At 47.0% G+C, this 60,948-nt stretch overlaps 1 long non-coding RNA gene across 1 annotated transcript; it reads right to left on the minus strand.

The window, feature by feature from the left end:
- Positions 1-8,598: 8,598 nt before the first annotated feature.
- On the minus strand, positions 8,599-57,901 carry LOC149870811 (uncharacterized). The gene is made up of 5 exons (XR_016440497.1): positions 57,779-57,901; positions 52,520-52,616; positions 37,840-37,940; positions 25,533-25,710; positions 8,599-9,463 (listed from the first exon to the last, which is right to left on the minus strand). It is a non-coding gene; the product is annotated as an uncharacterized LOC149870811 (long non-coding RNA).
- Positions 57,902-60,948: the final 3,047 nt, after the last annotated feature.

Below are 60,948 nucleotides of genomic sequence, written 5' to 3' on the forward strand. Positions count from 1 at the left end.
ATAGTGCAGTGCACAGGGCAGTCTGGGAGCTGTGTGAGACAGCTCGGGTCTCCAGCCACTCTGTGCATGCAGCAGTGCATGGAGCCTGGATGCTGCATGAGGCAGCTTAGGTCTGCGATCCCTGGCAAGCAGCCAGGGAACTTGGTGGAGGCGGTGCTGCATGGAGCTAGACCCTGGGAGCCGCTTGAGGCAGCTCAGGTCCGCAGCCAACGGCAGGAGGCAACTCAGTGCAGCTCACGCTGCACAGAGGTGTTATAAATGCGCAGCTTACATCTTGCACCTGATAAGAAAGAAATACTGCCCAAGGCTCCTTTCTCCCCCGGTCCCGCCTCAGTCTTTCTCATGCTGATTACAGAAGCTGGAATTCAACTATTCATGGCCTTGAGGGGTGAACTTTTGGCGAACTGTTGTAGTTTTGAGCATGCTTAATGAACTGTTGCATATTTACCTCTCCGCCCCGCATACTTAAGTAGCTAATTATACTATACGTGCGATGTATGTAATGATGTAACTACATGTATGCTTGTATGAAACGGAAGTAGCTGTAAGAGTTCTGGTGTCTGCACACATGCTCAGGAGTGAGAAGATAAATTCCGCTTGCAAACACAATTAGTTTGTCAGAAGCTGATTTGGGCATCAATGCCCCACTCTGACCTTGTTTGCAAACAAATACATCCTTTTGTGCCAGCTGATGTCTGTGTGTCTGTGATCTCTGCGTGCCTCCAAGGAAACGAACCGCATTTGTGCATCAATTGGCGAGCCAGCCAGGAGTTCTTTGGATCACTCCGGAACCCAGTGACAAGATCATCCCTCCCACCACGGGGTGTGCGCACCGAGCCGCCTTTTTGGGCTCGCCCAGGGGGCTTGAGACATGAGTCAGGGTATCCGGGAGATTAAAGACTACCTGTGCAAAATTTTTGGTTTTTGAGGACGCCAGACACACATTCCGGCATTTTGATCGAGATCTCTAGGATACTTGAGTGCGTATACGAATTCCCTTGCCCAATTTGGTTTCTGGATCTGGGGGCAAAGACTTGTTCGATTTGGTTTTGTACCGGGGGATTTTTTGGCCCAGTATTTGGTGTGCGTAAGACGTACTTTTGCGAACGGTCTGTGGCTAGGATCTTTTGGTATTTGGTGTGCGTTGGGCGCACTCTTGTGGGCATTAAAATGGGTGCAGGTAGCTCCCGTGTAGAAAGCTCGGGTACTCCTTTGGGTTGTGTTTTACGGAACTTTAGCAAATTTACAAAGCAGGCAGATTATGGGGTGAAGATGAAAAAGGATGATTTAATTAAGTTTTGTCAACTGGAGTGGCCAACATTCGGGGTCCACTGGACCCCGAAAGGATCCTTTGTAGTAAAAGAAGTGATAGCTATCCATGAAATAATTATGCAGAATGGACACTGGGATCAATTCCCTTATAGATTGTTGGTTAGGAGTGGTGCAAGATTAGCCACCTTGGATTAAGAAATGCTTAGTAAAGTCTCATGTGATGGTTGTTAAAGAAAAGACCCAAGGAGGACCGCCTGTACTCCCTGAATCTAATGAGGTGGGGGCGGGGAATCCTGAATTAGCCGAGTACCAGGCTCATTCTCCTGTCACCCTAACGAGTAGCGAGGATGAATCAGGCACCTCCTCAGGATCCAGTCCCTCTGCACCACCGCTCCCTCCCTCAGGAAAACCACCACCGGCGTATCAAAGCATACCTAATGACTCAGAGCGTGTGCCTCAGCCAAGTGCCCCATCTGAATCAGGGAATAAGGGCTATTATTTGCGCAAGACTGTAGAATCACGGCCGGTGCTGAATTGCCCGATGCGAGAGGTTATCGGAGAGGGGGGCAATGCAACTTTTGTCTACACCCCATTTAGTACTTCAGATTTATTTAACTGGAAGAATCAGAGCCCCTCTTTTCGTGAAGACCCTGAAAAGATGAGGGACCTGTTTTGATCCATTGAGCAAACCCATCGACCCACTTGGGCTGATGTCCAGATGATGCTTCAGACCCTCCTGACCCCGGAGGAGAGGAGATTAGTGTTGGGGACAGCAGAGCGCATTGCAGCAGCCAGGGTAGAAGCGGAGGGAACTGTTGGTCGTACCTTGCATGATACCTGCCCTGTTGAGGAACCGGGATGGGATAATCATACTGCAGCAGGAAGAGAGCTGAGTGCACGGTATCTGGGGTTTATAGTGGAAGCAATGGGAAAGGCAGTGCCTCGGGTTACTAATCTGTCTAAATTGTATGAAGTGAGACAGGGAAAAGAAGAGGATCCCTCAGCCTTCCTCAGGAGGCTGTACAAGGCGTTCCGCAGGTTTTTGGACCTAGATCCAGAAGCCTCAGATAATCAACGCATGGTAAATCTTATGTTTATTGGTCAATCCACTGCTGATATTCGTAGGAAGCTACAGAAAACTGAGGGAGGTGCTGGGAAACCGATTTCAGAGCTGGTGGAAATTGCATATAAGGTATATGGGAATCGTGAGCAAGTGCAGGAGCACAAGGAGGATAAAAAGGCTCAGCGACAGATGGCAGCGCTGGCAGCTGCTATAACTGGAGGTAATCCTGGAAAGGCTGGGATACAGAAAGGGAAAGGAGAAAGAGTGGGAGCAGACGTTTGTGCTTACTGCAGGGAGAAAGGACACTGGAAGAGGGAATGCCCAAAATTGAAGGAGAAGAGAGAGGGTGAACCAAGGGGTCACCTCATGCGGGCAGAGGAAAAGGGTGAGGACACAGAATGAAGGGGACGGGGATCTAAGACCACTACCCTTCGGGTTGGAGCCCAAGAAGATCCCATGGTAACTATTAGGGTTGGTGGCAAAGACTTTGAAGCCTTGGTGGATACTGGGGCTACATTTTCAATGATTCCAGAAAAAAAACCCATGTGCAAGAGCTAGTGAACAGCATGTTCTTGTGGAAGGGATTGAGGGAACGCAATCCCGACTCCCCGTTTGTAAGCCACTCCTCACCAAAGTTGGGGACCATTTGCTTGAGCCCTCCTTTGTATATTCTCCAAGTTGCCCGGTTGCACTACTTGGGCGAGACCTACTCACAAAACTGCAAGCTGAGATATTTTTCAGAGACAACCAGATGGTGGTCCAGTTACCTGTCAAGCAGAGCTCGAACTACCAGATGGCTCTCCTGGAGGACCGACGCCCTGTAGTAAGTTCTGAAGATCACATGACTGGAGTAGACGCTTCAGTATGGGCTGATGGAACCCCTGCGCGAGCTAAGTCAGTCTCCCCGGTAAGGATCATACTCAGGGATGGGGAGGGGCCCGTTCAGGTAAAGCAGTATTCACTCAGCTGAGTGGCCAGAGTTGGACTCAAGCCGCTAATAGAGAAATACAAGAAGTACAGATGGCAAGTGGAAGGGTCCTCACCATATAATACCCCCATTCTTGGAGTGCCGAAGGCAGATGGGGTCTCATACAGACTGGTCCAAGACCTGCGAGCAGTAAATAAGAAAGTCCTTTCAGACCACCCTGTAGTCCCGAACCCACACACGATTTTGACACAAGTACCGGGGGAAGCTGAAATATTTTCAGTGCTAGATTTGAAAGATGCTTTCTTTTCCATTCCCCTTCACCGAGAGAGTCAAAAAAATTGTTTGCTTTTGAATGGGAGGTAGACCCTGGGCAGCATACCCTGGACAAGCATGGCAGATTGATTTTGCCGAGCTCCCACGATCCGGACAACATAGGTTTTTACTTGTCATGGTAGACCAGCTCTCCGGTTGGGTCGAGGCATGGCCCACCAGAACTGCCACTGCGGCTACAGTAGTGAAGTATCTGTTGCAGGAGATCATTCCCTGGTACTCTCTACCCAAATCCATCGACTCGGATCAAGGACAACACTTTGTGGGAAAAGTAGTTCAAGAGGTCGCACAAGCCCTCAAGATCACTTGGAAACTACACACACCATGGAGACCACAGAGTTCAGGACAAGTGGAACGCATGAATAGGACCTTAAAGACTCTACCCACCAAGATCTGTATTGAAGCACACCTTAAGTGGCCTCAAGCATTGCCGCTAGCTCTTACTTGCATTCGAAACACTCCCCGACGGGGCATTAAATTAACCCGATATGAAATTATGTTTGGCAAGCCTCCTCGAGTCTTAGCCCCTGGGATGCGAGAAAATGTAACTTTTGAATTAGGTAATAGCGAGCTTCACATGTACGTTACTGCAGTCTGTCTTATCTTCTCTTCACAGGTATGCAGCCTCCTTTCAACGTCTGCCTTTAGACGTTCCGGTACATGAATTCCGCCCAGGAGACTGGGTCTTGGTGCAGCGGTGGAAGAAGGAACCTTTGACTGAGAGGTGGAGTGGCCCTTTCCAGGTACTTCTAGCAACCCACACCGCTGTAAAGATTGCTGGCCATGACCGTTGGATACACCAGACCCGTGTGAAACGACATCCATGAGTGTCAGAGAACACCAGCTCCCAGGACGAGCTCACTCCAGAGGCTGAGCCGTCCTCGGAACAAGAAGCAAGCAGGTAGAGCTGTGAACCTACTGGTGATCTGCAAGTGCGCCTGAGACGGCTTAATCAGAGTCCAGAAAATCAGATGAGGAAGTAACAAAGGAAGAGTTTAGACTGTATTTGATCTCAAGAGAGGGAGGATATGGCGAGAGTCTTAATATGCCTTGTTGTTAACTATGTAGTAAAAGAGGCAGGATTGAACAGCCCTAGCCACCACCCTATATCCCTGTTTCCCCCAATTGCTCTCCCAGAAGCAAATTTGTATGTTGACATGATGGAAAGAATTGCAGGTACCTTCAATCTCACCACCTGCTGGGCCTGTGGGGGACTCCAAGAGGCTGGAGGCCGGTGGCTTTGGAGAGCTTTTCCTTTGGCCCCAAAGTGGCTAGTGAGTAGTAAGGCAGATGTTAAGAGTACTAGTTAAGAATGGGGAGCAGAAAGCATCTTGAGAAGGGAATATTGTTAGAAATGCGCAGCTTGCATCTTGCACCTGATAAGAAAGAAATACTGCCCAAGGCTCCTTTCTCCCCCGGTCCCGCCTCAGTCTTTCTCATGCTGATTACAGAAGCTGGAATTCAACTATTCATGGCCTTGAGGGGTGAACTTTTGGCGAACTGTTGTAGTTTTGAGCATGCTTAATGAACTGTTGCATATTTACCTCTCCGCCCCGCATACTTAAGTAGCTAATTATACTATACATGCGATGTATGTAATGATGTAACTACATGTATGCTTGTATGAAACGGAAGTATCTGTAAGAGTTCCGGTGTCTGCACATGTGCTCAGGAGAGAGAAAATAAATTCCGCTTGCAAACACAATTGGTTTGTCAGAAGCTGATTTGGGCATCAGTGCCCCACTCTGACCTTGTTTGCAAACAAATACATCCTTCTATGCCGTCTGATGTCTGTGTGTCTGTGATCTCTGCGCACCTCCAAGGAAACGAACCGCATTTGTGCATCAGAGGGTCCAGGAGTGGATTGAGCCCTGGTGCTGCATAAGGCAGCCTGGGCCTCCAACCCCAGCAGAAGGCAGAGCCTTCGGTGCACACAGCAGTGCACAGGGCCACCTGCGAGCCGCAGCCCAAGGGGAGACGGTTGCCTAGGAGGCCACACATGTGGGGAGCAACTCCACCAAAGGGATGATGACCACCCATCCAGGCCCTGGAATTGAGTTGTTGGGGAAGGGTTTCCCACAGGGGAGGGGAGCTACCCCAGCTGTAGGGCAGTTTATCCTTGAGGAAGCTTGAGCTAACGGGTGTTGAGGTGCCATATATTTTGTGCCACTGCGCCTTATATTTTGTGGACATTTTAATTTTGTATATTAGTAATTTAATAGAGTGTTAAGTATAAACTTAAGGGCCACTGCTGGGACCATTTTCCTGATGGTTATATATGCCTGCCTTTACTCACCTGTGCACATTTGTGTTTTGAATGTTGTTTAGCTGAATTTATTTGTGTCTACCTCTATTTACTTGTTGCTTATCCATTTTTGATTAACTGATTATCAACCCCTTGCTTGAGGTTACCTGAAGAGGTGTAATCTTTCTGCCTGTATCTTCAGGACATAGCAAAATATGATAATTGTACATTTGTGTATTTATATGTAATTAATAACAATTTTCTTTAGATTTTGTATAAATAAACCTGTATATAATTTAAGCAACCCTTGTCCTTGCCTAACTCTATAGGGAATAGAGGGATTTAGCCTGCAGTTTGCAGATCCCCTCTCACAGCGCTCCTGCCTTGCCACCCATCCCTTCTATCTGGAGAGGGGAGCACATTACTTGGGTGCACCCAGGTTACAAATGTCTGTACCTAGCCCCAATTAAGGAGTAGCTGTTAGTTAGAAAGACTAAAACACTGCAAAGGCTCATTTACTGCTCCATAATAAAACGTGTTTTGTTCTTCTTATTCATGCCTGACTGTCTTCACTAAACCTGGTGACCACTACACACCCAACTCAGAGAAATACAAGGAAAGGTCCCAAGAATAGACAGAGTGAAGGATAAAAGGGTTCAGGAGTGCTGGCAGTTCCTAAAAGACATAGAACTGGAAAATCAACAAGAAACTGTTCTAACCTGGTGGAAAGTTAAGAACTGTAGCAGACCCAAGACTACAGAAGGAGAGTCTTAACTACTTAAAAATCAAGAGAGAAGCAAGCAAGCCACAGAGGAAGAACAAGTCACTAAGGATGTACAGGCAACCGCTGCTTAGTGCAGTTTCACTTACCATGGTTTTGCTATAATGCTCGTTTAAAATACATACCTGGTTTCACTTGGCGCTCAGAGTGTTTCATTATAACACTCCGAATGGGGCCGGGCAGAAGCGGCGCTGCTGTAAATCCCTGGCCAGCGGGGGCCAGACCTGCAAAGTGGTGAATCTCCAGCATGATTATTTATCTTCTATCCACTCTCTTTTACTACTTACACTAGCAATCCTTTTTCTGTAACCAGAGTACTCTTAACTGCTTTCTACCTTGCAAGGCAGATAGATTCTTTCAGTCTCTGAAAAATCTTTTTTCTTCTTTATTTCACCTTCTACAAATAATTGTTATGTCTTTTTCAGGGGTGGGATGTGAGAGCACATTAGGCAAGTGTCTAGAACTGCTACTTGTATCACTGAAGTGTCTCTATGCTTGTCAGGTTGCAAAAATATCTCTTCCTTGGAAATGCACTTCTGTATATAACAACTGTTTGTTTGACATCAGTCAGCTGAACCAACTCAAAAGAGTTACGAACAATACTACAGCAATCTACTGGGTAAACAATCAATTCAACTGATGTATGTCCAGTGTTTGGGGATTAATGGCTTTAGCTAATCCTTCCAGAGAGAAAAAGCAATAAGACCCTCAGATGTATTGTTTCTAAATCAAAGTGTTGTTTTTCCTACTGTATGTAGTACTGGTCAGGAAGCAGTGTGTCAGAGAGGAGGGTGGAATGAAATATATTAGTTTCAGCACAGCAGCTAAATCAGTTATTTGCTTATTAGATACATGTACATAACTGAGTATCATTTGTTCAACCAGTGAGGAAGCATTCACATTAACTTCACAAAGAGAGCAGGAAATCCCTGGACTGATCTAAAAGCACAACTACGTGTCCAAATGCCACCTCCTGGACATCCAGATATGGGTTCTGAGTTCAAGGATTCACAGAGGCTGGGGGAGATCTATGGGATTGTGTTCGGCCTTTTTTGGCATGAAAAGAACCCAACCTATTCCACACAGAATCTCATCCAGCCTGCCTCACTGAAGAAAAGATCGCCCAGATCTTTTGCTTTCCTGGTTTTGTCCCTGCAAATTCTTGCTGTTCTTTAGTACACAGGCAACCCCCACTTACTGCTCTTAATTGGTTCTGGAAGAACCAAGCGCTAAACAAAACAGCGTTAAGTAAAACTCATTTCCCCACAGGATTTAACATAAATAAATATAATTGGTTCCACACAATCTGCCAGCCCAGAGCCCATGCTCCTGCTGCCCTGCCCTTTTTCTCTTCCTTCTGCCGGTCAAGGGTACTACTATACTTTCCATTTTGACAAGTTGCCCACAATTAGCAGAAGTTTTGTGTTATAATTTGAAAAGGCAGACCCTAAATTATCTGTTAAGTTTCTGAAAGATGAACTAACTACTAAAGGAGCATTTTAGTCAAGATAGATACTTCAGCTAAAATGCCAAACATGGTATTCCAAGTTTACGTTTTTTGTAGATGCTTATTCAGTCCCCCTACTTCCCTTTAACTGTCTTATTATCCAACATACAGAATTATATTTTTCTTGTTGTTTCTGCAGTGAGATTACATGATGTAACTGAAATATGGAGGAAAACATATTTTAAACCATGTTATTTTTAGTAGTCCAAAATCCCATGTTGAGAAATGAACATCTTTAAAAGATTCAGCTCATGAAACTGGTGCATCATGCACTTGAACTAAATTTACACTGACTCAAAGTACATTTATCATTTACTGAAAGGAGTTCAGCAAAAATATCTGTTATGTAAATATACTTGGCACATTCTGAGGAGAAACAAAATTCTCAGACCATGACTTAAGCATTTGATTGCAGAATAATGGAAAAAATATTCTCAGATTTAAGGAGAGGCTTATTTTATTTTGATGAAAAACTGTAAGAGAAAAAAACCCTACTGAAAAGTCACAGACAATTTGTGGAAATTTTTAAAATGTAAAATGACGTATTTACATAAAATGAGTATAATCACTGAGATGTATTTGTAATGGTTTCTTTTGTCTTCATTTGCCCAGGGAAGAGCAGTAAACAGCAATCTTAAGCAAAGACTTTATGTATTGGACCCTAAAATGCTGATGGATGTGGAAGTCAGGATGACAGATTAGTAGCATGGCCTTTTTACTAGAATGAAAGTAGAAACCATTGAAGATTTTGTTTCTTAGTAAAATGATCTAATGCAAAGTAACCTGAGTTTTGCCACTTTTACCACTTTTTTCTATCCAATTTTTGACCCTCTGGTATTTCTCTTCTCCATTTATTTCTTGGGTGCCTCACATATGAAAGAAAAAAACAGATTTCTATGTAGACAAGAAATCCCGCCTTTGAAAGCTCAAATGAAAAAACAAATGAAAATTAGATGCCTTATGCCTAATTCTCCTTTACTATGTAGACTTTCTGGCAGTTTTCACCTGCACGAAATATGACTTGTCTGATTTCACACACGTCAAATCTCTTAGCACTGACTTTACAGTGATTTAAGTCACTATACAATTGGCAAGGCAGGGAGGAAGCCATCTTTATTCTTTATTGTTGAAGAAGCTTTCTTCATCAGTCTTTAAATGCTGTGGAAGAATAGATGGGCCAATTCCATAATCCAAGAAGAGATTCACTATCCTTTGAGTAAGCGATGAAATACTCTCTCCAGAGAAAACAGATGTTAGATCCAAATTGTGTTATTACGCTCACTCTGTGTATTATGTCTCCAGTATAAGAGGCATAAACTTTATTAAAGCTCCGTGTCCTAGGATGACAAGGTAAGAAAGGCAAAAGATAAAGAATAATGAGAAAACTGTCTCAAGTAGAGACAGTTCAGACATCTTGCACCATGTCCACAGTATATTTAAATACATCATTGCAATTATTATACTATAAAATGCTATATTTACCCAAATCCAAGACAATTTTTAATTTAAAACCATGTTGGGACCCAGAGGCCTTTGGGCCTGGATTTTAACTTTGGCATTTAGCATAAGAAAATCAGCCTGAGCCCACTCAGCTGCAGATTTAACCTTGGCTCTAACCAGCTGCAACTCAGGAATGAGACCTGACATGCAATGTACTGGACCATTACCTGTTCTTGGCAAAGAAAAAGAAGCCTGGAAATCCCCTGTCCAGGTGACCAAAATCATAACAAAAATTTATCCAGCCAAACTAAGGAAATTTGGCTTGGAAAAAGAGGAGCAATCAGTTGCAAAACTAACTCCCACCTAAGAATGAAAAGGAGTATTTAAGACTGGAAAATTCCAGTCAAGATTAATCATATATGGCAAGTGGAAGTAGGCGTATTAATATGCATTATAGGGAATGGTGTAAGCAAATTATATGTTAAGACACACGGTAATAATACAATATATAAGAAATGGAATTGGAACCCCACCCCAGAATGCTCCTGAAGAGATCCAGTCATCGATCCAAGATCCTGCACAGACATTAGATGTAGAAGCTGGGAGCCCCAAACAAGATCTCATGGCCTGATCAGCATTGCACTCAGTGTGGTGAGCCTGTTGTATTGTTTTTGTCTAAATACAGTATTAGAATTGTAATTGCTGAGTTTGCTTTGCTCTTGACTTAAAATTGTAACTATTAGGGTTCAATAAACTTGCTTATAGATAAGGACAACCTTGCCTTAGGCTCCATACATGGTAAAAAGACCCATAGCATCATTGGACATAACAAACTGGTAGAAAATGCAGGCAACCAGGTAAAGGCTGTTTGGACTGTGAACATAAGTTGTAGCAGCCAGGTAAAGGCCATTGGGCCGCAGGGAGGTCATTTGGAGTGCCCCAGGTAAAGGTTATTCAGACCTCGATAAGGTCCCTGGACACTGTATATCAGGGGCAGGCAATTATTTTGGATGGAGGGCCGCTTACCCAGTTTTGGCAAGCTGTTGAGGGCCACATGGGTAGCCCCACTCCTTGACAGATGCCCAGCCCCCTGGTCACCATCTTGGGACCAATGTCCCAATGTCTTGGATCCAGTGTTCCAGGACTAGCACTGGTAAGGCCCAGTGCGAGGTGCAAGCTGGCAGGGGTATGTGGAGCCGGGCTGGGCTACACCAGCAGGGAGAGGGGAGAGCTGGCCTGGCTCCATAGAAACCCTGCCACCCGGGACCCCTGTACTCCTGCCACCCTGCTCTGGACCCTGCTGGCGCTGGCCCTGGGACACCAATGTGGGCCCTGTGCACCTGCTCACTCCCAGTGCCCCCCAGAGCCCCATGGTACAGGCCGGGGACAGCTTGCAGCCCCAACCCCCTGCTCCGCAGCAGGGAATGAGCTGGTGCTGTGTGTGGGGAAAAGTGGCCCCTTCCCTGCCCCATGGCTGGTGCTTCTTGCTGCAGCTGCTCACAGCCCACACAGGCTGTCCTGAGCAGGTGCAGGGTGCCACCCATGGGGCGGGCAAGGGACTGCTTTTCCTGCACTCAGCACCAGCTTGTAACCCAACTCTGCTGCCAACCTGGCCCCTGCGTGGCTCTGGGCTCACCCATCAGGGCTGCATTGCAGCACTGGGGGCTGCTGAGACCCCCCTGCCACTTGCTGCACCAGGCAGTGTTTTCCACTGCCACTTCTGGGCTGCCCAGCACGTGAGCTCTGGGTGGACAGCAACAGAAAACACTGCCCAGCATGGCAAGCAATGGGGGAGGTGGGGCTGCAGCAGCTGCCACCACCACAGCACAGCCCCGATAGGTGAGCCTGGAGCTGGAATGGGGCCCAGGCTGGTTGCGGGGGTGGATTACAAGCTGCTGCTGAGCATGGGAAAAGTGGCCCCTCGCTTGCCCTGTGGCCAGAATGGGGCTGCCTATGCCTGCTCACGACAGCCCCGCGTGGGCTGCAAGCAGCTGCAGCAGGGAGCACTGGCCACAGAGCAGTGAGGGGTTGCTTTTCCCCAGGCTCCTTCCGTGCCCTCCCCACTCCTTACTTGAGCTTCCCGCACTGGGGCAGCCACATGGTCCGAGGCCAGAAGACCCTGCTGGGGCTTCTGGCTGTGGGGGCAGGGCCGGGCAGGCCCTGCTGTTGCAGAAGCCTGCCTGGCTTCCGCTGGGTCCTACTGTCCCTGGTTCCTATCATTTTTGACAGGAACCAAAGACAGAAAAATATTCATTTTCTAAAATTTTTAGGGGCCCTGCGGGCCGGATAGAATGGCCTTATGGGATGGATGCGGCCCATGGGCTGTATTTTGCCCACCCCTACTGTATACAGTCATTTGGACCTCAGTAGAGGTCCCTGGACACTAGATACAGTTATTTGGATTCCAACAAGGATCCCTGTATATTCAGGAGAAGAAAAACACAACTTGCTTGTTGTAATTAATCCTTTTTGGTAACAAGGATCACAACCTATTACTAAAAGTTTCCACCCCAGACCAGAGTTCTTCCAGTAGTGCAGCATGGATAGTGGTAGAGAATTGGACTCCTTAAAAATAATGACTCCAAGAGAAAGCTGCTTATCCCTGGAGTCAGAATGCTTTCAGAGACATGATGCTTTAGACCAGGCTTGCAAGGCAGTGTTTTGATTAATGCCACCAAACCAAAGATAACAAAGGAAAAAAAGAAAACAGGAGCCATGTGGGCCCTATGGAAGTTAACTAGAAATTATGTTATGTTAACTAGTAATTATGTTGATTCAAAATCAAAGGCAAGAAATAGATTATCTGGCTTGCACTAAGAAGCAAGAAATAGATGATCTGATATGAGAAAAGGAACAGCTTAAGAAAAAAGTTAATGAATATCAAGCTTAGTCCTGGGGGTCCCTATGGAAGCTTTACAGGCTGCCACAGCCTTACAAGGCAGTGGCAGAATGCATTATGTGGAAGACAAGGGTGCAGGAAGTTAGTCAAGAGAAGGAGAGTCTGCTTACAGGGAGGGCATAGAAAGGGATGGTGATGGCTGTAAGAGGGAAACAGAAGAACAACCTATCTCATCAAAATGCCTATAATTGGGATGATGAGTGAGATGTCAATATCTGGGATGATCAAGATGAGGATCCTCCTGGCTATTCTGCAGATGTGTACCCATCTTTCCCCTTATGCTCCACTGAGGCAAGAGTTAGAACATCTGGAGGCTTTAAGCCTCCAAGCTAACAAACCAATTATTTCAGTAGTTTGCAGAATAGAAAAAAAACACAGAAAGAGAAGAAGAAAAGAAGGAGAAAATGGCTGGGAAACTACTCAAACAGTATTTGAGGCTATACATCTAACGGCCACTGAGGCTAAGGTTGCTGCAGCTTTGTGCAGGACACTAAGGTGCCTGCTACTCTCAGAGCAGAGGCAGGAACCCAGGTGCCGGTTGCCATGACAACTGGTTAAGGAGGGAATTGGCCGCACCTGCACCTGGTCAGCTGACCAGAAGGGGTAGGGCCTGGCTCCCATATGAATCCCAGGCCTGAGGCCAGGAGGGCAGTTCCCTGCTGGCAACCAAGGGGGGAGGGAGCTCTGCTGGAGGAAGCAGAGGGGAGAGGCCTGACTGCACAAGCAGCTCCTGATGCTGTTATGGGATGGCGTATTCCCTGGTAGGGATTTGAATGATGGTTTAGCCGGGTGGCTTGGATTTTTGTTGTAGCCCAGGGGCTTGTGTTTTGTGTTTTGTTTTTTTTACCAGCAGTTTGTGTAAGGCTATTAGGGGATGGAGGAGGCCTCATAAGGGACCTACAGCAGCATGGGAACCCAGGCCCAGACAGCGGGGTCCAGTGAGACGCCCCAGAGAGTGGGGACAACAGAGCACCAGGAAGGCACGGAACGAGCCAGAGCGAGACAGGGCTGTAGAAAGCCCAGGGAAAACAAGGGGAGGGCCAAATTACAACAAGGTCCAGATCAAACCACGTCAGTATCATCTGCAAGGCTTGGGCTACAGTGTAAGGGAGAAAAAAGGAGCTGCAGATAGTGCCCCTGGCAGTGGGGCAAATAAATGGGCAGCCTTCTGCTAATTAACATCCATTAATTAATTAAGATCAAGGCATGGCAGGCGAGAAGGCAGGTTGTTGGCCCATAACAAGAGGGTGGGGTCACCGATAGACGGACTCCAGAAGAGGCACTCCTGTCACAAGCTTATTTGGGGACAACTGATGTCCTAACCTATGTGCCAACACAAAAATTTGTTTGTGAAGTTACCCATGCAGTATTACAAATCATACAAGACACAGGATTTAAAGTTAATAGACAAAAGGTGCAATTACTGCAGCAAGAAGTAAAATACTTAGGAATTATTTTAGGTCAACATTGTTGAACACCAAATACCCAGTGGGTGGCAGTGATTGGAAAACTGCTGGCTCCCACTGATGCTCATTCTTTAAGGGCTCTTCTGGGTACCCAGAATTTCTCTCAGAATTTTATTGAGATGTTTGCTGAAAAATCCCACACTTTATGTAAGTTACTAAAGAAAAACTGCCAATGGGAAAAGGGCCCAGAGCAAGTGGAAGCCCTGAAGACCCTCAAGGAGGAAGGTCTAAAGCTCTTGCCTTGGTTTATCCTCAAGTGGGAAGCCCTTTTTTCATTCAGTTGGCTACCAGAGGAAGCTATGGGGGCTACTCTATTACAAAAACAAGAGAGGAAAATGAGGGTAATTCCTTATGCATTTAAGACTGCGCTCTCCCAAGCAAAATTTCACCCCCTATGAGAAGAAATGCCTAGCATTAATCTGGACCATGGACCACTGGGAATATATTATCGGAAGCAGTCAAATTATTGGTCAGACTACCCATTCACTCTTGAGTACATTGTATCCAGAAAATTTCAAGATAGAACAGTATCAAGTCCTAGATGGGCTCAATGGACCCTGGCATTGATGAATAGAGGAATTACAGTCCAAAATGAAAAAGGGTTAGTCCCAACTCCTTACGGCCTCATAGTGGATGAAGAGGAGCATGAGTGTCCGTTACCAGAATACTGACTTCGTGAATGGGCAATAAAGTGGGGTAAACCCTTTCATGAAGTGGATTTAGAAAAAAAAAATGCAAGTGTGGTTTGTGGATGGGTCCACTTACTACCAGAAAGGAAAAGCCAAATTGGGTTTTGGGGCAGTTTAAATCGATGATGGATAGGAGATTATTGAAGTGATCTGCCCTCATTTAGCACAGGCAGCTGAAATACCTGCTGTTTTGCAGGTTTTGCAACAAGAAGGGCTAGATCAAAGCATAGCTATTTTTACTGATTCTGACTGGGTTACTAAATCTATGGTGACCTGGCTGCCCATCTGAGTTGCACAATTTTTTTTTTTCTGGGGATGGAAAGCTGGTTGCCCATGCCAATTGGTGGCGGGAAATATATGGTTTAGTAAAAAGACCCATAGTGTAATTGGATGTAACAATGACCACACAGTAACTACATTCTAGATATGGAAAAATTATAAATTTTGGCTCTAAGATGCCTCCTCCAAAGGATCACAGAAGAATGGAAATAGCAGGAACTGAAGAGGTTGTAATGGGGCAATGGGCTCCCCTCAAAATCAGCTGAACTCTGGAGACCACTGCTGTTCCCTCAGCCATGAACTCTCACTTCCCTCCCATCCTTCAATTCTAGAAATCTGGTAAATGCCACACTTCTCTCACCTCTTTGTACTGCCTGGTTCTCCTGCAGTGATCTCTGTGTCTCTCAACCTCCTCAAAGGCATCACTGTCTGTCTTGATGCAGTTAGTGGCATCAACCTCCAAACTTATCACCCCCATTTCTTCATTTTATTGTGCAAAAAATCTGGTTTTGTGCAGCCTCTTTGCACTTCAGCAGTTCCAAAAGAGCATCTTGTAGAGATGCCTCTGATTCTTCTCGCTACATCCAGCCATGGGCAGACATTGCTGGTTGCTGCACTGCAGATGGCAATGGCACCTCCTTCCTCCCCATCAAAAATTATGTCACTGGCCACATCCCAGTGGAAGGTGGGATTTCTAAATGGCTATTGCTGCCTGCCTCCCTCTGGTCAAAAGACCTGAAGTGTGATGGTCCATCTCCACAACTCTGCAAGCCACTCCAACTAGATATTGAGGAACATCGCCTTGCTCATCCAAAAGCTCTCATGCCCTGCTGGTCATCTACAGTTTGCACTTAACTCTATGCCCAAACCTAGCAGTAGATGCTCTTCAGATGGCTCCTAAGCATCTTTGCTGCTGTCATAGGTATCTTCACCCTCTGCTCTTTCTCAGTCACTTGGAGAAAACAGGGCAAACAGTTCCAGCCTGGGCCCTCTTAAGGGTTCAATAACCACAGCATGTCTGGCTGTCACGGCTTTAAGCAATCATCACACCCAGCAGACTGAACATGGGAATGAGATAAATCATGTACCTGGCAGCTTGGTGTAATGAAACCCTGAGTGTCACCGGGGCACAATAGTGTTTGGCCATTGCTTACAGGAAACAGACAGTGTCCATGGTGCCACTTCATGATGTGGGAAACATTGCCAGAACTATCAGAATGGTCTTCAGCCTGACTTGTGATTAATGAATTGAAGACCTTGGACAACCAGACACCTCAGACTCAGATTCCCAGAAGATACCATGGTTTCTATCCCAGAAGGCACTGAAGAGGCAGAAGCACATGTGGCATTGAGGTATCTGCCCCCTAATGCCTAGTGGTGAGGTGCTGAAATATCAATGGTACAAACTCTACCCCAATGTAACTGGCTGATAATTGAATATCTGTCCATTACTATCCCAGTGTAATTTTACATCAGTATAAGAACTGATTTAAATTATACCAGCATCTATGTTTGTGCATCCATGCACATAGCAATTTCATTCTAGTTATTTCACCTATCTACCCCCTACATATGGCATTATTCAGCCATCACCTTTATTCAGGAATTCACTTAGTGCTGCTAATATGAAAACACAGGAATAAATATCTTCTTTTATAGCTTATATCCTTCACTTTCTCAACAATTCTTGGCAGATGTCTTTTGGAAATAATGTTTTAACTTGCTGGAAAAATAAAATTGTTGCAATGAAACAGATGAAGATTTTGCATCACTGGAAAACCTTGCAACTAAAAAGCTAAGTACTAATTATTGATAGTCAATTAAATTGCAGCAAAACAATACCGAACCCTTTACTGGTTCAGTACTGAATTCAATCTTTGTTTGTTTGAAGTATGGCATAATTCTTATGGACCACATTCAATTTGTTGCTTTCTACCCTCAATAGATGCAGTTGAATCTGTTTCTTTGAAAACGGATTGTTAATGAAATGTAGCTGAACCATCATTGTGTTGTAATATGAAATTCTGCTTCCTTAAATATAGGAATCTGACAGAGCTGTTCAGCAGTTAAGAGTTCCTTTATAATACTGAACTTTATAATACAGGAACTCTAACAATATTAGAATAAATTGATCAATGGGGATACGGCTAAAATTGAACATCCATTTACAATAAGCCTAATCCTGAAGACCTGAACATTGAAAGGAAAACACATTTACAATATTGTTTTTTGCTAGCGCACACAGACCTAGCTACCACTGAAAAATGGGAGTTTTTGTGGATTTGATTTATGTCTGTGGGATCACTCTGCGTATGCACACATGCACAGTTTGTCTTAAAAGGACAACCTGACCATCATCCCAAACATACCCACTTCTTTGCAATATGCAGTAAAGACCAGATGCTAAAAAGTGGCCAACCTTAGACAGTGCACAGTGTTTTTTTACCCCCAGTGCAGTAGCATAGCTGGGGTAGGAAAGAGGGACATCTTCCCTGGGCACCAAGCTAGGAGGGGCACTGGAATTGCCTCCACTCCCCATGGATTCCCAAGTCCCCCGCACCATTTGCATGGCAGCATTGCCATGCCAACAACTCCAGAACAGCCCCTGGCTACTACTGCTTTAAGAGCAACAGTGGGGGTAGGCAGAGCACTCTGGATGACTACAGCAGCTCAGCCACACGCTGTTTAGCAGTTCCCAGCATGAGCAAGATCACTGAGGCTTCCCACTGTCCCCACTCCTGGAACCTGCGTGTTATACCCTCCGCTACCTCTCTCCTACAGGGTTTGCCTTACTGGGCACCAACTCTGTTATGCCACTGCTCCAAATGTAAGCATCATCATGACTGAAATTCAAAAGCCCAAAGTATAGGCAAGAAAATAGAGAGACAAAAGAAAGCCTGATTCTGCAGCCCAACAAGGAAGAGTCCTGGTTTCTGGTGCCAGTTTCTGGTACTTCTTATGCATTTGGTACTACAGTAGTTATGGGTAATGGCCTAAACAGCAGAGGGAGCAAGGACCAGAACTAAGGATTCCGCTTTCCCAAGGAAGTTCCCTCCTCATTGGGCTAGAGCCAGCTTCCCTCTTGCTTGCTGTCTTTCTAGCTTCGTGACTGTCATGCTCTTGACCACCTAGCCAAGATTTAACAGGGGGAGTAGAGGAGGATCTTAGTCCTGCCTAGCCCACAACTTTGTCTTTGGGCCACTTTTCTGGTACACAGGAGATACAGATTCAAATTACTTTGCCTCTGTCTTCCTAAGTAGGGACCAGGACAGCCACCTCCCTGCTGGGCCCCCTCGGGCCCCGGGGGAGGCACACCTAGGCCAAGGGTTAGCGAGGATTTAGTTAGGGAGCTTCTCGAGGGGTTGGACGTATTCAAGTCAGCCGGCCCGGATGATCTCCACCCTAGAGTTCTAAAGGAACTGGCTGAGGTCAGTGCAAGTCCCCTGGCACGGCTTTATGAGCGTTCGTGGTGCTCTGGAGAGGTACCAGAGGACTGGAAGAGGGCCAACATGGTTACCATCTTCAAAAAAGGGAGGAGGGATGACACGGGAAACTATAGGCCAGTTAGTCTTACCTCGATCCTAGGCAAGCTGTTCAAAAAAATTATTCTGGCACACATCCAGGAGGGGCCAGCAGGGGACTGCATGCTTAGGGGCAACCAGCATGGGTTCATCAGTGGCAGGTCCTGTCAAACCAACCATGTGGCCTTTTACGATCAGATCACCAGATCATTAGATGCAGGGGTAGCAGTGGACATAGTCTTCCTGGACTTCCGGAAGGCTTTTGACACTGTCTCTCACCCCGTTCTCATTAAGAAACTGGAGGGCTGTGGCGAAGACACCCACACAGTCAAATGGGTCGCCAACTGGCTGGAGGGCTGCACCCAGAGGGTGGTGGTGGATGGGTCCTTCTCAACCTGGAAGGATGTGGGCAGTGGGGTTCCGCAGGGCTCGGTCCTCAGGCCCGCACTGTTCAACTTCTTCATCAGTGATTTGGATGAGGGGGTAAAAAGCACTCTGTTCAAATTTGCTGATGACACTAAGATGTGGGGGGATGTGGGCACGCTAGAAGGAAGCAACAGGATACAATCAGATCTAGACAGGCTACAAGGGTGGGCGGATGAGAATAGGATGGGTTTCAACACAGACAAGTGCAAGGTGATGCACCTGGGGAGGAAAAACGGGCACCATACCTACAAGTTGGGGAACTCCCCTCTTGTCAGCACACAGGTGGAAAAGGATCTTGGAGTCATCATTGACTCCAAGATGAACATGGGTCGGCAGTGTGGGGAGGCAGTTAGGAAGGCCAACCGCACCTTGGCATGCATCCACAGATGCATCTCAAGTAGGTCAAAAGAGGTGATCCTCCCCCTCTATGCGGCACTGGTCAGGCCGCAGCTGGAGTACTGCGTCCAGTTCTGGGCGCCACACTTCAAGAGGGATGTCGACAGCATGGAGAGGGTCCAGAGGAGGGCCACTCACATGATCAGGGGACAGCAGGGCAGGTCCTATGAGGAGAGGCTACAGGACCTGAACCTGTTCAGCCTCCAAAAGAGAAGGCTGAGGGGGGATCTCGTGGCCTGTTATAAACTAGTCAGGGGGGATCAGCAGGCATTGGGGAGTCACTGTTCCCCCGAGCACCGCCAGGAGTGACCAGGAATAACGGTCACAAGCTGGCAGAGGGTAGATTTAGGCTAGATATCAGGAGGCGCTACTTCACGGTCAGGACAGCTAGGATGTGGAACCAACTTCCAAGAGAAGTGGTACAGGCTCCTACCCTGGGGGGTTTTAAGAGGAGGTTAGATGAACACCTTGCTGGGGTCGTTTGACCCCAGTACTCTTTCCTGCCATGGCAGGGGGTCGGACTAGATGATCTGTTCAGGTCCCTTCTGACCCTAGAAACTATGAAACTTGGGTTGGGGAAGGTTAAAAACCCAAGCCTCCTGCTTTCTGGGTAAGTGCTCTAAGCACTGAGCTACTGGGCAACAGCTGGGCTTCTCCTCCATTAGGAGTACTCAGAGTGCACTTAATGGATAGCATCCCTCTGGGGGATCTGACACAGGGACACCCATTCTTTAAATTCCAAATGGGATTGGATTCAGACACCTGCAGCTCATTCAAATGGAGGCCCTTCCAGGTGTGCATCATGGCTTTGATGCGTGGTCACACCCCAGAGATGCCCTATCTGGAGGTGACAACAAAAATCAGGAGGCCACAATCAACTGCTGAAGGTCTGCAGCTGGAACATCAAGCCAAGGGGTCAAAGCCTTAAACCAAAGCCCAGAGCCAGTACCAGGAGACTGGAAGTAGGAAGCAGCAGGCCAGAAGGCAAGAGCTGGGAATCAGGAGAACCAACAGCCAGGACAGGAAAAGGAGCTGGAGCCAGAAGGGGTGTTCATGTTAGGGGCTACTTGCAGACTGAAGGCCAATGTGTTATTCAGCCATGGTCAGATGCTCAGGCAGCCTGTAACATGAACAGCTGAAGCCCATCCAATAATAGAGTAAGAGCTCCTTGGAATCCAGCTGAGTCTGTTATTATAGACATAGAGCAGTGATTCTCACAGCACCCTGCTGCTCTGTCAGATGATTTACAAGATAAACCTAGGGACTTCAAATTGGAATCCATAGTGTTAAAAAGATTCTGACCTGCTGTGGTCTTTCTGAGTTCTTTGCAACAGGAAAGTTGTTCTCTTATTTTTCTATTATCAAAAAATGAGTGAAAGCTAAGAGCTGGCATTTTCTGAGCAGTGCCTTGAGTCTAAAAACACCGAGAACCACTGAACTAAAGGAGTAGTAGTGGCTGGTGACTCCCTTCTGCAGGGGGTGGAGGCATCCATTTACTAGATGGACTTCTTGTCTCAGGAGGTCTGCTGCCTGCCAAAAGCCTGAATGTGAGACACCACAGAAGAGTTGCCAAAACTCATCCAGCTTTCTGGCTCCAGTGCCATGCTGCTCATCCATGTGGGGGTTAATGATACTTCCAGTGGTGACCCTGAGCAGATCAAATGTGACTACAGGGTTCTGAGCTCAAGGGTGAGGGGAACAGAGGCTCAGGTTGTTTTCTCATTGATCTTGCAGTCAAAAGTAAAGGCCCAGGCAAGAGCAGATGCATCCTGGAAATCAATACATGTTTATGATGGTGTCATCAGCAGGGCTTTGGTGTCTTTGACCACAAGGTGGTGTCCCAGGAAGAGAAACTGCTGGACAAAGATAGCGTCCATTTGACAAGAGTGAAGAAATAATGTCTGTGTACAGGCTCAGTAACCTAAAAGGAGAGTACAAACTAGCTACAGATAAATACAGATTGAAAATTAGATTTCTAATGTTCAGAGGACTGCAGTTTTGTCACAATCTTCCAAGCAAAGGGCAGGAGAAGGAACCTGGATCTTTCTCAAACTGAACTGGCTAAATTTATGGACAGGATGGTGTATAGACACTGACTTTTATTTTTGCTGGAGGTGGGTCTAAGATGATCCCCCACCACCCTCCCAGCAGCACAGCCAGAGCAGAGCTGAGCAGAGCCCATGGGAGGGGGGCAGATGCAGGATGTCCGTTGCAGTCTTGGGACTCCCCACCCTGCTCCCCTCTCCCTGAGAGCCCCACACGGACTCCAATGCCACAGAGAGTCACTCCCTGCCCGCACACCACCAGCCAGGGGCACAACTTATGCCATGGCCCCACTGCTGCCACGCAGGCAGGTGGCACATCACCATGGCCGTGAGGCCAGCATGGGGTCCCATGTGGGAGAAGCAGGACAGCAAGCAGACCACATCCATCCCCACCCTGCACAAAAGTCTGGGGGGCACATGCTCCCCCATGCCTCCCTCCCCGGGAGTGCATGAAGAGGCAAGGAGCTATCCCTCCTAGATGAGCCACCCAAGGCTCTGCCCACTCCCTGCCCCAACCTCGGGCTTCATGCACTGCCCTGGCTGGGCAGAACCTCTAGGCCCAGTCCCTGCACCACTCCCTCCCTCACTGCGGGGGCTCAATCTGGCCTCCCAGAACTTACCTGCAGGCAACTGGGGGAGATGCTCTTCACCACTGCCTGGGCCTATATTCCTGGCCACATGCATGTGTGCATGCGCACACATGCACATTGTGCCCCCTGCATCCTGCTCCCCCCAGCCCCTTGCAGGCTGGAACTCTGCCAGCCTGCAAGGGGCTACCCACCATTTCCTACATTTTTCCATAGTGAACAGAAAACCCGGATCCATGCACGATACTGGGAATCCGAGACAAATACTATCCTGGAGTCATGCATACTGGGACCAAGACTTGATGTTCCCATTTCAGGACTGTCCCACCGGTGGTCACTCTTCCCTCTTCCTGAGGGGGGACCAGGGCCCCCACATACTCAGCACCTACAGGATGGTGTGGTAGGACAGGGTGTTTAGCCTCATTAATTAGCATGCGAGATATGGAGTCAGATATCTGTAGTCTCTAGAGCTGGGTATGGAGGTAACTCATGGCTTTTGCTGATCACCAGCCAGGGCCAGGAAGGAATATTTTCGCCCTCATGAAAGCTACTGGCTTCTTCAGCTTCCTCCAAGACATTTGAGACATTGACTACAGCTAGGGCTATCTTGTTTTTATTTATTTATTCTTTTGACTGGGGTGCAGTGATGCTTCTGCTGGTAAAATCCCAGAGGTTTCTGGCAGGAAGATCTTTCTCTTCTGCTCAGACTCATACTGGTCACCAAATTTAGGGTCAGGAAGGATTTCCCCCCCCTTAGATAAGATAGGCTAGACTGGCAGGCAGGGAAGGAGGGAGTGGGGTTCTGTCCTAAGCAGAGTGGGGCATGATCCTTTTCTTAGGATCTTCTGAGCATCTGTTAACCAGCTACATCCCCATCATTGCACTGGAAGTGTCCTCATTTCCCCTACTTTTCTCTGTGGCAAGCTATACGGTATTCTTAGCATTTCAGCTCTTGTTTCGTGAAACTGTGGTATGTGAGGGTTTTGAAAAAACATTTTGGGGGTTCCTTGGGTTAACAAGAGCTGGTGAATGCAAGGGACTGGATTTAATAACCCAGGAGACCCATTCCTGTCTTTTGTTCCCGTGTGCCTGGACACTTCACAGACCCACAGTGAGAGAGAGCCCCCACCCCAAAAAACTTCCAATGTAAATAAGCAGCAGCCCAGAGCATCTAACTCCTCTAGACTGCCGCTCTCCTATTCCACATGTATTCACACCCATTGTACTTAGAAAAATGCTGGGAAAACAAATAGACCTCACAGCCTGCCCAGAGATTCAATGGACCCAGAGTTGGTCAGAAAACACCATGCTGCTGGTGCCCTCCCATTGGGGTACGCCTGCAGGTCAAGGGTGAACAGTTAACCTGCAGGCCTACCCCAATACACACACAACCAGCTGCAGTATGGTGACACATTTACACCTAGACAAATCAAAAAGTTGGCCTGTGATGATTTTAGAAGAATACACCAAACTTCCTGACACCGTACCTCTTGTCTAAATATCAGTAACATAATCATCAGCTCCCTTGCTGTGACTGTGATTTGTATTTTTTAACCATTAGTAAGTCCCCATTGCACAGCATGTCACACCATCACATAAGCTCATCTTCACAAGATCAATAAAGGTGATCTTGGTCAATACACAGGAGAGTGAGGCAGGCACTCCCAGAACGCTGAAAGGAATAGTATTAGGAATTAGGGTATCAGTAGGCAGCCCTCTAGTCTCTGGCTCAATACTGAACCAATGCTTTGCTGTGATATTACTAAGACCACTTTACTTGTGGGGATACCATCTTTTATCACAATAGAGAACAAATGTCTGGTCATGGTTACATTTGGTTTTACTCTTCCTTTTCTACAAAAATGTTTGTGAGTTGCATGAAATATTCTGGAGTCACACCATTGGAAACTGATGTCCTCTTTTAACACAAACCCAGGTAAAGCCCAGGCAGTATGAATATCAACTTTCTGGTCTTGTTATGACAACATGCTTTAAGCCTGCTGGGAGGCAACAGATAAGGTTAAGAGGGCAATTGAGCCTCTGAGCTTAGTGAGCCCTTAGCTTAGGCAGCCATTAGTGAGTGTAGTACAATGCCTGTCCAGTGGGAAAGGGGCCATGACTGAATCCACTTCCCATAAATCAAAACAGCTAATTTACAGTCATTGCTGGCTGGGCTGGAACTGCTGATGGAGTAATGAAGCAAAAGTATATATATTTATATATTCCCAGAGCCCAGCCAAGACTTCAGTATTCCTCATATTTTAGAAGTCAATAGATAATATTGTAACACAATACACACACACGTGTGTGTGTGTGTGTGTGTGTCTATGTATACTAAGAAAGACAGAAGGGGAAAGATTGTTCAACATCTTCATTAATGATGTGGACACTGGAGTCAGGAGCAGACTGGCCAAGTTCGCCGATGACACCAAACTTTGGGGCAAAGCATCCATGCCAGGTGAAAGGTGGGTGATCCAGGCTGACCTGGACAGGCTCAGCAAATGGGCGGACAAGAACCTGATGGTGTTTAACACCAAAAAAATGCAAGATTCTCCACCTTGGGAAGAAAAACCTGCAGCATCCTTAGAGGCTCGGCAGTGCTATGCTGGCTAGCACGATGGAAGAAAGAGACTTGGGGGTCATCATTGACCACAAGATGAACATGAGCCTGCAATACGATGCTGCGGCTACTAAAGCAACCAAAACGCTGGCTTGCATCCATAGATGCTTCTCAAGCAAATCCCGGGACGTCATTCTCCCCTTGTACTCGGCCTTGGTGAGGCCGCAGCTGGAGTACTGCGTCCAGTTTTGGGCTCCACAATTTAAAAAGGATGTGGAGAAGCTTGAGAAATTCCAGAGAAGAGCCACGCGCATGATCAGAGGTCAGGAAAACAGATCTTACGACAACAGGCTGAGAGCCCTGGGGCTCTTTAGCCTGGAAAAACGGAGGCTCAGGGGTGATCTGATGGCCACCTATAAGTTTATCAGGGGTGACCACCAGGATCTGGGGGAACGTCTGTTCACCAGAGCACCCCAAGGGATGACGAGGTCAAACGGTCATAAACTACTGCGAGACCGTTTCAGGCTGGACATAAGGAAGAATTTCTTTACTGTCTGATCCCCCAAGGTCTGGAACAGCCTGCCATCAGAGGTGGTTCAAGCATCTACACTGAACACCTTCAAGAGCAAATTGGATGCTTATCTTGCTGGGATCCTATGACCCCAGCTGACTGCCTGCCCTTTGGGTGGGGGGCTGGACTCGATGATCTTTTGAGGTCCCTTCCAGCCCTAATGTCTATGAAATCTATGAAATCTATGAAAAAGATCAGGAAAATGAAGTGTTATGTGAATAAATGGTACCATTTGAGACCCAGGAAAAAGGAAAAGCAAGACACAATTTAGAGGATGGTGCCTGTACAGCTTCAGGTCATACAAATCAGATGTATAGTTTCTTATCAGGACATCAGAGCCATCTATTGCCATCATTTATGACACATTTGAAGGACATCATGAGTTTCAGAAAATAATGGGAAAGGGCAAAATAATTTTACATTTCTTACTCATCCTGTTAAGACACTATGTTCTCATTCTAAAACTTGCCTTAGTTATTTTTAGATTCAAGCTTTATTTTTGCCTCATTAAAATGGTATATATGTACCTTATTTGACTTGATACCAGAAATGTGCAAGGTTGACTATCTCTGTCAGGGAGTCCAATAATGCAATTTTTGGTTTCCAACACTGAAAATGCTGCTCTGTGAGACTGAGTGGCACAGTCATTTTCTTTTCTCTGAACTATCCTCTTCTTCTGGTCTTCACTGTATTCATTATTCAGTCCTAAGCATTTGCAAAAGGAAAGCATATAATTAGCCAGATGCATTAAATATTAGTTTCCTCAAATGGTACAGAAATGTGTTGCATGTTATTTGTTTTCCCAGGTATTCAAAAAGTTTCTTCTGTCTCATTTGGCATACCTGAGTATCCCTAGGCAATGTGTTGATCAATTATTTTATTCAGGCTAGATGTATGTTAGTTTCAGAGCATTTTTGATCCCCTAGAAGCCTTAGATTTTTGCTTTTCAAAGTATTTTCCAACAGTTTCTCTCTTCTCTATAGATACACTTTCCATTTAACCAGGGCACCATATGCTACTTTGACACTGACCAGTTTAGCTTTGATTCAGAGCTTGGATTTTAACCACTTATGGCTTGAGTTTTACCACTAGCATTTCTAAAGTGATTTCTAGCTTTGCCATTTGGGAAGAAAAGTCCAAATCCTATGATTCAAGGCATTGTTACATGGTTGTTGTTATATGTAAAGTTACAGCTATTGACTGTGGGGAAAAAAAGCCACAAAATATTTTTTAAGGATGGGTTCTGATTTTGTCTTGTCAGTCTCATCAGGTGAATTGATGCCTTTGCTCAAAGGCAGATTTTTCATGCAGGTGTGAAAGCATCTGCACCTATGGTGCTCCTTAAGCCTTCAGATATGAGAGTGAGAGTCCAATTCTCCTTACTCCAAAGTGGGGTATCTACTAGTCCTGGACAGTCTCTTACAATTCCACCCTTGGCAGTACCCAGGAGACAGAACGCTCCAGGCTTACTGGGACTCCTCATCCAGCAGGGAGGAAAGGTCTCTTGGAGACATATGCAACACAATGCCCTCAGACAAAGCAGTAATATCTACATGATGTATCAGCTGGGTGTGCTGCTAACAGAAGGCCAGCCTCCGCAAAACGTATAGGCATGCACCAGAAATGCAAGCTCCAGACAACATAAAGATAACTTAGGGGCCTCCAGCATCATGCTGTTTTCAGAAACCCTGTATTAAATCCAGAGATCAGTGAGAATTTAAACCGATGAAGGTTCAAGCAGAAAACACAGCTACAGTCATGAAAAGGCACACAAACTGGTGACCTCCTGGTGCACTGTAAGCCAGCTGATTTCACTGGGACATTTCTGAGTTTGTGGGATGCCCTTAAAGGCTGACACAGAACCTGAAAAATGTGGTCTCTTTCAAATGTTCAAGGTTAATGCAAAGATGCTCTCCTCTGCACACTTCTCCATTTCACTGGCACAGCCTGTGGTGTGGGACTACACCATGTATGTATACAAGGATTGTTCAACTTGGCCCTTCTTGTTGAGACCTGTCTTAAGAGCATGTTCAGATACTGCAGAGATGGAGTCAGTCCAAATCCAGGAGTTAGACAAAAAAGAGAGAAAATCTCTCTTAATCTGTGGTTGAAAGAGTCACTCATAAATCTGCCATAAAGCCTCGCTTGAGAAGCTTCAGCCCCAGCCTGTAAAGGAAACCTTGACAACTGTACCCAAAGCCCCATGCCATCCCAGAGTCATAGTGCAGCTAAGCAACTTTTAAGTGTTAGTCTTCATGTCAAGCAGTTCAAACTCTCACTAATAATGTTGACCAACTAAGGACTACATACAAACTAAAAGATATTCATTCCTCAGACAAGCTGTAACTTGGGAGGTTCCAACCTCAGAACAGTCTCTCTGAGTACTCATTGAAGTCAGCCCAGACTTCACTTCTAGCATGGAAGGAGCCCTGGCTCTGCAGCTCTGCAGCCCCCACACCACTATCTCTGTGACCCTGCCAGTGAGTTAACTTGGGGCTTGCCTCCTGAAAAGGAACTTAACTCTTTAAAGGCATATATTGCATGTAACGAAGCATGCAACTCCTCTTAAACAAAACAGTATGTATTAGTATTTATTCATTGAAGTACAGCCAGTAGAATCCTTGTGTCCTACCAAAGACATGTAGTTAGCACTATTAGTCTGAAGTCAAGTAGAAGGCAAGGTAGATTTTCACCCTGTGGACTAACCAAAGTGTTTCTGTCTGTCTTTCTATATAGCACAAACTTTTGTGGGCTGAAGCTCATTTCCTATCTCTTTTTCAAGCCAGTCTGCAAATTAGTCCATTATATTCTTAATGAACCATTCTGTAGTAGACAAGACACATCGTTCAGAGCCCTATCTTCACTTCCAGGTCTTGCTCAGGGTTTCTAAAAGTATAACCGCATACAAGAAGGAGCAACTGAAGCATCCAGCATTGTAAAAAGAAGAAATGCATTTAACCCAGAACTGTTACAAAGAAATACCAGTCTGTCACATTTCTCTCCCCTTTAAAACAAATTGGATCAGGATCACTCTGTGATCATCAGTGAGATCTGTGGAACTTCAGGCTCCCTGAACTTTCATGACAATGCAATAGCAATAATATTTGAATTTCCTTTAACACAAATAATTTCCGTAGCCAAGTTCTACCACAACAGTTTGGCCTTTTTCACCTTTGATTTGAAAGCCACAAATGGTGAGTGATCTGTGCATATAGTGAAACATATCCCAGCCAGGTGGGATGGTAATTTCTTAAGAACCTACATAATGGCCTTTCTTTTTCAACAGTTGCATACTCTGTCTCCTTGGAAAGCAGTTGTCTGCACAAATATACACAGAGATGTCTCTCCCTCTTGCATCAGCCTATATTAACACCTCTCTGATGAAACATCAGTTTCTCCCTGGCCTGCCATCCTGCCCCATTGTGTCTTTTTGGGATCCTCCTTTTCAAGCTGGCTTTTCAGGGCAGGTTCCTTTTATCTCCTTGCTGTGTGCTAGACAGAAACAGGAAGAAGTCTCCAGGTGCTGGGGGCTGAATTCAGTGGTGCTCCAATGTATATTCATCCACAGATTAGTTCCTTGTACTCTTGACCCATTACCCAGTAGCTGAGACAATTAATACAGAGCCACACCTACACTCCCAGGTCTAATTCACCAGCCTTAACCCATTCTTTGCCAGGGTATAACAAAAAGGAAAGAAAGTCAGGGTAACAGAGGCATAGAACATTATTGTAACAAATCATGTTTAGCCCAGAAATATTACAAAGCAAGACCACAATCTGCCACCCAGCGCATTCCTAAAATTCTCATGACAAAGATTCAGATGTGAGCCATCTATTTATTATAAAAGGGTCCCTTTAGGAAATCTTAAGTTATTGCCCATTTTAAGAATACTCTAAATTTTCTAAATGTTGCACATGTAGCACAAATACCCTCTGGATATTGCTTGATCAAAATATGTCCCGTCCATCCAAAATCCCTCTAACTCAGAAACATCAGAATGTAATGGAGCAGATAAGAAGGCAATCTAATATCCATTTATATAAACCGGGCCTCTAGGGCAAGAAAGTGGGAACACAAAGAATGCTTAGTTGAGCATAGGATACATTACTATGTGCAGTAAGGAGCTTCAGAATCTACTGAGCAATTAGCCATCCAGATAGATTAGGTGCTCAACAAAGCTGAGTTCCTTTGCTCCATCAGTGGGTGTGTGCATGCTCACATACACACCACCTGAGAGTGGGGAAGCTGTGAGAATTTACATTGCAAAACAATGGTATCAGGCATGCTTCTTTTCTTTTTATACATGTTTTTGTGTTTCAGTCATCTTTATTTTTAGGAGCCATCAGTAAGATCTTGTTTATCAGATATAAATTTGAGCCAATGATGAGTCACATATATGGCCCTCTATCTGTTTATTTGCTTGTGTTAAGAATTAACCTTTTTTTTTTTTTTTTTTGCTTGGGTCATTTATGAACAAAACAAACCTCTGGCTTAAAAAGACTGCATCAATTATAAATTAAACTGTAAGAAAGTAAATTAAAGAGAAAGCCTCTTTCTGCTCCATTTATACATTTCCCATAACAATGTGTTCCAGCCACCTACAACAATAAATGTTACGGGAAAGGTATAAATGGGGCAGAAAGAGGCTGAAGCGGTCCAGACAAGGCCAACTGGAATACTTAAGAGCTGTGCTGAGACCATGTCTGGTATACAAGATCAGAAATGAATGCACCAAGATTTTGCATGCATATTGGAGAACAAAATAATGAGAGAATGGGCTATCACACACATCACCTTACTGGGGAGTCTTATAAGAAGATTTTTGGGGAACAAGGGGGAATAGGTGAGGGAAGTTCAATGGAGCTGCAGTGACAGAGACAATATCAGTGACAAAACCTGCATTTTCTATTTCTGTTGTTTTCTGTGTCTTCAAAAGACCTGCAGTGGACTAACAACCACAGCTCTTACCCTTCCCAGCAAACTGCCTCTCTCTCTTCCCCAAAAATGACACTTAACACACTTTTCAATATCACTTGGCTTTCACATAACCCCCAGCCTCACCCAACTCATCATCAGAAGGAATTTCTCTGCTGATCAACAAATACCAAGCAGAACAGGACCAAACCTAAAGCTCAAACGTAAACCTGGCAACACATCTTCACCATAACCACCATCAATGCACTCCCCAAATATACTATCAGAATCCATGGAACACGTCTGTCACAGAACGTGCTATATCTCATCCGGTGCATCAAATGCTCTCATGGAAAATATGTAGGTGAAACAATTAATTCTCACAGAAAAAAAGGAAAGAAACACCCACCACCAGTGGGAGAACAGGGAATAGTTACATTACATTTATCTACTCCCTCTGCTAATTTCTCTGTACTGCACCGGTAATAGCAGCCCTCTTCCCTGTTGAATGGTCTTTTTTTTTTGCATAATTAAGTGTACCAGTATCTATTTCAACAGCTTCTTGGCTGTTTACTTGGTTCGTAGCTGCTTCTGATAATTTCTTGTTGCTGGACAAGTTTACTGCCCTCTTGCCCATTTTAAGTGACCATTTATGCTGCATAAACAAAAGTCATTGTTCTACCTGGTATTTATCTTAGGCTGCATCTGTCTCTTTCTCAGAGCTGAAGAAGGGCATGTCACACCAAAAACATTTTCTAACATCTCTCCTATCCACATAGTCCAGTAAAAAATATTACCAAATTAATTTTGCTTTTTGCATAGCTCCTGCGTTATCATGACTGCACCAAGACAATGCTAGCTAAAAAACTATGAGACCATCCTTATACTAAGTGTACAAAGTATCAACACCTCTGAGGGGAGGGCATTACAATCTAGACCCTACTTAATGTCTTACATTTGCAGTGATATCACTGCTTCCCTCCTTTAACTGCATTTTGAACAGAAGCTTAAAAGGACTTTTCTGGGTTGTTGCAATTGCCAGAAATATCTTGACACAAAATCCTGGACCATGTCATATTGTCACAAGGAACTAAGGTTTGATTAATGTGCCACACCCTGCTTTTCAGCACAGTAGAGAATCAATTGGCACAGCCTCAAGGCCCAAAGTCTCCTAATTTAAATCTCCACTTTCTGTGTCTGAAGCGAGGAGGCCAGTATTATTGTGGTTACTAGATGGGGCCTAGCTGTAGAAGGAGTATACCCAGCATTGCACCACTACTGGGGTGCCAGGGACAAATGATACACTGGGCAGACTGAAGGTAGAGGGCCATGTGGAGAAGGTGAGAGGCATCAGAAGGAAATGGTCCACCAACCTGGATCATCTATGACCAGTCGCTGGGGCTTCTATTAGTTCCAGCTGATTGTTAATAATGATTTAAGGGGCAGAGTAGCAGGAGGGACGATGTGGTATGCAGGCTAGGAGCTGCCCTTGGCAGCACTAGGATGAATTTGGCTTCCTAGTTTTAGGAAAACTTAAACTACAGCTGGATCTCAGGACAGTTGAGTCCCATGAGAAGCAGTAGCTCCTTGCAAATGAAAGACTAAGGGTGGTTTCTTAGGCAAGCAGAATAAAATGCGCAGAAACCTTAAAGTCCTTGGGCTCTGGGCACTGCTTGGTTCCTATCTGGTTTCAAGACTGTCTGCCTGGCTACTATCTGGTCTCAGGAGGCAAAAGCCCACTGCTTTGAACAAGACCAAAGTTTGCCTCCTTGCTGCCCTCAGAAGTGCAATGGCTGCTGCAGACCCCTGGCACCATCTCCAGGAGAAAGTCACCTGCCCAGTTTGCCTGGAGGATTTTAAAGAGCCTGTGACTGTTATGTGTGGCCACAGTTTCTGCCAAGCCCACAACATCCACTGCTGGGCAACACTGGTGAGGTACTTCCCCTGTCCTCAGCACAGGAAAAAGTGCCAGAGAAGAAAGTTCTGGCTCACCCTGCAGCTGAAGAATATGGTGGAAATTTCTAAACAGCTATAGACCCAGGAAGGCAGAGCTCCAAGGGCAGAAGGAGTGTGTGAGATACACCATGAAGCTCTGAAGCTGTTTCGCAAAGAGAACCAGGTGCCCACCTGCCCAGGCTGCAGAGAGTCTCAGGGCCATAGGATTCATCCCATGGCTTCCATCAAGGAGGCTGCCTATGCGTACAAGGTAAGAATTTCTTCTCCTCTCATCTATCACTGGATCCTGTGGGTCGCCTTTGTCTTCTGCTCTCTTGTTTAATGCAGGAGGCATTCTCAACATCTCAACATGCAGGGAGAATTACTCATTCTCCAGACTCACCTGCTGAGGATGGGATTGTATAAGAGATCTTCCCCCTTCACCTCCCTCATGCTTGCATTGGCAGAGCTAATGTTAATCATCTGTGTTCAAATGTTCAATCAAAATGTGGCATTTCCTGCCTTCTGGCACCTATACGCCTGTTGAGGGAAGGGGGGTGCCACAATAAGGTGATACCTGGCACGTGTAAACTCCAGCCACCTATAGTGTGAATGCTAAGAGGCCATGGTGCATGGTAAATTGTTCATTCTCATTCCTCTCTCCAGGATGTGCAGAGCACCTGCCAGTATCTCTCCATCTTGCATCTCCCACTGCGTTCTCCTAAGCAGCTCGATGATAACGGTGGCTTTGTCCTTAGCTGAACTGAGTTGAAACCCCCCAAACCAGAAGCCATTTATAGCTGCCTGAAGCAGAGTTACAGCCCCACTGAGATGCTGGAAATGCTCAGGAAATTTTCAGGTAGGCAAATATTCCTGCACTGTGCAGGGTACTGGCATGGTCTGTGTAGAGAGAAACACAAGGTCTGGCCACTGTCAAGCAGAGGGGAGGTCCTGAGTCACTGCCCCTTTTTTGTTGCCTTGTCCCTGCCAGTCTCTGCCCTCTTCCGCCTATTAGTGTACCTGCCTGTTTCCCTAATGATGGCACCAACCTGTGCAGCACCCCCCTGTATTCTATTGCTGCCTTTGCTACCACACCCCTTTCCAGAGAATGCCCAGGCATAGGAATTCAAAAGCCCTGCATTAAGCTATATAAATAATCTTTTTCATTTAGAGGATGTAAAGATAAAATGTTTTGACATATTCAAAAACTGCTCCCTCTCTTGGCCAAAATTATGAAGCATGCCCATATTGTCAGTAATTCATACTAACTTACTGCGGCAAGACCACATCAGTCTTAGCTCATGTAAACTGGGCTAAATTGGTCTGAGCATGGGGATTGTCAGCGTGACAATGAATGTTATCAGGCTGGTTTGATAAATATAGGTAATCCCTGGAATTCAGAAGTCATTAACTTTTTCAAAATAGCAAAAGGGCTGAAGTGTTTCTATAGCTGTATTGTATTTTTTAGTGAAATCTTTTACTGGACCAACTGTATAATTGGGAGAAATGTTAAGGAAATTTTCAGGTACTGCATGCCAGGGGTGGATCCAGGGGGGTGCAATAATGTAGACACACGCTTCTTTCAGTTGACAACACTGTGGGGGGATCAGCTAGGAACTTTTATTTCAGTCCCTGAAGCAAATAAGGAAACCCCCCTCTCTTCCCCATGCCTCTGTGCACTGCTGCTGCTGTCTCCAGCTGCCCAGGGGCAGGGGTAGGGGCAGAGCAGAAGCTCCAGAACCACTTTTGTTCACTCCTGCCAGGCTCTGCAAAGCAGAGCTCAACCAGGAACAGCGGCAGTAGTGGGTGGGTCCCTCCTCCCTGTCCTGTCCTCTGGTGTTCCCTTATAGCCCAGGAGCAGGTGAAGGGGAAAAGAACCAGCCCACTGCCACTGATGTCTCTAGCCAAATGTGCAGCCCAGCTGCAGTGGGGCAGAACTGGCTCTGAACCATACATCCCCATGGCCTCTGAGTCATCAGAGACAGCGGCAGCAGCAGGCAGGGGAGGGAAAATGGAAGTGGGGGGAGGGAAATGCTCACAGAAGGGAAGGGAGAAGAGATTCCTACCTGCTTGAGGGACTTAAAAAAATTCCCCAGCTAGTGCTTCTGTGGTGCAGTCTGGTCACCCTAGTGTGGGGTGAGGCAGGGAGGAGGTTAGAAGCTGGAGTGTGGCCACCTCTGCAGCGCAGGTTACTGCTCCCACACCCTGCACCCCTTTCTGAAATCCTGGATCCACTCATGCAAAGTGCCCTTCATCAAAGTGGCATGAGGAAGGGCACTTTGTGCCCAAAAGCTTGTCTGGCATCTGCCATCAGGCAGGGATTGAAGAGTTAGGATACATGCTATCCACGCAATGTGACCTGACCCAGCCCTCTTGGAGCAGTGTCCCCCCTTCCCCACTGCATGCCAGCACCACCCACTCCAGCACCCTACCCTTTTCAGTGTTGGGAATACCGTGGTCTCAAAAAGCCCCAGACATGGACCAGGATCCTATTGTGCTGGGCACTGGATAAATGCTGAACCAGAGAAAGTCTCTGTGAGAGAACACTTCAGGAGCAGAGCACATGAATAGTGCCAAGCAAACTCCTGCTCTTAGCTGAAGTCAGATTAGATTTTAGTCAGATATAGCAGAGGAATAACCAACACCTGGTCTACATTTGAGCACTAAGCCTGCTCCACCCAAGCCACCCCTGCCTCATGAGGTGTCACTGCCCCCAGAGCCTTGCTCTGAGGATTCCCACTGAGATGCTGCCTTCACTTCTCCCTTACTAGCCTCCAGGGACCTCAGGCATGTGTCTCGCCAGACCGCTGACAGTCCTTATGGGAAGAATAACCCTGTTCCCCACTGCTTCCAAAACCACAGAATCCCGCACTGGAATGAGGCAGACTTGCTCCTTCAGTGTACATGGGCCTCTCTCCTCAATCACAGCGGCAGCCCTGCCAATCCTCTCGCTCAACTGTTCCACCCAGCACCATCTGACATAGCAAACTCAGCAGGACGCGTGCAGGTGCAGCCTGGAATTTCAGCCTGCACATGGACACAAACAATGACACACTCTCTTAGTCATTCCTCACTTTTATGCATTATGACCTCATCTTTATGGATGACCTCAGTGCTTCCCTGGCAAGCCAGGGGTGCTACCAAGAAGCATGCCCTGCCCACGAGTTCCCTCTCAGTGCACATCAAAACCCAGGAGTTAGACATTATAGCCAGTGTGGTGCAGCCCTAAACACATGATCAGCACAGCTCTCAAGCTGTCTGTCCTGGGCATGCATCTTGGCTTGTGGTCAGGACTGTGCTATGCTGGTTATACTGCCTAGTTTCCAGACTTGGAATATACTAGGTAAGAGTGGATGGACAGGGCAGGAGTAGTATAACAAGGGGTAGGTGATCAGGGTACCAGTCCCATGCACCCATTTAGAAGGGGCACCAGAATAGAAATCTCCAGTGGAGTCTGTGCCACAACAACAACAGCAGCCAGATGCAGGGACTGCACACTGCTGCTATAATAGCAGTAGCACCTTGTGTTTCCATGGCAGGTAAGACTCCCCCTGCTTCCCTCTCCCCCTATGCTCAGCACACCCTCCACTCTGGCAGGGTTTTGCCCAGGGTGCAAACCTTGCTAGTTATCAGTACATCTCTGCAAGGCAGGCTTCTCGGTGGTCCTCCCAGACTCACAACAAAGGCAGTGTAAATATGCCTTCTGTGAATCAGGCCAAATCAGGCTATTACCAGCGAATCAAGCTACTGCAAGATTCAGAGGCTCGAGCTGAGGTTGCATTAAGGGTGTGCCATGAGGTTTGCATTTCCTGATTTAAGTCTAGTGGCTTTCTACTTTCTAAACAAGCATGAGACAGCACTGAACAACCTGGAGGAAGGGAGCTTGTAGACAGTTAATCCTTCTCTTTGCTTGATAACTGCTTTCTGAATTACAAACAGTGCATTTTTAAATGTGTTCCAGAGGAAGCTGGAATTAAGCTAAGATAGGCATGTGGAACAATGCAGATGCATATAGGAGCCCCATCATGGTGTGATCCTTGCCCCAAAGAAGATATTTCTCCTGCCTGATATTTAAAATCAAATCTCTTAGCACCATGGCAGCCAGCTCCATCTTCATTAAGATGGATCTGGAGCAAACTATCCTGAAAAGCAGTGAACAGATTGCTATATCAAGGTACAGATAGATGACTTGGTAACTGAGGCTTTTGAGTTGCTGTCTTTGCCCACAGCAGGGACCTTCTGAATGCTGGTAGGAAACAAATCAGTGTCCATGTTGCTGGCTGGAGCAGTTGAACCTTCATCATTTTCACAATGAAAATCATGCTTGCACTGATTTTCCTGTGTCGTCTCTCCTCCTGTTAATGAATCCAAGAGCTGATTATGGTGTATTTAGTAAATACAATATAAAATAGTCTGTATAATGAAGTATCCCTTACAGGTGGACTACAGGGACTGTGGTCTTACTAGCATAAACAGGGAGACACATAATCCACATATGTAGACACCCAACATTTTTCCCTGGAACATATAGGTGTGCCAGATTTCCCTTTCCTCTGGGCTCCAAAAGGTAAAAGTAACAATATCTGGCATTAACGTGCCTCCTCTCTTATGTAGTGCTGGACTGCTGGAGGTCTCAAGCAGGGAACATCATCTACCTCGTGAACATAGTTTAAGGATTTGCTGGTGGAACTAGCTAAATCTTATAAAACTGAGTCAGTGGAGCAGCATTGCCCAGCCTAAGGAGAGAAGTTCGTGGAACACCGGAGGTCAAGGTAGGAATTCTGGGGATGGAGGAGGGTCCTAAGTAAGACCTGAAATTACATCCTGCTGGGGTTGGATGGTGCAGTGGGCTTGCCTATGGTGGGACAGTCTCCAGGAAATGCCACATCTGTGCCTCCCCGGTGAACGGCAAGAATGGGGCGCCATATAGCCTCAGCCCCTGCTGCCTTGTGGGTACCCCATGGAGGGGAAAAGCTAGGAGAGCACTCTTTGACAGCAAACCAACAGGCTTGGGTGACAGCACAGGGGCCAGAAGGGCCCAAGGCCCAAGGCTGGTGGGAATTGGCCTGAATAAGAGTGAGGCCCAGGCACACTGCAGGACACCCAAGGCCTGAGTCAACTGTAGGCTGAGTTAGGGGTCCAGGTATATCAACAGCCACCTGAGGCCAGAGTGATAGGCCAAGGTTGAGACTCCCAAGGCCAAAAAGAATCAGGGGCTGGAATCAGCCCAGGGTATGGGGCAGTACACTTGATGCTCCGTCATACAGTAGGGTGGCCTGAAGGTCTACGAGGAGTCAGGACCAAGCATGAAAGAGGAAGCCTGAAGGGCTGTATTGAATAGAGCCAAGGAGGGCTGAAGGGTCATACAGAGTAGGGCAGAGTGCGTGTGGCCCAGGGTGGGGCAAGAATGTGTGACTCAGTAAAAGGGGCAGCATGAGTGAGACCCAGTTATGGGGCATGTGTAGGAGGCCCAACATAGGGACAGAGTCCAGCCCTGGAGAGGCTAAGTAAGCGTCAAGCATTTGGAGGCCACCTGCGAGGCATAGGACAAGGTATAAGTCGAGGTTTGGAGCCGTGTATTTCACCCTTGGCATCGGGGCAACCAAATGGGCATCCTCCCACTTATAAACACCTATTTTTGGAAACATCAAAGGAGTGGCAGGCAAGGCAGGGAAGACTGCCCTAGACAGGTGGGTGGGCCAATGTCTTGAACAGCCTTGAGACAGCCCCCTGTCACAGCGTGTTCCCTATACTAATCACAGACTAACATGTTAGACAGGAAAGGTAGAAGAAGGTAACCTAGCATCACTTCCCTGTGGTTAAGTGATCACCTGATGATACACGTAAGTAATTGGCCTGAGTAGCCTGAGCTGGCTTTCCAGCGTGAGTACTCTGACAATGGCACCTGTGCTACACAACATGGCACTGTTTGCTATATTCGACATGCAACGGTACAAACAGTTTCCAAGAAAAAAACATCTTACCTCCAGGAGGAATTTTCATTGTAGGATCCAGCTTGGCCTTTGTGGGCTGTGGCTTTCTGCTGATGTGGGGACAGTCCTTAGGAACAAGAAAAATGCATTTCCTAGAGGCAGAGTGAGGCAAAATAACATGACAAAGAATTTCCTCTCTTTCTGCTTTGCAAAGTGTTTAGCCACAGACAGTAAAGAAAACTATACATAAAGTGACAGAGGAACTCCAGAATTTTTGTTCCAGCAGAAATATTTTTCCCTCCAGATAACATCCTCCCATTGACAGTGGTTGATACCAAATACTTTCAAGGGTGGCACAAAAAGCCCACACCATGATGGGATAATTATAGAAATGTCTTCCCATAAAGGAAGTTACAAAACCATTTATATTCAGAAGCAGAAATATTTATGCCCACAATACATGTGTATCCTATTTAATGCAACTGTGGGCATTCATGATTTGGCACGTATACATGAGAAACTACATCGAAGTTGCTCATTGCTATAGTAACATAGCATCACTGGGCACGAACCGTGACGTCAGTACTGCACAGTAGCTCATTGTTACTATTCAGAGGGTTGGAAATGACCCCTGCGATGCTGGGACTGCACCGTTCTGGCAGTTCCTGCGCAGTCAGGTGCTCATGTAGATGCACCCATTGACTCTTAGTTTGTTCCTTGTTTGAGAGTGGGTTTTTGCACTATTTGACACTGAGAATGCGAAGATCTTGTTTTTTGACAGAAAACAAAATTTCCTTCCTAGATTTCTGGTTCCAAATAGATGAGTGTAATGTATAGGATTAGATTTCTAGTGTGAATATTTTCAGGGAACTCTCTTGGCAGTAAACTCATTTCCCAGAAAATTAGCAGAAAAATAAAAAGCAAATATGTTAAACAATTGAATAAATATTACAGTGGGCATTTTTTTGTTTGTTTGTTTTTTGCAGAACTCAAGACGTTGTATGGCTTTAAAACAAGGTATGTTCTGTTTGTATAAATCCATGAAGAGCTTGCAGGGAAAATGAGCATAATGAAATAAGCATAGCTGAAATCCAAAACGAAGCTAAAGGATTTCAGAAAGGTCAGAAACAATTTTGGACATGACTCCTGATGTTTGGCAGTTCTATAGCAAAGAGAGTACAGCCCATAGAAATGCTTCCATCTCAAAAATACCAGCGATGAGATGTAGTTCAGATGTTGACAGAGCCACAAGATAGTCACTCCAGGGCTGTAATCCCAGCTCACTGAAATCCCAGGGATTTCTGCAATGGACTTCAGAGGTCAATGATTTCCTTCAGAACTATAAGGCGTGCAGTCCAAAGTCTCCTGAAGTCAGTGTAAAAGACTGCCCTCAAATTCACTGAGGTTTGAATAGGCGCATTATGAGACTTTAGCCAAAATCTAGCTCTTTACATAGTTAAACATATTTTGTCCAAAGTGCCTGTGGCTGGCTTGCAATCATACAGCAAGTCCTTTAACAGTTCTGCAGGCTCATCTTCCCAACTGAGAACAGCATTACCAGTCATATCCTTGCCTCCTGATCATCACCACCCAGGTGGATAATCTGAAAGATTATGTTGTGCTTCTCTACAGTATTTCCTTAAAAGGTTATGTATTGCATTGTGGTTACTCTATGGTCAGAACTGGTCTCAGACCTGCACTTGGAGCAGAATCAAAACCCCTCTGTTCCATGCAGTCACCATCGCATTTTAGTTTCTGTATTTAATCCACTTGCTCATCCTGGGACCATCTGAAATTTACTTCCATTCTTTCTTCATGAAAGCTCTACTAGCTATGGCAGAGGAAATATCTACCAGGGGCCATCTGAGATTGTAACTTTGTGCTCTGAAAGTAGTAACTGTGCAGGTTCTTCTCACTCCTGCATCTCCTGCCCATAGCATTCAGTCATGTAGGTAACTCCCCTAGCTTGTAAGACTTTTTTTGTTTCCTGAAATACCAGCCTTGCCCTGGACAGGATGTTTCAGCCTCAGCTACCTCACTGGCTCTCTAGCATCCCAGACTGCACCTCATTGACTGGGGTTAGTGAAGCTCTGCATCTGAGTACTGGCCAATGGCCATGGGACTGCACGTTGGCTCCTATCAGGACACCTGGTGCACTGAAATGCTGGCTTCTGATGGTAAACCCCTGTCTCTAGCAACTGCCTGGTCCTATGGAGCACTAGCACCCCTGGGCTCTGAAGCATCAGTGCTCACAGTGAAGCTTTAGAGGTGTGTAATAGGGCACCATTTGCAGGGCAGTCGAGAACTCTTAGCGGCACCCCAGAGTCCCTTTTATTCCAATCTAATTCTGGGAACAGTCTCCCCTTCACTTTCCTGCCATGCCTTGATGTTTCTTTTGGCTGTCAAAAGGGAGGCTGCCCCAGGGGTTCCCAGATCCGGTCTTCGCTCCAGAGCACCCAAAGGTGAGGAACTCCTGCCTTAAGGGCTAATTGCACAGCTCCATACCATCCATATACTGTGCCCCATGTCTTGCAGGAATTATATGAATATTGTTCCCTCTGCTGGGGTCTCGGCCATCTCAGCCTCTTTCCCTTTAATGTAGCTAAACCGTCTAGCCTAGACCCACTGGGTCAGGCTCGGCTTTGAGGCACTAGCTCTAATCAATCTCCTTTCATCTCCAGGCTCTCCAGCCCTGGTAGCTGCACCCTCTCATGTTGGGCTCTCTGGCCCCTGTAACTGCACCTGTCAGAGCAATAATGAGGCCTCTACCTCCCCTTACAGCCTCATCCCAAAGCCACCAGGGTAAACTGCAACATAAACATTAAGCCCCTGGGTAATAACAAAGGAAAAAATATATATAATAGAGGCAGCATGCCTGCTTACCTGAATCTCTTCCTCTCCGGGTCGCTCTGTGTTGTGCCCTGGCCAGAAGAGATGGCTTCCAGTTTCCTGGGGCATTCATGAGCCTGCACTCTGCCACAGCCCAGGGTTTATATAGTTCTGTCCTGAGCTCTCATCTGGTCATGTGACAGCCCTGGTCAGCTAAGAGCCAGTAGGGCTACCCTTTAACCCCTACTCTGCTGGCAGGCTGTGCTCCAAAGACTCTGGCCTTAAAGGGACCACTCTGCTTCCTAGTAACAGGGCTAGGGATCCCTGTTACAAGGTGAAGCAAAGACGCAGACACTGGTATTTCTGTGCTGATTCCCCCACTGGTGCATAGCTGTGTTAATGCTCACAGTACAAGTAAGCAGTCCCCACTTCCTTTGGATCCTCTCTGAGCATCCTCACTGACATGCTCAGGGGAGCTGGACCTCACAGCCCACCTCCAAGCCTAGAGTGCCAGCACATCCTTTGAGATGCTGCCCACATTTGCACCTCCCTCCCTTGCTAGTTCTGTGTTTGAAAGCACCTGGGCTCTCTTTCCAAAGGAATGGGGACAGAGCTCCCAGACTTCAGTATTTTCACTGCCATAGAGCCTTGTGCCATGCAGTAGGAGTCCCTGTTATCAGACCCTCTCCAATTTGGCCTCCGTGACCTTCTATCTTGTCTGTCACAGTACTGTTACCTGTCACTGCAATCCAGCTCATACGTACCACCACCCAAAGGCTGTCATGACCTTGGGCTGGGGAACAGTAGTGCAGGCATCATGCCTGAGAGTGAAGTCCCATTGCACTAGACTAGTATTTCTCAACCTTTTAGACTCCAGGCACCCCACCATAACTTCTAGGAATTGAGCAGCACCCCATTTCAAGAACTAAATTATGACCGTGCTTACCTCCTTGCAGAGGGGCTGGGGAGTAAGGACCAGGAAGTGGCCAGGCAACGGTGAGCACGAGCCTGGACTTATATCCTCACACCTGCTTATTTCCTTACAATTTGAGGCACCCTTTAAAAGATCTCACAGCACCCCAAGGGTGCCCTGGTTGAGAATCACTGCCCTGAACACTACAGGGACATAGAGCAGATGACTGCACACACCCAAGGAGCCAACCATCTAGCTAAAGCAGGCAGAAGTAGATTAAACACATATGGAGTGAGGGCCTGGAACTACTAATTTACAGTCTTTACACACTCCCCATCACTGCAGCCCTCCAGCTTGCTTCCAGGCAACTCCTTCTCAGATGAGTTTCCTGCCACCGTAGGGAAAATAATTAGCCTTGCTCTGATGTGAAGCTCCAACTCTTTACCACCTTCCTGCTTCATGGGACAGTCCATGATTGTGCCAAGGGCATGTAGCTAGTCCTCAGGCTCCAAGTGCCCAGCTATGTCTCTCAGCTGCTTTCTCTGGCGGCAGAGGAAGACTGCTGCTCTCCAGGTGCAGAGCAAAGTGTCATGTGAGACAGTAGTCTGAACTAATAACAAAACAGATTCCCCCCTTGCTGCCTTTGTAGACAATGAATACCAATCCCAATGCTAACACAAAATCCTCCCCTTTCAGCATGAAAGACCTTCATAAACTCCACAGGCAATGGCTGGGACAGATCATCAGTTGCTCCATGCACAGTATGGCCAGCATATCTTGACTCCACTGTGGTTTAATTTGCAATCCTGCTCCACTGCTGGTTCCTTACAGCTGGGCCATTGTCTGGCCTGCACTATGGCAACAGCCACTGGCAGCCATGGGAGCAATGTGGCTGCAGAGCTGTTCTCTCCTGAGCTCCACACCCACCATGCCAGGCCGCTGAGTGCTTCGAGCTTGTAATGTGACACAGGGGACAGGCAGCATGCTGAATTCTAGGCCTGCAATCTGAAGCAGCAAACGCTGCTCAAATGAGAACAAAAGCAAATAAATTAACTAGCCGCTATGCCTTGTCCAAATATGTGTTTTTCCACTCCCTTCCCTACGCTGTCTGCCAAACCCTTGTCCATCCATACACACTCCAAACTCAACAACAGGCATAGATTGTCAGGGCTGGAAGGAACCTTGTAGATCATTGGGTCCAGTCCCCCTGCACTAAGCAGGAAAAGACAATGGGTCAAGTGACCACAGCAAGGTGACCATCAAGTCTCCTTTTGAAGACTTCCAGGGTAGGTGACTGAACAACCACTGCAGGGAGTTTATTCCACAGTCTGGACACCATGAGTGTCTGGTGCCTCTTAAGTCAGTGACTGGGAGCGGGGGGTGCCACAGCATCCAATCTCACTGACCGAGTGGAGGCCCCCAGTGACTGATCCTGTTGGCCACAGGAGATCTCCCCGCGGCCAATCTCACTCACCATAAAAGTAGCCATGCTGCTTCCGCAACTCCTGCAGTCACTTCCGGAAGTGACACGGCCACTTTTGCTAGTGGCCCCACTCCCTGGCCAGCACTTGCAGGGGGAGCACTGGTGATCCTGCCTGCCCCCCTGCCCACTGGCTAAACAGCATGGCCTGACAGGGGATGCACCAGCACTTTCATGGGTGCATGCACATCCCTGTGCACCCCCTACATGTTGCCCCTGCTGGACACCCTGACTGTGAACAAGTTTTTCATGGAACTGACCCTGAAGCAGCCTTCCAGGAGTTTGCATCCATTACTCCTGGAAGATCTTCCCCAGGGGTGCCCTGGTGAACAGCTGTTCACTGAGTTCTTGATGTACTCCCTGATGTAGCAGTAAGCTGCTACCAAGTCCCCTCTCAGCCTTCTCTTCTGTAGGCTGAAGAGGCCCAAATCCCTCAGCTTCTCCACGTATGGCTTGTCTTGCAAGTCCCTGATCATATGGATGGCTCTTCTCTGGACCCTCTCAAGTTTTTATACATCCTTGTTGAAGTGTGGCGCCCAGAACTGGATGCAGTACTCCAGCTACAGTCTCACCAGTGCGGAGTACAGTGGGAGTATCACTTCCTTAGTTTTGCATGAGATGCAATAGTTAATGCATGCCAGCGTGTTGTTTGCCCTGCTGGCCACAGCATCACACTGCCAGCTCATGTTCACGTGATGGTCGATAACTACCCCTAGGTCCCTTTCGGTCGTGGTGCAAGTCAAATTGTCACCATCAAGTCTGTAGGTATGTTGGGGATTGTTTGCCCCCAGATGGAGTGCCTTACACTTCTGAGTGTTAAACTTCATCTGGTTCTGGTCCTCCCAACTCTCCAGCCTGTCCAGGTCTGCCTGTATCTGCAACCTATCTTCTGGCATGGCCACACTCCCCCATAACTTGGTGTTATCTGCAAACTTGGCCAGCAAGCTTTTCACCCCCACATCCAAATCATTAACAAAGATGTTGAAAAGCACCAGTCCAAGCATGGATCCCTGAGGGACACCAGTGGCCACTTCTCACCAGGACGATACAGATCTGTTCATGAGAACTCTCTGGGTCCTACCGTGCAGCCAGTTTTCCACCCACTAAACTGTTGAGCAGTTAAGCCCACAATCTTCCAATTTTTTCACAAGCATATCATGGGATACTAGATCAAAAGCATATATGAATACAACATCCAAATTCACTGCTAAAGGTAAAGTTTTACAATACCAGTTCAGTCTAAAATTACTTGCAAGTCCTAACCATAATTAACTCTCTCTTTTTTTACCTACACATTGCTTGTAAGCTGAATTCAAACTCAACATATCTATAGCATGGACCTCTTACTCTGTAGAAGAGTAGAGAGAGGCAGTTAGCCATGTTAGCCTGAAGTCAGGCAAAAAGCAAGATAGAGGTGCACTCTGCAGACTAACTGAATCAGAAATGCTTTTGTGCAGCCCACTTCATCAGAGGCTTTTCCACCCCTTCCTTGTTTTCTGTGCTTAAATCACTACTTCTATTTCATAGCCTGCTCTCTGCGTGTCCTTTCATAGCATCTAATGAAGTGAGCTGTGGCTCATGAAAGCTTGTGCATCTCTGATTCAGTCTTCAAGGTGCACCTCCACCTTGCCTTCTATAGGAGAGTGGGCAAAGGGAAAAGCAAGCTACCATCTTTGCAAGGATAGGTGTGTAGTAACATAGTAACACAGTTTCTGTCTCTGTGCTGTAGCCTGGAGTCACTGGGGCACAGTCACTCTGCACTTAGCAGAGCTGGGCTGGGCTGGGTGGCTATACTATGTGGATTTACAATAAAATTGTGCCCTTTGTCTCTACTGGGAGTTGCTGTTATGCTAGAATAACAGGCTAGCATAATTAACTTGTTCCCCAAAGAAGCAACGTTACATGGTGTGAGCCGTGGGATCATAGTGAGGCAACTCAGAGTGAGTTCTACAGACTGGCAGAGGAACCTGGGTGAGGGACAGCTGCAGACACAGGGGCTCCTCTCTCTCAGATACCAGCTCCAGAGCGATTCACCTTCCAGACTGTGGGGACTGGGCTAAGTAGGACACAAGATCTGAGCAACTTAAGGGAACAGATGGTGACCACATTGCCAAGGGTGAGCTAGCTGCTAACAACAAGAACGAGAATGCCTTCCTGAGATACATACTAGTTATCAGAGCCAAGTCAAGTTGTTCGGCTATGGGCATTACCCTCTGAGTTACTGCCATCTGCTTTAAGATTGACAGGGAGCTGATGTCACCATCGTTCCTGAGAAGTTGTACAGATCTGTCCTGATTCATCTCCACCCTTCTGACCAAAAACTATTTGCACCTGAGATGAGATCCCTGCAGAGTGCTGCAGTGGCACTATTACAAGCTACTACATGGGAAAATACCTATATAATCAAAGACCTCAAACAACCATTGCTGAGCTGTAAGGCAACTGAAGAACTAGGCTTCATACAGAGACTGGAAACTGCAAATTTAGGTCCAGTCCAATAATTCTTAAGGCCATTCAAGAGATTGGGAAAACTGAAACAATCCCACACCATCAAGCTCAAGAATGCTTAGCTCTTTGCACTTGCAGGACTTCATCAGTCACGTTCCAATATTCTTAAAGAAGGCTATCAAGGAGCTATAAGCCAGTCCTTGAGCCTTTTGATTGATGTATGCCTATCCTATGCAACCATGGTTGTAGTGGCAAAGCCTTCTGGAGATGCGCACATATGCATTCACACCTTGGAGCAAAACATGAGTGGGGAAAGTGAACGCTACCCTAGGCCAGCAGCTGAACACACTCTTGACCAGTTGCCAAATGCTAGAAGTCTTCAGCAAATCTATTGCCAATTCAGGGTTTTCTTAAATGCCACTTTCTCAAGAGAGATCTACTTTCACTACATTCATTACTCCATTTGGGAACTGCAAATTCTAATGTTTATGGTTTAGAACAGTGGTTCCCAAACATTTTCCTACCAGGACCCATTTCCAAAGATCTACAGCCTGTCTTAGCCCACGCTTCCCTGGCCCTGCCAATGCCTGACCACCATTCTCCTGCCCCCTCCCCCTCCCCCCAAGCCATGCTGGTGTCCCTCACCCCCAACCCAGAGCCCCCTTCCACCCCACTCCCAACTCTGCTGGAGGGTTCCCCAGCTGCCCCCATCCTGCTTGGGCTGGAGCGTGGTAGCTGTGGCAGCTCTGGTTTACATGGGCAGCAGTGGAGCAAGTCTGGCTCTGGCACAGGCTGGGGGGAGGAGGAGAGGCCTGTGGCACCCTCCTGCCCTGGGCTGGGGTTGCAAAGCCACACCAGGCAGCCTGGTCATAGCCCCTCCCCCCCAACCCCAAGCAGTATCTCTCAGCTGCTCCACCCCTGTGAACACAGGCACTGGCTCTGGTGCTGCCAGCCCAGCCACACAGCTATCCCCTGCCTCCTTCCTGCCACCCCTCTGCCCTGCCACAGCTCGCAACCCTTTGAAATAGTCTTGTGACTCACTTTTCACTACCCAACAGTTGAGAAACGGTGGTTTAGAATATTCTCTGCACCTGGGATCTTTCAGAAGGGAATGAGCCAGCTGCTAGATGGCGTGTAAGGGATAGTCTGTCATCTTAGCACTATCCTGGTCCACGGCCCTCCTGTAGACATCTATAATAATCATCTGCACAAAGTGCTGCACACCCTTCAGGATGCTGGCCCTGTCCCTACACCTGAGAAAATGCTCATGTACACCTTGATGAGAGTGACACAGAGGCCAGTTGCAAAACAGCTAAGCCTATGAATGTTACTGAGCTGAAGTGATATCTAGGTATGATTAATTAGTTAGGCCACTGGTGCTCAAGCTTTTGGTCCTGTGGGCCAGATGAGTGGTATAGGGGTCAGTCCACAGGCTGGATCAAGCCCCACATGCCAGTATCAGGCCTTGTGCACCCAGATAGGGCCCTGTGGGGCCTTGGCTGGCCCCCAAGTACTGGAATTGGGCCTTGCACTGATGCCTCAAACCAGGGTTGGGTCCTGGGTTTCCACATGCCAGGATTGGGCCCTGGGACCCCACACTGCCCCTTCCTGGCCCTGCCCTGGGGTCTGCCCCATATGTTGGGATTTGGCCCTGGGGCCCACGCCACCCCTGCCAGGTTCTACAAACCAGGCCCAGGCCCTGCAGACCAGTGCCACCCCTGCCTGGCCCCATGAACCAGGATGGGGCACCCCATCTAGCACACAGGGCCTGGGGTTCCCCATAGGTCTGGAAATTTGGCAACAGGGGAGCAGTACCACCATTCTCCCACTGCCAGATTTTCAGACCCAAGGGAAGCTGCATGGGTTGGGGGTTGAGCACCCACTCCTGTCTTAGGCAGTTTTTTACCTGAAGTGACCGACATCCCGTATCCTTACAGGATGGGGACCCAGGAGAGGTCAAGAACAACAAAGCACTCTCCTGTGCATGCTGCCCCCACTCTCTGGCATGCTCCTCTCCTCCACACTGGAATTGAGAGAGGTACAGGGCACATGGGGCCTCCACTGCCATCATTCTGAGATCTCCCAGTTCTGGTACAGAGGGACTCTAGAAGAGTGAAGGCAGAGCACACAGCAGAGCATTCACTAACAAACTGTCCAACCATGTGGGGGAGAGTAGAGCACTGTGGGATGGTGGAGGATCAAGCCCTCCCCTATTGAGTGTACACAAGTAACAGGCAATGTTTCATTGTGAAGCACTTCTAAAAAGCTACTGTTTTCTACTGGATCCTTTTTGGAGCACTTCTGCCACTTTGGGAGTGTTTAAAAGGGCATGTGCCTCTGTCTACTCAGTTGTTGTAACACTTCAAATGTTTCATCTGGCCACGGCCTATGGTTTTATCCATGTTACTTCTAGCCCTCATTTTTTTCACAAAGCAACAGCTTCATTGAAGTATTAGTGAAGGACCGTTTAAAAAGAACAGAAGGCATACAAGGCATTACTGACATGTGCTACACTAGTTGCAAATAGGTTCAGCCCTGCTAAACCAGTCATGAGTGGGCAGTTCCACAGTCTTGTTCCAGTAGGTCCACTACAACTCAAGCCACACAGCCCTGAGAGCCACATTCTTCAAGAAAGGGAAGGTAATCACATGGAACCATAAGAGACTTTATGTAAGCACTTCCTGAATTCAGGATGGCCAGTCAGTCTGGCTCACTGCCATGTGCACTCATGGACCACTCTCTGAGATCAAAGAAAGTTGAATCACCATTGTATGTTCTTACAGCCTCCACCACAATCAGCTGAGGAAACAGTGCAAGACATTGAACAATACTGGCAAGGCATCGATGGTGATTACCTGTTTGAAGACAGCTGATACTGCAACCAACTGTGCTGGCTCATCCTACTTTCATCACAAGATGCATTAAATGTGTACATTTGGTAAAATTCCAGAGACTACCCCTCTAAAGACATGGTATATTTTCTTTCAAATATGTAATTTGGCTCTAAAGGGGTAATCCAATCTATATCCCTATGCTCCAGCCAGAGGTCATAGGAATGTGGTCATCCTGGCACTTAGGGATTGCTTGCTGAGGTGTTACAAGAACAGAGCTAGGTGAGGGTCAGGTGGCTGTACTGAATGGAGTAGTAAAAAAGCTGCACCCTTTCCTCTCTCAGCTGGGAGGTGCTGTTGTGCTGTTTGTTCTGGTATAAGTCTGTTCTCCAGAGATGCAAATACTGCAATGGACACAGACATACATATACACTTCAGCTAGTATTTGTGAGGCAGTAGTGGACCACTGGGGACATCAGGATCTTTGGTGTCTGTGCCTGGTTCTCGGAGCAGAGCATAGTCTGGGGCTGCAGACAGCATGGCTACATATAACAGCACCCATTAGGGCTATGCGAGGCTTCAGGCAGATCTTCGAATCTGGAGAAGCTTTGGAGACTTCAGGATCTGAAGCAGCATATCCAGGTCGAAGCGCTGACCTTGTTTGGCTTCTTGAAGTGGTTCGGAGCTCCTGAAGAGTTTCAGAGCTGCCTCGGAGATCCGGCCATAGGGTATAATGGGGAAACAATAAAATATCTATAACTTTGTTGTTTTTTGTCTAATATAGATTAAATTTTCAGGGGTGGTAGACTCTGCAGAAAGGAGGATGAAGCCTGCCAAGTTTCAAAAAGATTGGTGCAGCAGTTTAGGAGGAACAGCACCCCAAATTCTTGAAAGCAAAACTCAAGTTATGTCTAGGCATTACAACATATTGGGGTGAAAACTGCAGGGGTGGTGGCTCTTGCTGAGGCCACAAAGCCTGCCAACTTTCAAGAAGACCGGTGCAGAGGTTTTGGGGAACTGTACCCAAAATTATTGAAAGCAAAACTCCTGTCATGTCTATGTGTTACAAGAGGAGTCAAAAGAGGGTCAAAACTGCAGGGGTGGTAACTCTTACTGAGGCCACAAAGCCTGCCAAGTTTCAAGAAGATTGGTGCAGGGGTTTGGGGGGAACTCCCCCTCAAGCTGTGGACAAGCAAAACTCATGCCACAGGTGTTGTGGGACTGACAGTCTGTCTTGGGGCAGGGAGGGGAGACAGGGACTCAGGGAGCAGCTCAGTACCCAGGACCTAGGTACTACATAAAGACTTAACGAGCATCAATTAGCACCTACAAAACCAGGCTAAGGAGAGGAAAGAATCAATACAGACAATCACCTGCCCCAAGACAGACACAGTCTTGGCACCAGTTTTATCTGTCAGCAGCTAGGGGTGCAGGGCCCCAGAACCCCCCTGCACCGATCTTCTTGACAGCTGGCAGGCATTGTGGCCGCAGCAGGGGCTACCATCCCTGCAGCTGTCACCCTGCTACGCCTTAACACATACAGTTTCACCCATGGCACAAGTTTTACTTGTCCACAGCTTGAGGTGCAGTTCCTGCCAAACCCCTCCACCGACCTCCTTGAAACTTGGCAGGCTTTGTGGCCTCAGTAAGAGCTACCAGCCCTGCAGTTTGGATCCCCCTGTGTTGTAACACACAGCCGTGACATGAGTTTGGCTTTCAAGAATTTGGGGTACAGTTCCTCCCAAACCCCTGCACTGATCTTCTTGAAACTTGGTTTCATGCTCTCATCAGAGGCTACCCTTCCTGCAAGTTTCATCCAAATCTGACAAAAACCAACAACGTTATAGATATTTAATTGATTCCCCATTATACCTTATGGCCAAATCTCGGAGGGGGCTCCGAAGCTTCGGCCAGATCAAAGCAGAAACTTGGTCCAGAGCTCTGGATCAGATCACTGCCAACTCACAGAGACCTAGCACCCATAGGGAAGGCAGTGGAGGTCATCTCTGGGCTGACCCTGGGAATGCTTTTTCTCTGGTTCCTCCTTGTATCTCTTTACAGAAGCTTCTTTCCTGACCACACCTCGCCTGTCCAGCTCCTTGGCAGCTCTGCTCCTTGCAGCCTAGGCCCCTATCTGCAGCTGGAAAGAGAGCAGGGCAGAGGAGCAGAGGAGATAGAGCTGCAACACAAGCAGCTGAGACTCTGGTACTCACAGAAGGCACAGCAATCCCTTTAGGTAGAGAGGACATAGACAGCTATGGGGAGATGACAAGGAGCCTGCTGTATTGATGAAGTGAGGGAGGGGAGGGCAGCATGGCTGGCATAAATAGTGTTGGGGGAAGGAGCTGTATGTCTTCAATTTGGAGGAGCCAGAGCAGGGACCAAAATCCGTTTCTGACCCTGTTCACCTAGGACCCTGCTAGTGATATCCAGCAGGGCTGTGAAAAGCTTTGGTCCCTGATTCGATTTGGCAGAGATTTGGCTTGAATCTGCAAATCAGATTTGAATCAGAGGACCCTTTAATCTCTCTGAATTGAATCGGAACCCTCCAAATCGATTCAGAAATTTGGAAAGATTCAGAGATTCGGACATAGACACAGCTTTAAATGTTTTTTTCTACATACCTCTAAGTAGCAGGGGCTCATGAATGCTGCAATGCTGGGGTGCATGGAGCATCCCACAGGAGTCTGTGTGTGGCGGGGGCTCTCAACGTACTCAGCAGCAAACCTGGAAGTAGACTGGAAGTACTTCTGTTCCACTGCCAGGTCTGCTGGAAAGCATGCTGGGGGGGGGCCCTGCACCACTCTCCAACTCAGAGACTGGTGCCTTCTGGGTCTGGGGGTTCCCCCTGTGGCTGATCACTGAGCCGGAGGAGCATGGAGGCCCCCCAGGGAGCTCCTTGGCAGACCCAGAAGTGGGCCAGAAGCACTTCCAGTCCACTTCTGGGGTCGCCACCAAATATGTGGAGGGCCCCCACACTTCTGTGAGACATTCCATGTGCCCCAGCATTGCAGCATTCACAAGCCATGCCTGCTACCTCAAGGTATGTAAAAAAACTTTTAAGGCGGTATGTATATCCTAATCGTTGATTCTCCAAATCAGAACTGAATCTTCAGATTCGGATTCAGCTGAATCAAATCAGGGACAGTGTTCTGAATCAACAAATCGAATCACTGTCCCTGATTTGGGCTCAATCTGAATCCAAATTAAATAGGGCCCGCTTCACACACCCCTAATATCCAGGGATCTGAGGAGTCGTCTTACGTGCAGCCCAGGGAACTGGAAGATGAAACAGCTGGGTTTTGCTGCCCATCCCACCTTCACAGAGAAACTCTAATGCAGGGGTCAGCAAATTTTTTGGGCAGAGTGCCAAAAACACCTACAACCTCAACTTGTAAGATGTTGGTGGGCCAGGGGTAGACAGCAGGGGAGCCACAAGTGGCCCAGTCCTTATTATGGCAGCACATGTGTGCCAAACAAACTGCCTTGACTTGCCACAGTCTGGCACCCATGCCAGGGGTTGTCTACCCCTGGCTCTAATGGTTTTTATCTGTGAAACCTGGTTCTATGGATGTTTCCTCCCTGTGTGAATAACATAACCCAGTTCTGGAGTCTGTTACCAATTATTGGGGCTGGGAGCAGGATTGAGTTCATAGTAAGGTTTCAGAGATTTTAATGTATGAAGTGCATTATCCTATGAGTGAAAATACCCGTGCTCCTGCATTTGAGAAACAACAAAGGAGCAAAATATTAACTTGGCCAAAGTTATAGCTCTTCTAGACTTCCCCATCCCTATATTGCAGATGACACTAACCCAGTGATTCTCAACCAGGGAGCCATGGTACCCAGGGTGCCTTGAGGGCATTTCAAGGGTGCCTCAGAGTCACACATTGCTACACAATGTTAGCAGTTAAGTGTGGTGACATAATTCACAAGATAAATCCAAAGATTTCAAAAAAGGAATCCACAATATTAAAAACATTCTGACCTGTTGTGATCTTTCTTTGTCCTTTTCAATGGAAGAGTTGCTCTAGTATTTTTCTGTAGTCAGAAAATGAGGACAAATTAAGAGCTGGCATTTTCTGAGGGGAACTTCAAGTCTAATGAGAGGTGCCTTGAGTTTAACAAGGTTAAGAACCACTGTACTAACCAGTAACACACACTCAGAGAAGAACTAATGCCAGTCGTAATTGGTCAAGGGGGGTTCTGACTGAAACAGTTTAAGCTTACCCCAAGAACTGGCCTTCTGCTTTGGTCAAGTGGCTCACTGACTTCTGGTCTCCCATAGACACCTCTGCTTCTGGCTTCAGGGTGGCAATGCAAGTATCTGTAAAAGGAAGAGAAGTGACCTATGTTTGGATACAAGTAAAGTAAGTACAAGACAATGCTATTTAGATTATTTGTTGCCTTACCTTTCTGCTATTCTCTGAATGTATCAAGGGTGGTGAGAATTTTTCTAAATGCTGAAATAAAAAATCCTGATACTGCTGATGGCATAAGACTGGCAGGGTAGTCAGAGACAAGGTCTATCTAGCCCAGCTTCCTGCCTCTACCCTGCTCAGCACTAGTGCTTCAGAAAGAAGTGCAGCTGGCAGATACGGACAGTCTATTTTCATATATATATAAACCCCAAAAATCATATTAATAAATATATACAATATATACTTTACATATAAGGCTATATTCTATAATTGGCAGCTAGGAAATTATACCACCACCAATGGCCTCAAACCCAGCACAGATAAGTAACTGATCTGAAACAGGTAAGCACAGTAAGTCCAAATAACCAACAAGTAGATATAGGTGAACAGCAAATAAATGTGGCAAGCAACAAGGGGGAGGGGTTCAACATGGCATTCAACAAGACAGGTATATGTATACTTATATACACTGTTGTATATTGTTGTATACACAATATACAACAGTTAAACAACAACTCACATTAAAATAACAAAATATAAGGCACTACCTACGAAATATGAGATGCCTGCACACCCTTCAGGGTATCAACATCACTATGAGTACTGGAGAAGGAAGGGGCCCCAGTACCTCTCAGCCCTTTGTGGGTTTGCTGGGGACCCTTTCCCCACAGGGCCCTCTGCCAGACCCCACTCCAAGGGCTTCCTCCCCTGTGGTAACTCTTTCCCCAATAAATCACAGAGCTAATGGGCAATGTGGGGTCCTTGTCACCCCAGTTAGGGTTTCTTTCAGCTGATGCAGACACAGGCCTCTGGCTCCTGTGGGGCCTCCAATTCCCTCGCAGGCCTGTGCCCCACTTTGGGCACTGAGGGCTCTGCCTGCTGATGATGATTGGGAGCTCAGACCGCTTTATGCGGCTCCAAGGCCCAGGTCCCTGCCTGGGACCAGCTACGCACTGAACGTTCCCAGCTTCATGCTGGGGATTGCAGACCCGAGCTGCCTCATGCAGCTCCCAGGGTCTGAGGCTCCATGCACCTCCGTGTGCACCAAGTGGCTAGAGACCCAAGCTGCCTCGCACAGCTCCCAGGATTTCACCCCATGCACCGCACTACACACCAACTGGGCCTAACACCATCTGCCACTCCTGTTTGGCAAGAAGTGGCTTCAGGGGCTCTTCAGGGCAATAGCATCTGCCTGCTGGGCTGCTCTTCCCCAGCACTTCTTAGCCCTGCTCTCTTCTCTGTCCCTCAATGTGCCTGCTGTGTGCTGGGCACACTGCTCCTTTTATTCTCTCTGGAGGCTCCGCCCCCAGAGTGCTGTTGGACCTGCAAGGTGCAGGCTTCAATCAGGTCCAGGGCTTTTCACCCACTACAGCCCCAGGCAGGGGCAGGGCCACAGTCAGTCCCTCTCAGCAATTACCTGATAGGTGGACATGTTCCACCAATCATAACAAAGCTCCTCCAGGCCCAGGCATGCTGGGCTGTATTGTTAAGTCCACCATATTTGTAAGTGTTTTCAGATTTACAGCCTAAGAACTAAAACTACATCCATGTAGGTTCTTTATTCTATAGACCACCTGGTGTTACGAAAAGTGGTGGAAAATTTCCACTAAGCTCTGTCCTGTGTTCACTTTTCATGATACCACAACTCAAAATGTCAACATTTTTTTAAATGTTACAAACACTGGAAATATATTACAGAGAAGTGCCTGATAATTGAAAAGCCACTTTTGTTAGAAGATGGACCTGCAGTGAAATGCAAATCACTTTTGTGAGTTTTATGACTTGAAAGATTTCTTTCTACCTGAAAAAGCTGCTGCAGGAATACACCCCAGAACAGACATAAGACTGGAAGGGCCTTAAGTCATGGAGTCCTACTTCCTGCTGGCACAGGCACCTCCTTATGTACCCTATTTCCTCACATACAACATACCCCTTTTTTCCAAAAATCAGTAGTTAGAAATTGGGGTTCCTCATGTTATAAGTGAGGTGTGGCAGGCCCACGCTTGTAGGGCTGCCTCTGGCATGCCCTGCCTACCTGGGCACCACCTGAGGCGTACTCATCTGCCACAACTTGATATTATTTGAGATTAGTTGGAGGTGCTGCTCAGTGTTTTCCTCTGGCCCAAGATGGCTCAGCTGGTAGGTCTTCTGTGAGGCTCTGCCATCCCTACACTTCACCCCTTTCCACTTAGGTGGTCCACTCTGGTCTTGGTGAAGTCTGCGGCAGGCCACTGGTGCCACTCATTCTCCTGTCATGCCTACCTGCACAGTCCCCCATGGTGTGGCCTTCTTGACTGACAAATGCACAACTTAATGATAATGAAACTAAATGTGCTCACATGATGCCAGCATGCAGGGCATCAATGCTACCTGCACCCAAAACTTTACTTCAGTGTTCTGCGTTCAGTGAGGTGCGCTCTGTCTGGCTTCCCCATTGTGGGTATTCCCCAGGTGAGCTGGGGTTCTAGGCCTGCTGGTACCCAGCTGCAGACCCCAGTACTTTGGGCAACGTCCCCTCACACTCCCTAGGGTCCTCCACGACCACTGGTGCCCTAGCAGTGGATTTTGGGTCTGTACCCACTCAAACGTGATGGCTGTGGCTGCAGGGGCACTGGACAGATTTTTTTTCCAGGCAGGCTCTACCAGGCCCTCTCGGGCTGGCCTCCTCCCTCCCAGCTGCCTTCCTGGTACCTTTCACCATTTTGGTGTGTAAGCAGAGGGTTGGTTGGGTCTGCACCTTTGGATTTGCCCATCGTGGCTTCCACGCCAATGCCTGCTCTTTCTCCTACAGGTGCTTGGTTGCCTGCAGCATCTCTTCTGGTGGGGCCTTCTGCCCCTGGAAGGATTCCCTGCTGTGGTGCTTCAGGTATTTTGTGTTGCCTGCCTCTGCAGCAACCGGGGCTCCTGCAGCCTGGCCTCACAACTCGCCTTAATGGGGGTGTGCTGGTCCCGCTCCAGCTGCCAGGAGGGTTTTAGGTTGCATTCGTGGTGTGCCCTCTTTCCCCCTCCCCTGTGCTACTACCAAGGAGTTCCTTTTATCTTGAGAGTCCTCCAGGACCAAACCACTCTGTGGGCACTCTTCTGGTCACATGGTGCCCGCCCACTCCCCAGCAGACGGGCCACCTGGATGCCGGTGCTGCGGTAAGTGTGCCATGGGCCGGTCACATAAGGAATATGGTAATAGCAATTTCTGCAGTGTAATCCTCTGCTGGGGGAAGGCAGAAGTAATGCTGCGTATGCACCACAGAGAACAGCCCAGTGAGTATGCCGGGACCCCCAGCTGATGCTACTCAGTTACCTACTGATACTTACCAGTATGTTTAAGGAAATATCTTTTTATCTTCATTTTGCCTTTCAAAAACAAGGTGCATCTCTTAATCAGGGATGTGTTGTACATGAAATACATGTTAACTGCTGTCATAGCTGATCACGTTTCTTCCCGAAAATGGGTAGTTTCTGACTCCTACTGGGAGGCTGCTCCAGATGCTTACTGCTCTACTGGTTAGAAACCTTCTTCTGATTTCCAGCCTAAATTGATCTGAGCAGTGTATAACTATGTTTTCCATTACAAAGATTGTCCTCTAGTTCCATCATTAAAACACAAAGCTACCCCCTTTCATCTGCTATAAGCTCTCCAAAATCTCAGATTAAACTATTCTAAGACTCCCCAGTTTCTTCCAGCTATTTCCAGCTGAGTTCCATCCTAGTTGCTCTGAATTTCTTCACAAGCTCAAAGCTTACAGAAGACAGAGTAGAGAGAGGAGTCTTACTTTGTATTTGTGTACAAAGACAAGACTATACAGCAGGAGGTAGGGCTGGGGGTGCCTAAATAACATAGCAAAAATGCCATTTCCCAGTTCCTGAAAATTCTCTGGTGCCTTAGCAATAAGACTATTAAAAGCAATAATTAAACAAGGCAACAATTCCCCTTTGAAACTGAGGCCAATAATGAAAAAGACCAGGAAAAAAGCAAGGACAACATCTTTCATCGTACCAAATGAATGCAATCATTCCCATGCCATTTATGCAGTATTTGTAGGCTTGTCCTGAAGTTCTTAAACACCTCTTTGGTCCCATGGAAAGTGTAAATGTTGATCTTAGTTTAATCTCTGAGATATGCTTCTGTAGGTCACAGAACTATCCCAAAACCAGCAACATTTGCCATTCTTATCTCAAGGACCTGGGAGTCAGCAACATGGCCATTAGGCAATTCATTTCTTTCCCTGAAACAGCAGCCCTAGGAATTCTAGCCCCTTGGCTGCACTAAGATTACCCTAACTATTGTGCAAAGCAAAAAATATAAAAACCTAAAAATCAGATTTTCAACGGTGACATTCTGGCTGCAGAAGGATCACTTTCCATTTTGGGGGGAAAATAGGTGAGCTCTGCTTGGCAGGGATACGTGCCAGGGGATGTATAATATAAAGATCTTGGAGTACAGCACTTCTGTTCTTATATGAGCTGTCAGTAATGAACTGGCTACCCTTGGATCACAAGGATAGAAGTACAGCTCAAGGACCCTGGAAGGCTTCTCAGCCTTGGTCCCACATAGCTACCTTGGTTTTTCCCCTTCCCTTCCCTTTCCTCTGTGACTAGGTCCTTGCTGTACTACAGAGTGAATTCAGGTGCTGTATTATTTGTTCCCTGTTTCATATATTCCACAGCTAAGTTTTGTACAAGGACACAGCCTGATTACTCATGGCCCAGGTTTAGCTGGAGCTTCTCTGCCTTGCATTCATGCACTTTCCCTTCATGAGCCAGCTATATTCAGATCCCTACACACTGGTAAGCACATCTGAGTTTCAAACTTTTCAGGTCCTCCACAGTCTGCTGTCAGCCTGATGTGAAAACACAGACAAGGAGGCCAGTTAGGTTCTTTTCCTACCAAAAGTGTTCCTCCCACAATACATTTTTGCTAATGTTTTATTCAATCCAGCAATAGGAGTGACCACTTCTGCCTTTGGAAGCCTATTGTGTAGGTTTAAAATTCAGAGCCACAAAGCTTCCCCAGAGATTTACCTCCCAGCCCTGCATATCCCCTAAGAAGACCCTCCCCTGAATGTCTTACCTTTGGAGATAGGAATTGACTTTGAAAGACAGCGGTGTATGCATGCCCTGTCCTCCTTCTGGCAGCCATCTGATGGATGTGTCAACCCCAACCCCAACATGCCCCTCTGCTCCTGAAGAGATTGGCATGCTCCCTTCAGCTAAGACAGCACAAGAGCACTCCAAGGAATCTGCACATCCCAGCTCCTCAGGGTGCTGTGCCTGCTCCTCTCACTCTTTGCATGCAGTGCCCTGCGGTGGCCGCACATGGAGATGCTGCCTGAAGAAAGCTCCCTTCCCCTCAGCCCCTTGAATGACTGAGGCCTTGTTTGTTGTGGTTGTCATGGAAGCAGTCCTCTATGACTGACTTGCAAAACAAATACATGGAAAACCTGACAAGCATATTTCAGCCAGAAGAAGTACAGAGCTGAAAGAATGAAAACCCTCTCTGTGTGGGTAGGTACTATTTGAGCTCTACTCCTCTAAAGTGAAGTCAGAGTTTAAGGTCAGGCTGCTGGGCCTAACGAATGGAGGGTGTCGAGGAAGCTGAATGCCGGGTACATGCTGCTATGGGTATGTTAGAGCAAAGACAGCAGCAGCACACTCCCACGGAAGATGGAGGCTTGGGTCTCATTGGACAGCTGTTCCGCCAACAGCACCTGGAATCACATTTTGGACCGTGACTAGGAACTAACACAAGTTCCTAAAGTGTGCAGGAAGGAAACAATAGCTGAAGGGGAGGATCAGATTGCTGACATGTCTGAAGGGAATCACTGCCCTTAGTATTAGGGAAAATTAACTTTTCCCTGAACAAGGGTGCTGGTCACCTGAAGCAGACGTAGCTCCATCCAAAGTCAGTAGATTTATACCAGAGTTGAACATGACCCCAGCACGTGGTTTGCAATGCAATGTGCCTGGCTGGATCCTCCTTTCCTTCACATCATTGTGAGGTGGGTGCGCCGCCCTGGCTTTGCTCGTATGAATGAAAGCAGGGTTGGGCTGCATGGTCACAGGGAAGAGTGAGAGGCCATGAGGTGCAGGCCAAGAGAGGCAAAGTTCTCACAGTGTATGGAGGTGAGCAGTTTCCCCCCTCAAAAGTGCTTGTGCTGGGCCCTATGCTGTTTAACATATTCATAAATGGTTTAGAAAGGCAAGTAAATCGTGAGGTGGCCAAGTGGGCAGGTGACACCAAATTATTCAGGATGGTGAAAACCAAAGCTGCCTTTGAAGAACTGCCAAAGGATCTTGCAGAACTGAGTGAACTGGCAACAAATGCCAGATGAAATTCAGTGCTTATGAGTGCAAAGAGATGCACACGGAGAAAAACAACTTAGGATACCCATACACAGCCATGATCCAGAAAGGGATCTTGGAGTTGTTGTAGATAGTGTTCTAAAAACTTAAGCCTAGTGTTCAGCAGCTGTCAAAAAGGCTATCAGATGCTAAGAACTATTAAGAAGGGAATTGAAAATGAAACAGAAAATGCTGTTATTCCACTGTATAAATCCATGGTATGCTTACACCTTGAATACTGGCCCTCACACTTCCAGAAGGCAATAATGGAACTAGAAAAGGTACAGAGAAGGGCAGCAAGGATGATCAAGGCATGAAGGGGCTTTAGTATGAGAGGTCACTAAACAGGTTAGGATTTTTCAGCTGAGAGAAAAAGACTGCAAGGAAATATGATTAAGTTCTATCAAATAATGAATAGCATGGAGAAAGTAAATAGGGATTTACTATTTACCACCTCTCATGATACTAGAAATAATGGACATAGAAAGAAATTAATATCCAGCAGATTTAAAACATACCCAATTTAGTGCTTTTTCATGCACTGCGTATTTAACTTGTGGAACTCGTTACCACAAAATGATGCAGATGCCAACAGTGTGACCAGGTTCAAAAGAGGAGTAAGCAAACTCATGCAGGTTAGGTCCATTGGTGGGTATTAAACATTATAGTTATGGGTGCAAGAGCGACCAGGGACAGATCATTCTGATCAGGCCCTGCCTAAATACTCTTCCCCTTAGCAAGCACTCTTTGTCACTGTAAGATATAGTGAGCTAAATGGCTTTGCGGTCTGCCTCAGTATGGCATCTCTTACATTCTAAAATAAGTACCTAGTCAACTCTCAATCCACTTCAGCATTGAGCAGAGTAGTAGGGTGCCTCCCATAGAACTGTGAGGACCAGTTCAGCATGGTACCCAACCAGTCCCAGACCTAGGCCACACATTCATGTCCCTTAACTTAATGAAACTGGCCCTGCAAGAGACCCCAAGGAAGTCCTAGTGACCCTCCAGTATTTGAAGTACTTGACAGCAAATTTACAATAGGTAAGACAAAAATGGGCCACCTGTGTTGTTCCATGGTCCCATCCGGGGACTGGCATAGTCTACACACAGGGGATTCCCAGTTCACTGAGCATGCTTATTGCCTCAGCCTCCAGTCATCTGGATTCTCTGCTCCACTGAATAACATTGCTGGAGATTTATCTAGTACCAGTGGAACCCAGTTGGGGTAAGCTAACAATAAGCTTCAGATCCAATCAGCATCCTCAGGTTTGGGAACCTACAGCTAGATTTCTAGATCCCTACTGCACAGTAAATAAGGCTAATGCATGGTTTTCTATTAGCTGTAAATGCAGTTAGTAGATTAACTACACATTAGCTACTGCACAGTACTGCTCATTTAGATATCTGTCCCCTCCCCAACAGCTCTTTCCTAGTCCCTGCCTCAATCTGATGATCCGTTATACAAGGCTGAGAAACAGCTTTGGGGAGGGGACACTTTCCCAGCCCCATGCCCTGATCTGCTGATTAGGGCATGGGGCTGGGAAACATCTGCCCTGGAGTGAGACAACTCTCCCTGCCCCTCCCAACCCCACCTCCCCTCCCTGCCCAGGCCTGATCTCAGTGCCCCCTGCCAGCTCAGGGCTGGCACACAAGGAAGCCTGGAGCTGAATTGTTCCTATCAGAAGCAAATTTGCTCCTGACAGGCATATGTGTAGATGTACTCCCAGGGAAATCTTATTGTGCAGTATTTTACTGCACTGTAAGCTTACAGTGGGTTAATCGCATGTGTAGATGTGACCACTGTGAGGTCTTTTCTAGCCCTACTTTCCTATGATCCTATTTGCAACATCAGTCCCACTAGTACCTGCCACTCTATCCATTGAAGGCAATTGAAAACAA

This window comes from Crocodylus siamensis, chromosome 2 (assembly GCF_052110815.1).
Source record: "Crocodylus siamensis isolate JL-2025a chromosome 2, ASM5211081v1, whole genome shotgun sequence".
Lineage (NCBI taxonomy): Eukaryota > Metazoa > Chordata > Crocodylia > Crocodylidae > Crocodylus > Crocodylus siamensis.